The sequence below is a fragment of the Mustela erminea genome, chromosome 4 (genome assembly GCF_009829155.1).
Source record: "Mustela erminea isolate mMusErm1 chromosome 4, mMusErm1.Pri, whole genome shotgun sequence".
Classification (NCBI taxonomy): Eukaryota; Metazoa; Chordata; class Mammalia; order Carnivora; family Mustelidae; genus Mustela; species Mustela erminea.
Genome location: NC_045617.1, coordinates 142,081,070 through 142,153,158, shown reverse-complemented (window position 1 = coordinate 142,153,158; position 72,089 = coordinate 142,081,070). Strand labels below are relative to the sequence as shown.

At 40.6% G+C, this 72,089-nt stretch overlaps 2 long non-coding RNA genes across 2 annotated transcripts; both read left to right on the top strand.

Annotated features, from left to right (window-relative positions):
- Positions 1-6,760: 6,760 nt before the first annotated feature.
- LOC116589208 lies at positions 6,761-20,002 on the top strand. The gene is made up of 4 exons (XR_004285239.1): positions 6,761-6,893; positions 17,831-17,944; positions 18,516-18,613; positions 19,796-20,002. It is a non-coding gene; the product is annotated as an uncharacterized LOC116589208 (long non-coding RNA).
- A 4,568-nt stretch (positions 20,003-24,570) lies between these two features.
- Positions 24,571-68,288, top strand: LOC116589207. The gene is made up of 6 exons (XR_004285238.1): positions 24,571-24,612; positions 29,091-29,196; positions 39,777-39,919; positions 52,091-52,170; positions 67,849-67,914; positions 68,157-68,288. It is a non-coding gene; the product is annotated as an uncharacterized LOC116589207 (long non-coding RNA).
- Positions 68,289-72,089: the final 3,801 nt, after the last annotated feature.

The following is a 72,089-nucleotide window of genomic DNA, read 5'->3' as shown; positions in this document are numbered from 1 at the left end:
TCAGCCTCTATTCTTCTGAATATTTTTACTTTGGTTTCATTTTTCCACATATTTCATTGGGTATAAATTTCAGGTGGGCTTTTCCTCCCCAGCTCTTTGAAGATAGCATTTTATTGTTGTTCTGGGTTGTGTCCCTCAAAAAGGTATGTTGAAGACTTACTTCACTCCTAGTACCTTAGCATATGACCTGATTTTGAAAATTGGGTCTTTATAGAGCTAATCAAATTAGAATGAGATCATTAGGGTGAGCTCTAATGCACTATGACTGATAGTGTTTTTATAAAAAAGGGAAATTTGGACCTAGAGACAGACACACATGCAGGAAAGATGGTGTGGAGAAGCACAGGGAGAGTGCTGTATGAAAATAAGAGATTGGAGAGAACCATCTGTAATCTGCAGAATGCCAAAGATTGCCAGAACACCACCGGAAGCCAGGCAGAGTCCAGGAAGGACTCATCTGCAACTTTCAGAGGGAACATGGCCTGTGACACCTGAATTTCGGGTTTCTGTCATCCAGAACTGAGAGACAATTCATTTCCGTTTCTTTCAGCCAGCCAGTCTGTGGCACTTTGTCGCTGTAACTGCGGCAGATGAATACAATTGTCCTTTGACTCCCCTTGGTCCTGCTGAAAAGTCTGTTGTTACTTTGATGTATTGTATCATTTTTCTCTGTTTTAAGCTTTTCCTTTTGCCTTTGGTTTTCAGCCATTTGATTCTAATGTATTTTGTAATTGTCTTTGCAGACATCCAATTTGGATCGCATTTTCTTTAAGATTTATTTATTTATTTTTAAGGGGGCGGGGCAGGACTGAGGGCTTGAGGGGCTTGAGACAGACTCTCAAGCGGACTCCCCACTGAGCACACAGCCCAACACAGGGCCTGATGTGGGGCCCAATCCTATTAACCTGAGACTATAACTTGAGCTAAAATCAAGAGTCAGACACTTAACTGCCTGAGCCACCCAGGCACCCCTGAATCCTATGCTTCTTTGCTCTGTGATTTGATGTGTTTCATAGGCTTAGAAATATTCTTTAAAATATCTTTTTAAATAATCTTTTCCCACATTTTCTCTCTGTCTTCTCCATTTGAGATTCCAAATGCACATTATGTTGGTCTTATTTACCCACTTCCATATGTTTCATGTCATTTTCTGTGTTTTAATTTTTTTCGTTCCTCTGATTACTACAATCTGGATCTCCCCTACTGTGTTATCTTCTGATTCACTAATGTTCTCTCACTTTCCCTACTGTTAAATCCATATTTTGAATCATCACTGTTAGGCTATTATGTTTTTAGTTCTGGAATTTCCATCTGATTCTTTATTATATATTTCAATTCTCTCATGATAGTTACCATATTTCAAAAAACTCAATCATTGACTATATTAATCATAGTTATTTGGAAATCTGGTTTGGATAACTGCAATATCTGTATCATCACAGATCTGTTTTATTGTGTAAATCTTCTCTTGGCTTTCTGTCATTTGGTCTCGTTTACTGGCAAGCCTAGTAATTTCAGAGTATCTGCCAAACATTGTATATGAAAAATTATAGGTGCTCTGGTTGACGTTGTCTTTCTCCAGAGAGAAGTTAATCACCTTCTGGCAGCAAAGAGATATGAGAAAACCATTTTAATACAATCAGGCATTGAGATCATTCAAGGCTACACTTTAGCTTTGTGATGTTCTGCTGTTTCTAATTTGCCTTTACTCCTATAGTGAAGCCCTCTGGAGGTCTCAAGAAAGCCAGCAGTTTTAGTGTGGTCTCCCCTTCACAAACAGACTTCAATTCCCAGCCTCTCTCTTCAGAACTGTGAGTCAGGTAAATCTCTAGTCTGCTTGTTAGCCTCTTACCAGGGGCTTTTGTTCCATTTCTTGACCTCTTGTCCTTGGCTTTTGAAGCTCAGGAATTGGCAAATTTCTCGAGAGAAAGTTGGATATAGAACATAGGGCTAATTCCACTGTTTTTCTCCTTTCCCCAATATTCGATTTCTTGAACATAGGGTGTCTAATTTCATCTCTCAAGGCGAGTAAGTGACCACAAGCACTACCTTTCTTCTTAGGCTTTAGGCTTCTCCACACAAATGAACCAAGTGAAAAATAATGTTGTTGAGCACAGAACTCAATTCAGTTCAGTTCATGAATGTTTCCTTTTCTCTGCAATCTTAGCTCATGAAATTTGTTGGTTTTAGTTGATCTCTACTGTCTTCAAATATCTGTTTCATTAAATACATATTATTTTAATCCCATTTCTTTTCATTGTTCTCTAGGAATTTTTCTTTTTTCCCCCTGACATAAACTTCTTTTTATCCAGAAAATCTTTTAAGAAATATTTGTATTTAATTCATTTTTATTTTCTCCTTACTATCCTTTCCACCATCTTCCCTCATTTTCATTATGTTCTTCATTCTATTAGTAATAAAATGGTCTAATCATAAAGATAAGCATAAGATTGGTGCTAATTTTATGTGTGTGTATGTGTGTGTGTGTGTGTGTTAAAGGAAAGGATAGCCATAAATGTTGATTAAACTTAGAAAGAAAGCCATCATTCTTACCCTACAATTATTTATTCTTTCCACATACCTTTTGTCCCCAAGCAATACTTCCTGGAGTGCCCCAGACATTAAATCCACCATCCAAGAATAGTATTTCCACTACTTTCAAACTTTCTATCATGATCCTTTGGTTCATGTCCTTTTTTAGTTTTTCTATTCATCACTAGAAGCATTTCCTCTCAAGTATACTCGGTAATTTTGCTCTCTCTCCATCAGTGGGTTGGCCATTGTTACCCAGAATATTATTCTAGTTTGGAAAATTATTATAATGCTATTCATCAGTCAGTGATACACACTTGACAAGATCTCAATCCTGGCTGTACCAAATTATGTAGATTCTCCATTGAGTTACCCTTGCTCTAGAAAGTCTAATAGTCACCTCATAATTAACATTCCCCAAACAGAATGTTTGTCCTCCCCACACCATCTCCTTAACTTAGCCCTCTTTACGGATTCTCACTTTCTATCAATGACACTAGCACCCACTTGGGTTGCTAAAGAAATGAATTTGGAAGTAACCTTTAGTTTCTACCCTTCCTTCTTCCAGAGAAACATATGTCAACTCTTTTTACTTCTCTCCAGCCCCACTGCCACACCTGTACCATAACATCATTCCTGGATTGCAGAAAGAGCAATGACTCAGTCCATTCTCTACGTGGCTCCAACATAATCATTTTTAAAATGTAAACGTTGTGCATAGGAGATAAGAATAGCAAATACAGCTTGAGAAAGATGAATCAATTGAAAGCAATCCAAGCATTACATTTTTTTTTTCACGAGTCAGGGGCCAGACCGGTAAATGTTCTATAGTAAGAGGTGGTCTTGCATTCTGATAGCATTACTGCCCTGCTGAAAGTCTTTGTACCATAGATAGCTTCAGTAGCTTCTCATGACTCTTAGCATAAATGACTTACCATGACCTACAGACCCCTCCTTGATCTGCTTATTATTCCCCCTCCTTACCCAGCACCAGCCATACTGTCCCCTTTTCACTCAAGGTTCTTGACGTTATTATTTCATAGCTTATTTCTTACATGTCTTTTTTTAAGAATCAAGCCAATAATCATCTCCACTCTCCATGTTGTATATCTGTCTTAAGTGAACCCCAGTTATTCTCTGTCATGCCATAGAGTTACCGACTTTGCAGTGCATGTGACAATGCAAAATTATTGGGTTTTTTGTTTGTTTGTTTGTTTGTTTTCATTATTGTTCACTTGCACATCATTTCTACCACCATAATGAAGTTTTAGGAACCTTATCTTGTTTACTCCAGTAGCCCTTGGGGCAATACCTGACTTAGAGTAGGTGCTTCCTGAATAATTACTGAGCCCTTTTTGAAAGGGCTGTAGGATTTCCTGCAAAGTTCTGAAAAGTTCTAATTAATCTACTATTTTCTTGAAATAAAATATAATTTTTCAAGTATTACCATTTGTAATAAAAATGATTTATTCTTTGGCTTTTTGTTTTGATTTCATATATAGTATAGCCAATTATATTTTATTACAAGTCTAAAGCAGTTCTGTTATATCCTAGATCAAATGGGCTTTATGAGTCTTCCAGGAAGCCTAAACTGTATTTACTACCTTGCTTCTGTATGAAAATGTGGTCTGTAGTCCAAGTAACAAAAAATTTACTTTCCAACAAACTTTGAATTCAAAATTAATTTTTATATTGATAACAGCCTACATAGAGTTCTGAGCGATCATTAAACGAGAACCCAAGTTTCATTAAAAACATCCTAGGGGGCGCCTGGGTGGCTCAGTGGATTAAGCCGCTGCCTTCGGCTCAGGTCATTATCTCAGTGTCCTGGGATCAAGCCCCGCGCCGGGCTCTTTGCTCAGCGGGGAGCCTGCTTCTCTCTCTCTCTGCCTGACTCTCTGCCTACTTGTGATCTCTCTCTCTCTGTCAAATAAATAAATAAAATCTTTTAAAAAAAAACAAAAAAAAACCATTCTAGGATCCATGAAGCACCCACAGTCAGCCCTGTTTTCAAAAGTAGGGAAGATGTAGATGGTAAGTACATAAAGGTAGTCCTTTATATGGAACAAGAAAGGTATACAATCTGTAGTACATACAGTGGATGTGAGTGTGGTACTCTAGGTGCCTGGACAACCAGAGAGTTGTTACGTAGATTTCTTTGCTAAAAACTATCTAAAACCAATAAAAAATAATATATTTATTGGTACATTTATTGGTGGTTGTTTAAAGCAATTTTAGCATTGAGTCTCATTTAGTTTCTTGAAATTCATCTTAGAGCAGACATCTTAGAGCAGAGAGTAGTGGGAGTGTATTCTCCTCTACAGTAAAATAATGTTTGTGTTTGCTTTGTATTCATATTTTTCTTTGATATTTATTTAACTAATTTATGAGACCAATAAAGGACTATTGCCTCTACTATTTAGCACAACTATTTTCTTGTTTTATTTTACATAAGTGTTTTTCATTTCGTTTTGTTCTAAATGCAGAGGAATTTACCTGTTTTTCTGGCCAAGAATTACGATATAATTTACTCAAACACAGGTAACAGCTGAATTTCTATATTAACAGTCAGAAAGTGTTGTTTCAATAAAAAATTATATAAATTTAGTGGTTGTCAGGGAAGAACTGAAAATAACTCCATATCTGCATGTCAGCCGAATTCTATACTTGTTATGCTTAAATGGATCTCATTTTCCCTGAAGTTCAGCAAATCAACAGAATTTTTTAAAATATTAAAGAAGAAAGAAAATGAGTTATATCTGTGTTATGGTAAATAAATATTGCAGATTAAAGTTATGCACATGTATGTGTGTGGATATGAATGTGAATTTACACATGTAAATATGCACGTGTATATATGTTCCCCATGTTATTGAAATGAATTTTTCCTCCTGCAAGCCTAACATTAGACATAAAACTTCCCATAACAGGCTGTATTGGTCAATGTGTCCCTGGAAGAAGGTGTTTTGTATCTCAGAGGTAGCATAAGCCCCATTAGATGTGGTGTTGCTATGGTAACTGCTCTCTCTTTTTTAATTGAATAGCATAGTAAGTAGTCTTATAAAACTCACCAACCCATAACTTTCTGGTGCCTCAAGGCAGCTTTAACTTAACCACCTTCTCTTTGTCTTTGTTTTTTTTTTCAGGTTAAGGGATTCAGGTGTTTGGTTCTGCCTGTTTTATGAGTCTGATGTGCCTGGGTATTAAAATCATTGGGTTGTTGACCACAGATAATTTCCAAACAGGAGCTCAATGTAGTTATAAAATCAAGAGAAGAATACAACATTTCAGTTGCAGGAACAAAAGCAAACTTCTGCATAAGGCCTTGTCTGTAAAACTCAGACTGAATAAGGCCCAAGGATTTGATCTGATTTCACCAGAACTTATCTACACCTGGCAGCATGCAAAGAAATCATTCTAGAAACACAAGAGCCACAAAGAGTGTTGTGTTAAAATAAGTCTTCAGCAACAGGCTCACATATTTTAGATTAAACAGAAATTCTCCTAGGATCCAACAGTCCTTTTTTCCTTTCTGGCTCAAACACACACCTCATAAAATATCTACGCTTTAGTGTAGAGATGTTGCATGGGGTCAAATAAAATATATTGTAACTCCCTCCCCACCCCCTTTCCCTCCTAGAGACAGTAATTCTTTCTGGTTATTTTGCTGGCTATTTATGTTTAAACTGTTAGTAAATCTCTTTTAAAGGGAAAGTGAATATATGGGAATTGCTAGTGTTCTTTAGGAAAATAGGGCTGTTAGAACTTGTTCTACTTGTGGAAGAGGGTAGCAAGGTATGACAAAAAGAACATTTTGATAATACTAATCTAGTGTCAGCAAATACTTCCTACTGAGTAGCATTACGATTTTTCAAAAAAAAACCGAGTGGGTAAGAACAATCAGAGATACCTGTCTGTAAGTTGATACTGGGTATTGACCCTTCATACTATCAAAGGAACACAAAGTCTAGAGCTTAGAATTTACCTTGTCTAACTCCCCATGCAATTATAGATTCTCTTTATAATATTAAAAAGTTAATTTGAAAACATGTTTCTCTCTAATCTCTCAGTACTCCTAAATTTTGATGCAACTCAAATATAGTTGATGACTGCTTGCTCAACTTCGCTAGCATCTTTTACAAGATGAATAATTTAGTTTATATTTAGGCAATGAATAAATACCATAGCAAAGTGGGTAATTATAACAGCTTTACTCTTTTCAGAGTGTTCCTCTGCAACTCAGAGAAATCCCAGAGAAAATAAAGGAACAGGAACAAGGAATTAAGTATACGAACGAAATGTACCTACAGTATCTTTGGAAGAAGCATACCCCGTTGAACTGAGGGTACAGAGATCTCCAGGTGAGAGATATTGGGGACACTACTCCCTAGGTGTCTTTTGCTGCTAGTGTGGTGCTGAGTATGCAAAGAATTCCAGGCTCTAAGCGCTCTTTACCCGCCATTTTTCAATGTTGTGTTTGCAGTGAGCATCCTTGAGGAGTGCAATAATGTCTCCTTCTGAGACAAAGAGCATTCTTGCTTACTGTGTACTATAAAACAGCAGGTTCCCAATATCAGTGTTCCCTGGCCATAAGGTAAAGCCATTGCAGGTGAAGCATCAAGCTGGGCTCTCTGTGTCACCCCTGTGGGACATGGCAGACAAGGGGGAAAGGATGTAAACATGCTGTTGTTTATGCTCCTTGCTTTGCTATAAGTAATAAAGTCCTTTGTCTCTGATCCAGGAGTCTCGTGTCTTTTGGCAACATCTGCGAAACAGGAGCAGGCTTATTTATCAGCTTGTAAGTAGGATAAAATCCCCAACCAGGTAGGAGGAAGTTGCTAAAATCATCCTTAGATCTTTGAGGGCATAGTACTAATATACCATCAAAACTATAACCTGGTTTTTGCCAGGAAAGAGAGCCATAGTTTAATTATTCTAAATCTGAAGCCATTACCTTGGTAGATGTTCTAAAAGCAAGTAAAACAATTTAAAGCACATACAAAAGGGGCAGGGAGGGCATTGCTTAAAGGTATGTGGTGGTTATTTAACAAGATGAGGACTTCTTTTTTTTTTTCCAAGGCAGAAAACTTTTAGACTAACATTATTTTGCCCTACTATTTAGAACAGAATTTTAGACCTTTGATCACCTATGTGTTTAAAGGGTATAAAATAATTTTAGTCTGTCATGACCAGAATCATAGCATGTTTTATAGACTGTGTCACCTTTTAGCAGAAGTGGCATTGTGGTCCTTCCTAGCTTTCTTAGGCAACTAAGTTTTCAATGAAATACCTACTGCATCTTTCCACACATCTGTTAAGGCAAAAGTATTTGTATTCAGTTGGGTAACAGACTAACTGTACATGTGATCAGAGCAAATAGTCTGGAAGGTTCTGATGCTCTATGGCTATCAAATCCACAAGTAGGATAAATAATATCTATGAAGATAATCCAAAGAACATGAAGTCCATTTATTTCTCTAATCCATCTCTCTTTATCTCTCTAAACCATCATTTCTCAACTTTTTACTTTTTTAATTGCCCCCTCCTAGAGCCTTTTTTGGCACTCCCTCCCCCCACGCCTTCAACTGCTTCCCTGCCAAGCTTCAAGGGAAATTTCAATACCAGAGGTACACTATATATTTGCCTGTGTGCTACTGCCCTTGGAAGGCAGTATTACAGTGGCACAACCACTGTAATATCTAGGATTTTTTTGATTTCTGAGAACCAATCATTACCCCCGGGTGGATGGTTTTGCCACACTGAGAACTCCTATGCTAAACACTCCAAAATCTATCCCTGGACCCAGCCGTATACTTCCCTGCCTACACTGTTAATAGGCTCTCTCAACGCGCCCCCCCCCCCCCTTTTTAACTGCCTTGTACTTTGGGGTAATGGTTATATTTAGTGACGCTATAGAAAAATAGCACATGAAACTACTTAAGGCTACTAAGAGATTCGTCACTGGGGGCACCATAACGCAATGATTACAAGTGACCTCTGGTTACCTGAATTTAGATCTTGATGTTAGATTTCCTAGCTCTGTAGAGCTAGGCGTGTTGGTTAGCATCTCCAAGTCTCAATTTGCTCGTGTGTCACATGAGGATCACAACAGTACTCACACCACAGGCCGTTTATACAAAATAAGGATAAGATGCATGTAAATTAGGTGACCAAGTAAAATCTTCAGAGTATTAGCTCTTATAGGCAGGCAGTTCTGCAGGGGCTTCTGCACAAAGAGGCTAAGAGTGTTCTCACGGGTCACACTTTCGAGAATAAAGGAGGAATTTTATGCTAGGAATAGATATTAAGAGTTGTGATTGACAGATTTCCTCCTTCTCACCATCCGATAGGAAGTTTCAAGTCCAATTTGTGTTCCTTCCCGTATCAAGTACACAGTAATTCATAGTATATAATTGACTCCCGATTCCAAATTATCCTCTTGCTCTTATTTTCCTTTCTTATTTAGCATGGATTTGGGGGTCATACAGATCTGGGTTGAGTCGTGTATCCATTACTCATTAGCTTGTTAACTTCAGGTGAATTCTTCTGCCTCCTTAATTTTCTTTGTTCTCATTCATAAGATGAGGTCAATACTGATACCTAACTAATAAGATTGTTCAGAGGAAAGTACATGGCACCTAATGAGCGACAAGAATTCAATTATTCTTATTCATTTACTTTTATGACTTATATTATCTTGCCATATTTTTTATATCTGTATAAATCATATTTTTCCAGTAAGATGAATAAAAATAAACCCAGAACATTGCTGCTGTGATTTGAAGGTTTGTGACCCCCAAAATTTGTATGTGAAATCCTAATGCCGTGCGATGGCATCAGGAGGTGGGGCTTTGGGAGGCGGTGGGAGGTGCTTAAATCCTGAGGGCAGAGCTTTCAGGAACGGAAGTAGGGCTCTTAGGACAGAGAGCGCTCCTGAGCCCCCTCTACTATGTGAAAATACAATGACAAGTCTGAAACTCAGAAAAGGACCCTCTCTCAACGGTGCTAGCACTCTGCTCTTGACATCCTAGCCGCCAGAACTGTGAGAATTAAATTCCATTTTATAAGCCACCCAGTCTGTAAAACCGTGTTACAGCATCCTGACTGGTCTAAGACGGTTGCAATGACCACAGTGCTCCTCTGCAGGGGTTTAAGGTCTTGGATATTTCCTCACACCGTCACTAGAGTCCCCTTGACTGAGAAGCGAGCAATGATGTTGACCCAGTACCTTTCCAGTCATCATTGCAGACCTTTATGTTCAAGTCCGCAGCTGTGACATTGACCTACGACCCGTGGATGATTGAGAATGAAAGTCTGCCCAGGGTGATGTTTAGTAGGTCAAACCCTAGAACTAAATTTAGATACTAGACCCTGGGCCTGAAGGTCAGCACAGTTTTGCTTGTGATGCAAGCCAAGCGTCTTCATGCCTGTGTCCCCCATCTGCTAATTGACATAGTTGTCTTTTCTTATTGGCTTCCATCTCAGGGCTTGTCCTAACATCTGTAAAAACCCTCAGCCTCGATTAAAGTATTAGCTTCTTCACTTTGCCGTGTGCCCCTGAATACCTTGCTTTACCTCCTTGGTTTCTCCTCTATAAAATGGAGAAAAAGATATTCAGAGATCTGTGAAAATGATGTATGTAAACTTACATATAAACATGGAAATCATTGTGCCTAGCCTATAGTAGATACTCTGTAAATGTAAACTTGACTCATTTCCCTTTTCTTAGTGGGAGAGTCAGGGTTTTAGACTGACCCTCAAGTTAAGAATAGAAAAAAAAAGAATTTATTTCCCCAAGTGTCTATAATACATTCATTTAGCCTGTAAAATAGACCTCAATACAAAGCCTAAAGGCAAAGTGCTCTGCCCACAGCTGTTCTTTGTTCATCTCTGTTCAGAGAAGTTTGGCTGTGCATGGGTAAAACTGATGAGAATAGGCATGAATGAAGGAGGGGGAGAGAAAGGAAAAGTAGGTACTTGATATTTTTCCTCCATATTGATAGTGGTGCCATGGGGGATGTCTTCTCTGAGACTCTGCAGTAGGCAGAATTCTAAGATGATCCCCAAGAATCCACATCCTTCTCTCCGCTGTGACGGGACCCCTGGAATATGACAGGACATCTCTCCCACTAAGTCGCATGACAAAAGGGGTTTGGGAAATGTAATTTTGGTTAGTAATGTGTGACTTTGAGTTAACCAAAAAGGAGATTATTTGAGTAAGTCTGATGCAATCACATGAGCTCTTTAAATCTGTATTTAAGGACGCCTGGGTGGCTCAGTCAGTTAAGCCGCTGTCTTCGGCTCAGGTCATGGTCCTAGGGTCCTGGGATCGAGTCCTGCATCGGGTTCTCTGCTCAGCAGGGAGCCTGCTTCCCCCTCTGTCTCTGTCTGCCTCTCTGCCTACTTGTGATCTCTGTCTGTCAAAGAAATAAATAAAATCTTAAAAAAAAAAACCCTGTATTTAGAGGATGAAGATAAACAAGGTCAAAGATCTGAAGCATGAGAGGCTTTGACTTGCCCCAACTAGCTTGAATATGGAGGGGGCCATTTGGCAAGGAACGTGGGTAGATCCTGGAAGTTGAGAGTGGCCCCAAGGCTGGCAGCCAGAAAAATAAGAGGGACCTCAGTCCCACAACTGCAAGAAACTGAATTCTGCCAATAACAAGAATGAGCTTTGGGGCGCCTGGGTGGCTCAGTGGGTTAAGCCGCTGCCTTCGGCTCAGGTCATGATCTCAGGGTCCTGGGATCGAGTCCCGCATCAGGCTCTCTGCTCAGCAGGGAGCCTGCTTCCCTCTCTCTCTCTCTGCCTGCCTCTCCGACTACTTGTGATTTCTCTCTGTCAAATAAATAAATAAAATCTTTAAAAAAAAAAAAAAAAAAAAAACAAGAATGAGCTTGGAAGTGAATTTTTCCCCAGAGCCCCCAAGTGAGATCTCAGGGTCTGACTGATATTTTCATTTCAGACTTAAGAGATCCTAAGGAGAGAGACCAGCCATTCTCTGCCTGGACTCCTGACCTATAGAAACCATGATATAAGAAATTTTTGTTGTTTTAAGGTGCTAGGTTTGTAGCAGTTTATTGAACAGCAATAGAAAACTAATGCATGTTGGGTGATACACCAGAGCTTACAGAGATACCCAAGGTAATACCTGGAAACAGCCAAGAGTCCTATCCCAAATATTTAAGCATTAGCTCAACTGCTATTAGACATTATCTCCTTGAGTTACCAGCAACCCAGAATTAGCCACCTACCCCTACCTAGCTTGGGAATGAGGTCCTGGAAGTCCTTCACTGGCATGGCCCCTAGTTCATCCCTCAACATTCCAGGCTGCTCTGAAGTAATCAGTTCATATCTTTGATTCTGTATCATTCATGACATGCTCATTTATTTCTTCCTGACTTTAAATATCCTTGCATTCCACTATTATTACTTAACTTCTACTAAATTCTAAGGTCCTGGGATGAAGACTTTTTTAAATCTCCAGTACCTACTAGTCTTTGCAAACTATGAAAGTATTGATTAAAGGAGTAAGATAGTGATGTAAGGAATCTTGCTTATCTTTCAAGTCCTATCCCAATCAATATGGCATTTTCTGATCTAGCATTCTCCTGAAATATGAAAGGAAAAGGGAACATACTAATGGATGAACCACCAAGACAGTGCCAGAAGATACATCAAAAGCTGCCATAGAAGGGGAATACCTTTTTTCTGGCAGAGAAGGGAGGGAGAACTTAAAAATTATGATTTCAGTATTCCCAGAAAAATTTGAGAAGCTATCTTATTCAGAATTAACCAGGACCAAAAAATCTAGAAACAGTTCTTGGAAATGATACATATGTTGTCAAAATAAAACATTGACTAGGATAACTGAATAATAACTTGGACACAAGTTAATATTAAGTTTGCAAACTGAAAGATTCACAGACACTTATTCCTCCATTCACTCCTGTCTAAGAACATAGAGCACAACAACAAAAAGATGAAAAACATGTGAGGAAAGTATTAAGAGTTGTATCTATTAAAAATATGTTAAGGGGCACCTGGGTGGCTCAGTCAGTTGAGTGTATGACTCTTGATTTTAGCTCAGGTCATGATCTCAGGGTCATGAGATCAAGCCCTGAGTCAGCTTGCCCTTTTCCCTCTCTGCCTCTCTGTTTGCTCACTATCTCTTTCTCTGAAATAAATAAATAAAATCTTTTTAAAAATTAAAATATGTTAAGGAAAATGCCCAGAAACAAAGTAAAACACATTGTTGAAGATGTGAACAGGAAATTTCTCTGAGGGAAAACAACAGTCACATCTTCAGATTCGAAAGGGGCTACCAAGTAACTATGTATTATTTTATTGTTCATTTATTCAACAAATAATTATTGAGCTCAGTTTATTCAGAATGTTGTGGATATGGAAGTGAAGATTAAAAATAATTTTTTAAAAATTAAAAAATCTGTGGTAGGCAATATTTTTAAATGGCCTCCAAGTTTCCTACATTCTATATGACCTTCCATTGGTTATGGAAAGGGACCTAAGATGGCGGTGGGTGTTATTTCTTTGCTAATTTACACTACATAGTAAAGGCAAAGAGATTTTGTAGATATAATTAAGGTCCCTAAGCAGTTTGCCTTTGAGCTCTGTTATCCATCATAGGATAATTTCCTAGGTATGCCTCGTGAGCCCTTTAAAAGTGGTTTTAGAGGGTGCTGGGTGGCTCGGTCAAGCATCCAACTCTTGATTTCAGCTCAGGTCATGATCTCAGGGTCCTGCTGGGCTCCATGGTCAGTGCAGAGTCTGCTGGAACTTCTCCCTCTCCCTCTGTTCCTACTCACACATACTCTCTCTCTCTCTCAAATAAATACATAAAATCTTTTTTTTTTTTTAAGTGGTTTTATGACTTCCTTGAGCTTAGAGACTAGAAGGAACTCTTTCTGCTGCTGCCTTTGAGGAAACGAACTGCCAAGAACTCAGTAGCTTCAAGGAAATAAATTCTGCCAACAACCTGACCGACCATGGAAGTATCCTTCCTTAAGTCAGGCTTCCAGATAAGAATGCAGCCCAGCAAACACCTCGATTTTAGTCTTGTGAGACCCTGAGCAGAGGACTTCATTATCGTTCATAGACTTCTGACCTACAGAAACTATGATATAATTAACAGGTGCTGCTTTAAACTCCTACATTTGTGGTAACTCTTAAACAGTAGCAGAAACCCAATACAAAATCTACATTAGGATGGAATTTCAGGACTGTAAGGGTAAGGGAAAGTTCTGTAATTTTCAAAGGAAAATTTTAAAGTTCTAAAATCAGAGTAACTTTACAGTAACAACATGGTATTCTAGAAAACAATAGAACAATACCTTCCATGTTTGGAGGAAAAATGATTTGGAGCTAAACAATGAATAAAACAAGAGTGAAATAAATACATTTTCTGACATGCAAGGACATTGAAATTACACTGTCCATATGGCATGGTTTTGAGAAAATCATAGAATATAGGATAAAAAGAATCAATTTGACTTTTACTCTTGAGATAGTCTCCTTAGAGGGGTCCCTATGAAGATTTCCAGATGTGTCCCTTGGATCTGGAGCATCGAGTACTCTAACTCTGCTTATCTTTTCTTTTTACATTTTTATTGAGGTAAAATATAGACTGATTAATGTGCATCAAATTCACTAATCTTCTATTTTGTATTTTCTACATTCTCTCTTCTATTCACTAACCACTAAGATTTGAGGAAATTTACAGAAATAAATATCCAGGTAATGACTACCAAGATCAAAATAGAGAACGTGTCCAGTCCCCCAGAAGGTGATTTTACCCTCAAAATGGCCACCCCACCCCCATTTCTATCCCCATCATTCGTTTTCTCGGGTCTGGCACTTCATCTGAATGCATTCCCACAATGGGTACTATTTTATGCCTGGTTTCTTTTGCTGTGACAGTCATTCTTATCATGGTCTCTGCCAATAGTTCATTCTCTTTTCATGGTTGCATAATATTTAATAGATCATTTATATGCCACAACTGAGCCATTGTCCTTTCGGGTGTTTGAGTTGTTTTTTTGGTTTTTGGCTATCATGATAAAAGCTGCAGTGGAAACCATAAGAGACTCTTAATCTCACAAAACAAACTGAGGGTTGTTGGGGGATAGTGGGGGTAGGGATAGGGTGGCTGGGTGATGGACATTGGGGAGGGTATATGATATGGTCAGTGCTGTGAATTGTGTAAGCTTGATGATTTACACACCTGTACCCCTGGGACAAATAATAGATTATATGTCAATAAAAATAATTTTTAAAAAAAGCTGCTGTGGATATCTCCCCACAGTATTTTGGCTGTGGGCCCTCAGTGGAGTTTGGCCAAATACCTAGGAATGGATTTCTGGGTCACGGGATAGTAGATCTTTTTATTGCTTTTAATCATTTATGTTCAAGCTACAGGGAAAATATTGAAGGTTCATGTATAGTAATAAAGTAAAAGAAAATAACAAAATCTTGGTAATTTAAAAGCAAGGTTAAAAGTGCCAGAAGTCAATGGGAAAAAATAATAGTCCAGCTCATTTACTCATATTCACCAACTGTAGTCAGAGTAAACTTTTCCAAAATTCTATTCTGATCATGGTCTGCCTCTGCTCCAAAGCATCTTCCTCTGGTTCTCCAGATAAAGGCAAAGCCCCTCAATAAAGCCTGCGAAGCTCTGCATGGCTGGCCTCTACTTATCTTTTCTATCTTATCTCTTGGCTCTTCTCCACGTTTTCCACTTAAGTCCCACTGGCTTCTCTCACATCATTCTTGCCATGACTTCTCTGTCTCAGGGCCTTTGAAAGAGCTGTTCCTCTTCCTGGAATGTTCTTGAGACCAGTTTCCACCTAGCTAAGTCCTATTCGTCCCTCAGATCTCTTACCAGAGGTAACCATTTCTGAGAAACCACCCCTCCTCTCCTTAATATAAGTTCTCATAACTCTGTGAACTTCTGGGCAGCACTTGTCATTGCAATTTATTTGTTTGTATTATTATTGATTGAGCTTTGCCTTTTTCATTAGGTGGCAATTTCCATAATGACAGAGTTTATGTCCATTTTTACTCAGCATTTTATCTAGTTTAGCAGTTGGTCAATGTAGGCACTCAATAAATACTTATCAAGCTGAAGAAAGAACCTTACATGGTGAAGAGAATTTTGAAATTGAAGAACCAATATCATTCACAATTATGAAGGCAATCATCTGAGGAACAGAAGATAATAATATAAATTTAAATAAGAGAGAGGAGAAGATTCTAATAAGTGAACTAAATTTCTCTTCTTTCTATAATGGAGTCAAAAGCCTACCACTTATAGAGATAATCAACAGAGGAACTAAAAGTAGAAGCATTTAAGTGTAACCATCTCTGGGAAACAAGGCTAAGGCTGGGGAATGGAGTTTGGGGAGATAGATTTTTACTCAAAAATTTTTAGCTTCTATTTTTAAAAAAGATTTATTTATTTACTTGAGAGAGAGAGAGAGAGAGAGAGAGAGTGTGTGTGTGTGTGTATGCATGACAAAGGGAGAGAGAGAGAATCTCAAGCAGACTCCCTACTGAGCATGGAACCTAATACAGGGCTTGATCCCAGGACCCCAAGATCACAACCTGAGCAGAAATCAAGAGTCAGATGCTTAACTGACTGAACCACCCAAGTGCCCCCATTTTTATCCTTATTTTTGATTTGTTGTACTATAAAACATTTATTATAATAAATAACAGAAAGATGAAACCCAAGGTTACTATACATTGGAAACCTCTGGAAGACGGGGGAAGCTAACTTTCCTATCTCCCCCTTTGTCAGGAGTTGGGTGTAGAGTAAGGCACCTGTGATTAGGTATTTGAGGTTGTTGACAAATTTCCCATGTCTGTGACAAATTCAAGTGTTCAGTAAGGTGAACCAATGAAACCATAAACTGATTTGAAGACTATCAGGGGTAACAACAGGTTTTGGAATTTCATAGAGCAAGATGTCCTTGTCCCTTGGAGCTAGTTAAGGCAATCAGGGATCAGGGCAAAATATCAGTGTCCTGGGTGGTTCTCACATTTGTTCCTGTGCTAGGTACAGGACAGGGGGTTGTAGTACTTAATCAAATTGGTCATAAAAAAAAAAATTGGTTACATCTCACAATGCAGGAATAGAAGAGAGGGAACAAAGTCTTACACATATTATAGGTTTCAAATAGAAAAGCTCAACAATGAAGTAGGAACAAATATTTTAAACCAAATTGGTAAATCAGAGCCGAGGATTAGGATTTTTCAGGAGAGAACTTGGCAGTGGGATATGGGGTCTTGGGGACAGGGAAGTCCATATTAATTCTGATCCACAACTGACTTTCTTAGTAACCCTCTCAAAGGGTCAGGGTCAGGATCTTGTCTTCTGGGCTGTGCTGCTGAACACATCCACTCTACATGCCAATGTGTCCTCTAAACTTCAGTACAAACCGACTTTAAAAAAAACAAAAACCTTTATATTGCCCAGAACCAAAGATAGCCCCTCCCTCCTTGATTTCCCAAAGCACTTTTTCTCATCTTCTTGTGGCATTTAGCCCTTTATATCCTGCATTCTGGTTATACATGAGCATTTCTTACTTCCCTCATTTATCTAAGAGGTCAGGAGAATTAGGGATCCACATTCATCATGGGGACTGGCCTTGGACGTTACACATCACTGGTGAAAGAAGGCTTAAGAGCAAATCCGGTGCTACCTGAGGACCACAGATGACAAATTTTCCCCATCTCACTGATGTGTCGCATGCACTGGGCCTTACCAGTATGCTCTGGTTAGCGTCGCAAAATTCAGAATGTGTATTGCTATATCATGCTAGGAAGTATATCCTATTATTTCCATTAGTACTATTCGGGGGATGAAAATGTTTTCTATCAGTGCTGATAAGTCCTGCATATCTCTCTGTATCAGATGTTTGCATCAGGAAACCAGACGTTGATTTTTAATTAACAAGAACCGAGAAGATATGCGAATATATCTGCTATTAATAATAACAATGATTCACGCAGGCTGCGTGGTTTGAGCTACCTTCTTAGATTGTATCATTTAAGTCCTTATGAAGTTCTACCATTCTTCCACAAAGACAAACCGTTGTTCTACATACCCATTGTCTATAAACTTAAAACAACTAATGAAAATGTCTTAGAGGGAAGAAATAATAGCAAAATTCACATTACATTCAAAGTAAGCCATTTTCTGTGATTTTTAGTGAATGCAAAGAAATCCGTTCGAGTTGGGATTTCTGAGAAATAAAGATGCGGGGTCTACTTCTGTTCCAGGGAATCCTGTTCTCCTCGTCTCCCAAGGCCGTTATCTCCTTTGTGTTATTACGGATGAAATTGGTTGAAACATAAAACACACAATGGATATTTCATACTTGAATAATACAGAAGGTAATATATGCAGAAAAGTTTTTCCAAGGCATGTCTGAGTATATACTTCTGAATTTTACTGGAAAACATGTCATTCCGTTCAGAACTCTGAATTAAGATGCACTATTTTTTGCTGAAGGCTATTTTAAATTAGGCTAATAAATTGCTACTCTCTGCCTTGCGTGATAATGCATTACATTATCTACTGATGTACATGTATTGTTTGACTCTAATGGTGTGGAAATTAAATGTTAGACATGGGCCAGATGTTCCTATAGATGAATATGAAGTATGACTCTGGCATAGTCATGTCTCATTGGAATGAAGAGGAAGGCACGGTAACAAACCACAGGAACAGCCGCCTCGAGAAACTTCCTCTGAAACTGGGCTCCCGCAAGAACTAACATCACGCGTGTCTCTATCCTCTGAGTCCTGGTCTTTGAGGAGGGTTACAAATGTTGGTGGTATTTACACCTCTTTGTGGGGAAAGACGTCTCACTGCCTAAAATGCAGAATAAAATAAAATCATGACTATGAAACTACCTGGAGGGGTGTCCACAGACAGTAAATATTTGTCATCTTTATTTGACAGAGAGGAGCAGCTTGGAATGTTTTCCCGGACTGTGCACCTCGACATGGCAGTGAGATTTCCAGGGTCATTCCTGGGCTCTGCGAAGAGTTCACAGCAGGGTAGGAGGGATGTGGAAGCTGGGGGAAGGGAAATGGTGAACAAATGGGCCTTATGGTGAATTTTAATGAAGATTCCCTGCTGGCGTTAGCCCCACTGGAAAAAAAAAAAAAGGCAAAAAGGGTAGAGAGAAGAAAAGAAGGAAAAGAAACCCATAATCTATTCAAGAGGCTAACTTACAAATGGGATCATAATTCCAACTGTAGAAACGTGGCAGGAACGAGGTAGGGGTCGGGGAGGACCAAGGATGTCTATTGTTGCTGCTTCTGCAGCCACTCCTCCAACTACGAATATGTAGATATAGTTTTGAAAATCGTCAGACATGAATCCATTATATCATCTTACCATAAATCAGCCACCCACTCAGTGAGAAACGTTTGCCAGTCTGTGCTGAGGGATGGCAGGTGCGGGCTTCTGGAAGCTCTGAGGTGGGGTACTTCGGTTTCGGCGAAAATAGGGATAAAGAAGGAAATCTGTGGGTACGTTCCATGATATCCCAGAGGAACAGAGGAGAGAGACAAAGGTAACTCAGAGAAAGGCTGGGCCAGTGCTGGCAAGTATCCTCTTTTAAAAGAGCCTCTGAATTCCAAGAGGGATAAGATGAGAAAATGTAACAAGGAGAGAAAATACATAAAATCTTTCAGGAGAGTTTTGAGCTGCAAGTGTTGAAGTCATGCTTTCCCCCTCACCCTCTTGGGGTTTGCTTGAAATTCAGGATACTGAGGAATTCATTGCTTTGTGCCTAGAGGTTTTTGTCTGTGTGCTTCTCTCTTTCTACCAAGATATTTTCTTTCTGATTTATATAGACTCCTTTTCTTTTTTTTTTTAATTTAGCATCATTTCTGATTTTTGGTCCAATCAACATTGATTTCTCAGGAGTAGCTTAACTCTTCTTTTTGGCTTTGTTTTTCTTTCTCTGCTACTTCTTTGTTGTGTCACTTAAAGAAAAAAAAAAGGAGTGCTTTGGAAACTCTTCCTTCTTACACATGAAGGTAAGGTCGTTTTTCTCTCGTATGAATTTTCTACGCAGATGAATGTCTTGCCCTTCTGGATCTCCTTTTCAAGCTAGACATGGACAGAAACCTATTGTTTCCTCGTTGTAAGGTGTGTACTAATTATGTATTCAATATGTTCATAGTGTCATCAGTTCCAGACAAATTAATGAGTCCATTTCTGCCTTCCAGAGTTATTAAGCTGCATGAAATGATGAGTAGAAGTCTGGAACCCTCATCTTTTGGATAAAATGCTTCCATTTCTCTAAATCCTGAAAGTTTTCATTATCATTGAAGCAAAATGGGTTCTCACAATCCCTGAAACAGACAAGCCTGTGGGGGAGTACCCTTTGATGGGCAGACATTGGCATTTTTGTGCTGAACAAGCTTCCTGGTCGTTATGTCACCAAAATAAATAAATAAATAAATAAAATTGAAAACCTCTATCTTAAGGTCAAACTGTCTTGCTTATTTCTTGTGTGTTAGAATATATTTTTAATCACGAGACATATTTAAATTTATATTTATGAGATATATTTAAATACAGTCACTGATTAAGTGGAGAAAAAAGAGGGAAATTAAGGAAAACAAGGAGAGAAAACATGAGTTTCTAATGGGCTTGCACTTGGTTGGTCATTTCCTCTAGACTTAGGCTTCTTCAGCACTGGGGTAGCAAGTGGCTAGAATCAGGAAGAAGGGGAAAGGGAGGCCACTTTGGCCAAATTGGGTTCTACAAGAAGAGTCATCATAGAATCAAGACTAGTTCACCAGATATTTTATGGGGATTGGAGACCAAGCCTCTCACTAACTGACTTTGTTCTCTGGACATAGAGTTCCTTTGAGAAACAGACTGCCATGGCAGGATAGCATAGGGGTCTGAGTTCTTGGTAATATTCAAATACTAATTATGGTAGAGCTAGAAGGGCATATAGGTAAAGAGCATGAATTTGGAAGTTAGGCAGGCTTGAAGTGAAATCACATCTTCACCACCAACTAGCTGTGTGGGAATGGACAGGTTACACTCAATTCCAAGCTCTATCATTTGTATGATAAATGTGATTATAGTGCCTACTGTGTAGGATTGTTATGTTGATTAAATGAGATAATAGAAAAATGTTCAGCTCAGTGCTTACGGCATACATCCTCAATACATGTTATCTGCTATCAATAGAGCATTAATAACAATCACAGTCATATTTGTAAAGGTTAGGCAGAGGGATTACTTTTAAGAGATCAGTCTGAGTCTAGTCAGAGACTGGCTGTTTGGGACAGTGAAATAAATTCCATTATTTATTTTTTACATCAGATTTATTATGAACGACCCCCCTGTCAAATAGATTCGGCCTGTTCTATTTGGTGATTGGCACCATTTAGTATGTTACTTCGGGTTTAGTCAAAACAGACTCAAGATATTTGGAAAATTAATTTTCATTTGTCAAGCACCTCGTCAAGCACCTTGTAACTGGTCATTTTATCAACAAAATCAACAAATTCAATCAGGTGCTCAATCTCATAAATGTTAGAAGCCGTACAATAAATACGAGCACTTTTTCTAAATCATGGTGGATTGCAATCTTGAAGTCTTATTGGGGAATTGAGGCTAATATGTATGAGATAGTACAAATGCAGAGATAAAAGCAATACTATGGACAACAACTTTGCCTTTAAGACCAATATGAGGTATACCTATCCACTTAGGTCTTGTGGGTTGTGTTTTGTTGCTTTTTTTTTTTTTTAAGATTTTATTTATTTATTTGACAGTGAGAGATCACAAGTAGGCAGAGAAGCAGGTAGAGGGAGAGGGGGAAGCAGACTCCCCGCTGAGCAGAGAGCCCGATGCGGGGCTCGATCCCAGGACCCTGAGACCATGACCTGAGCTGAAGGCAGAGGCTTAACCCACTGAGCCACCCAGGCGCCCCTTGTTTTGTTGCCTTTTTGCTTCAAAGACTGACAGGATGTTCTTTATGTAGATTCTGGGTCTTCTACGATTGCTTCCTTGCTTACCATACTCTGCTTGCTTGAAATCGATTTGCCCAGAAATTGCTGGATTTAAGGTGTTTCTTTATGTTAACCCGAAATCTGCAATCTCAATTTGACCTTTGACATCACCACTATTTTAAGGGCTTCTTTCGACATCCAGCCCGTGCTTTACCCAGCCTCTGGTTGGAGACCTCCCATTTTGGCTTCGGTGTCCTTAATTTCACACTGCCCAACATGCTGTCATGATATCTGTATTGTGTTTCACAGTGTAGCCAGTGTTTCCCATGTAATTGGCTTAAGTGTATGATTAGGCGCTAAATTACGTAGCACATAATGTGTGGGTTGCAAGGTACAAATAAGACAAATCAGTAAAAGGTTGAGGAAGACTTCATAAGATGGAGGAAACTGAACTGGGTGCTGAAGGTGGGGTATAATAGCATTTGTCTCTCATACCTTCTAACTTCATTCATTTTCTTTTCAAGATACTATATGAAGATATTCTTCTTTTAACACTGAAGGATACAAAATAATAGAGACAGTAATGATTCCCCCACTTTGAAATCTCCCCAATACAATTCTTTTTATATTTCTTCAGTCTTTTCTCAATGCATTTTTTAAAAAGATTTTATTTATTTATTTGAGAGAGAGACAGTGAGAGAGAGCGTGAGTGAGGAGAAGATCAGAGAGAGAAGCAGACTCCCCATGGAGCTGGGAGCCCGATGCGGGACTTGATCCTGGGACTCCAGGATCATGACCTGAGCCGAAGGCAGTCGTCCAACCAACTGAGCCACCCAGGCTTTCCTTCTCAATGCATTTTTATATGTAAACCTGAAGATGGATCAATATACATTTTAAAATGTGGGATTATACTCTACTCCATCTTGTAACTTCTTTCTACCAATAATTTGCCTTGATCAATTTTTTTCATACAATATTTTCATGAGATATAATTCATGTATCATTAAATCACTCTCTTAAAATGTATAATTCTGGAACATCTGGCTGGCTGGCTCAGTTGGTAGAACATGCGACTCTTGACCTCCAGGTTGTAAGTTCAAGCTCCCCACGTTGCGTGTGGAGCCTACTTAAAAATGTCAAGTTCAGGGGTGCCTGGGTGGCTCAGTGGGTTAAAGCCTCTGCCTTTGGCTCAGGTTGTAATCTCAGGTTCCTGGGATCAAGCCCCACATCGGGCTCATGCTTAGCAGGGAGTCTGCTTCCCCCTCTCTCTCTGCCTGCCTCTCTGCCCACTTGTGATCTCTGTCTGTCAAATAAATAAATAAATAAAATCTTTAAAAAAATGTCAAGTTCAGTAGTTTCCAATATGTTCAAACAGTTGTACAACCATCGAGAATATTAATTCCAGAACATTTCATCACCCAAAAGATGTGCAAGATACTTTAGATTCTCTCCTTTCGCAATCTCTGGAAAACATAACTCTACTTTGTGTTTCTACATATTTGCCTACTCTTGATATTTTACACAGACTAGAGTATGTAGCCTTATGTGCGTGCCTTTTCTCATGTAGCATGATGTTTTCAAGGTCCACCCATATTGTGTCAGGCATCGGTACTATATTTTTCTTTGTGGCTGAATAGTCCATTGCATGGTATTTACCAAATACCTTTACCATTTATCAACCAGCAATTTGGCTGTTTCCACTTTTTAGTGGTTATGAATAATGCTCATTCAATTTTGGTAGTTTGTGTCTTTCTAGGAGTGAGTATACTATTACTCATGTACAAATTTTTCTGTAGATCTATGCTTCTATGTTTTAATTTATGTACATGAATCTTGGAATTGCGAGGTCATGAAGTGAAGTCCAATTTGAAGCATGGTGAAAGGAGCTTGAGAAACTGCCAAACTGGCTGTGCCATTTTATAATCCCATCGGCAGTGTATGAAGATGTCAATAACTCCAGTAGCCATCCTTGTGGTATTTCATTATAGTGTGGGTTTGCATTTTCCTAATTACTAATGATGTTGAGCGTATTTCATGTGTTCTGGACCCTTGTATACCTTCTTTGGATGAAAGTCTATTAAAACCATTTGCCCATTTAAAAAATTGGATTATTTTTCTTATTGTCGAGTTGTGTTCTATATCTATTTCTGAATATTAGACGCTAATGGGATATAGGATTTGCAAATATTTTCTCACGTGATATAGGCTGTGTCTTTTCATTTTCTTGATAATGTCCTATGAAGTACAAATTATTTCAAATTTCAATTATGTTCGATATCTACCTTTTCTTGTTACTTATACTATTGTTTTTGTTTTACTTGTACTTCTGATGTTATAGCAAGAAACCATTGCCTCATTCAAGGTCACAAAGTTTTTGTGCCTATGTTTTCTTCTAAGAGTCTACAGTTTCCACTATTATATTTATGTTTTTGATCCATTTTGATTTAATATTTGTATATAGTATAAGGCATTTTAGAATCAGATTTTCAGTTGCTGCAAATAAATCATCTGAGATTTTGAAAGAGACTGTGTTGAATGTGTAAATCAGTTTGAGAAGTATTTTCATCTTAACAATATTAATTCTTCCAATTCATGATAGAGCATGACCATCTTATGTACATGCAGTAATAACTATTTTAGGTTCTCTCTCCCTTTAATTTCTCAGACTCTTATGCTTAACTGTCTAACTGTCTCAGCTTCACGTCATGTGGAAGATATAATATAAAGCATCCCCCAAATTCTCTCTTACTGTCCTCTTCCTGCACAAACAGGAATATGGTGTTCCCACGTTCTCTTGCAGTTAGGACAGTCCTAACTGACTAGTCCTGACCAATGGGCTATAAATAAAACTGAGGTTGCTTTTACCTTTAGATCAATGGGGGGAAAATACAAGGATCAGTCCTCTGAGTTCTCTCTTCTTGATTTCAGTGATGGTTGGGATCATCTATTAAGTTGGCATAATGACAAGATGGCGCCTGTCGGGCTCTGTGAGCCGACAGCTTGAGAACGGCTCCTGGTGGAGGAGATCGCTGACTTCATCGGACTTTGCTGCACTGTCACTGGGATTCCGGGTCAATCTGCCACCATAGCAGCACCTAGATTTATCCTAACTAACACAGATAAGTATCCATTTACTTGCCCCAACCCACACCAGCCTTCACTTATTTTGTTTTCTTCTTCAACTTTTCCTAGACAATATTCTAACCCTGCAGCCGACAGATAGGTAGCGAGCTAAACAGTTAGCCTGGTGACTAAAAGATGTGGGAGTTAAAAAATATGAGTGGAAAAGGGCAGCAAAGTTTCTTCTGGAAGTTATAAATGAGGTAACTGCAAATCCCGGTATCTCTAAATTGTCACAGGAGGCTCCCTAAAGCTTATTCCCTTCATCCTTCGCTCAATAGTAGATCAATCTTTTGTAACTCGGTCTTCACAGTGGTTTTCTATGGAATTTTAAAAATAATTTCAGTGATTTGGGTGCCTATGTAGGCTCAGTTGATTAAGCATCCAACTTTTGATCCCAGTTCAGGTCTTTATCTGAGGATTGTGAGTTCAAGCCTCACACTAAGCATGGAGCCTACTTAAAATAATAATAATGGTAATAATCATAATCATAATCATTTCAATGATTAATTTATAAATAAGTTTAAACTGATGCCATAATCATTTTAAGTGAGTATAGTCAACCTAAAACTAAATCTGACCACACTAAAACAAACAAAAATGAAAGCAATAAATTACAAAAAATGGACATTATTACTGTTAGCTTTTTAAACTGTCTCTCTATAGACACTGAAACGAAATATAGATAAATGAAGTCAAACTTATGTGGATGAAAGAGGGAAAAGCAAAAACAATTTTAAAGTAAAATGTTTGGATAAATGTTATCTAAAAATAGCAGCTAGTAATTTTGACATGAATTTAATGACCAAAAAAGCAATTGCAGAACTTTAGTTTTTTCATGTAAGAGGTAACACATTCTGAAAGACTCCGCTAAGTTTAAGAAAAAAAATTCTTAAAACCACCAATAAATTGCAGTTGGCATGGATTTATTTAATTTACATATTTTCATTTTAGTCACCATCATTCATTCTTTCTCTGAAAGATGAGTTAATTAGTAACCTTTATGCCTCCTTTCTATTGAGTTTATTGCTTTTATAATATTTAATTTTTAATGGCTAAAAATATAACTGGTATAATAATATTTACCCAGCTGTTTTATCATATAGTCATATTTAAGTGAATTAAGATTTGAATCCCTGTCCTGTTATCATGGCTTCTTAATTTCTGAATTTTTTTATTTTTAAGTCACTTCTTTGTTGGTTGCATTTTCTTCAAATAGGTGTTTTTCAAAAAAGTTTCATTGTTCTTGAGTTTCCTTGAACCTATTATTTCATATATACAAATATCTTTTGTTGTTTTTATATCTAAAGAAGACATTGACTTGGTCCAATGGATATTTTGCTACATTGTTTTGGGAACTGAGTTTTTATTCTGAGACCAAGTTCTGCCACATGTATGTTACTTGCTTTTTCTTCCCAGAAACTTTAAGGCTGCTTATTCAGTAACTTACTGTGTTTTTATATCACTAGCTTTGTATCAACTTTTCTTAGTGTATGATGTACTCTATCATATATTCATGTTAGGTGAGTTTTCCTATATTATATCTCTGATTACTTTCTGTCCTATTTCCTAGTCTTTACTTGAGCACCCTTATGGTGGATGGACTAAGCATTTCCATATCTATTGTTTTCCTAAGTATGTATTTTAAGCTTGTTGTCTCCTTTAGTTTTATTCAGTATAAATAAGTAAAGCCTTATTTACATGATAATTTTTTTGCTTTTTGCTGCTTCTAGTTTATTTTATCTGTACTGAATTTGGTTTTTTTCTTAGTTTTTTTTTTTTTCCCTTTAAAATGTCTCCTTTCTTCTCCTGAACTTTTATCATACCACTGTGTTTTCCTTGGGTTACCGAATCCATATCCTTATTGGATTGTTCAAGAGATGAAAGCACCAGCAAAGAATCTGATCAAGATTCTTAAATCTTAAGTCAAGATTTCTTAAATTACATATTCTATCAATTGAATCATTTGTACTATCATTTAAAATCAATGTCTTTTTCCACTTACATATTTTGATTTTTTTTCTCGGAAATACTTTGTGTGATTTCTCCCTGATGATTTCCATGGTGATTTCATCCCCACCTTGTCTGGATTTCCCGTGGTGATTTCATCCCCACCTTGTCATCGGACTTCCCTTCCAAGCTAGTGGCACCAAGAGCAGGATGTGGAGAAGAGGAAGCCAAGCAAGGCCAGCAGCAGTCTGAGCTGAGGTCCTGAGTTTGCTCTTCTTGCTGTGATCCCAGCAGATGTCCTTTATTAGACTCCATTCCATCCCGCTTGGCATGCATTCAACTCTTTAGCTCTTTGGCTCACTCCCCTAACTTCACACTACATGCTAGAGCAAGAGAATCAGGAGCCCTTCCTGCTTCTGCTAAGATCCAGATGTGGTTTGTAGAATATTTACACAATGTTTTATCTTGACTTTTCCCAGGGATATCTACCCATCCCTTTAGCCCACCCCTTTTCAAGTCAGAGAGTATGCAAAAGTTTCAGGATTTCTGTAGTTTCTCATATCCTCCTTGCTGCTTTCTGGAGTGGCAGCAAGCTTGGTAGTCCTGTCAACCTGGCCATTAGACCAGAATCACCTGTCCTTTCACTGGTCACAACATTTTGAAGTCTATAATTCCTCCATATTTCTTTCTAATGCTGGGAGGTGTTTGGCAGGGTTGTTTTGTTTTTGCTTTTGTTTATAGGAGGAGGGAGATTCTATGCCACAAATTTATGGTATCACCATTACTACCCAAACTCAGAGTTATATCAAACTGTATTTGTAAGATACGCATCTTAAGTAAGTAGAGTGAAAATATTAACATATTAAAATGAATAAGTAGATGGCACACGTGGGTGGCTCAGTCAGTTAAACATCCAACTCTTGATTTCAGCTCAGGTCATGATCTCATGGGTGGTGAGGTCAAGCCCTATATTGGGTTCTGCACTCAGTGGGGAGTCTGCTTAAGATTCTCTCTCTTCCTCCTCCTCTGCCCCTCCCCTCATGCGTGCTTTCTCTCTCATTCTCTCTATCTAAAGTAAATAGGTAAATCTAGGGGTGCCTGGACGTATCAGTCAGTTAATCGTCTGCCTTCAGCTCAGGGTATGATCCTGGGGTCCTGGGACCAAGTCCTGCCTCAGGATCCCTGCTCAGTGGGGAGCCTACTTCTCCCTCTTCTCCCTGCTCAAACTCTCTCTCTCTTGCTGTCTTTGTCTCTCTTTCAAATATACAAATAAAATCTTTTAAAAAGTGAATAAGTAGACATGTGGGCTCAACAGTCTGGACTATCCTAAATGTTAAAAGATACGAACATTGAGTGCTTGCTTTATATGAGGCGCTGGATTGGGTGGTGTGAGAGACAACGGTGAGTAGGGACATGGGAGTGGAAAGAAAAGCAAGTCCGCTTCTGATCACTCTACAAGGGAGCATTAAGTACGCTCAATATCATGTGACTATGTCAGTGATCCTCACGAGCATGAATCCGAGGGGAGGACAGAGGTTGAATCTCAACAAGTGGGAAAATGCCGCAGTAGGTGTCATGAGACAGGCTCTTAGTTCAGCTTTTCCACACCACCCAGATGTGCGATGTCAGGGGAGTCATGTGACCCCTCTCAGCCCCATTGCTCAGTCTGTAAAATAAAGATCATGGACTTGCTCTCCAATATACATAATATACAATATACAGCAAACCTCTGTATATTGTAATGGGGGAAACATGGGGAATTTGAAGACTCTTTAATAGGTAGTAATAATCTTTGCCCAAATAAATGTGGAATAACTTAGGGGGATTGGAAAACTGATAGAAAATATTTTTGCAATTCAAAGGAATTTGCAGAGGTAGGATCAAGAAGTAGGAGGACGATTTCAAGTGTCTGATACTGTGTTACAGAAGGATACAGAGGACTTTCAGAAGTATAGAAATCAGGCTAAGGAGCTATTTTTAAAATGAGATCATTGTATCTACATGGGATGTGGAAGGGTAAGGTAGTGATGTCTACGCACTGTGATGATAAATGGCAGTTAGAAATGAAAGTCTGACACCAAAAAAAATGTAAGAAATTCAGGACTCAATTTTATAGAAGTGATTGTGGAACTCTACCACTGGCACATTGTGTGTGTGTGTGTGTGTGTGTGTGTGTGTGTGTGTGTGCTTGAGGGGAGAATAGAAAATGCAGCATAAAGTCAACGTGTACAACAGTATTTATTAAAAGTTAAGATTAAAAATATTAAACTATAATAAAATATATTTAAAGTATAAGGAATAGAGAAAAACTTACTCGTGCATTCAACAAATAGTTAAGGGTGCTTGCTGAAAAACACTGAACTGGTACTTGAGGAGGCAAACCTAATTTCCACCTTCAGATGTGACAGATATGACAAGTGTTTCTTTCTTTCTTTCTTTCTTTCTTTCTTTCTTTCTTTCTTTCTTTCTTTTTTTTAAGAGAGCTGTAGATAAATACCTTGTGAACTCTGAGAGAGACGTTGCTTTCTACTGGGAGATACATAAGAATATTATTTGATACAGCAAGTAGCATTCGGACCTTAAAGGTGAGTAATATTTTGCAATGGAGACAATGTTGTCATGGCAATTAGGGAGATGGGATCACCGATATTAGCTGTGGGGCTCTCAGGCACAGCCCAGTGGAGCTCTGGAAAGGCTTTCAGTGACTGTTTACAGGGACTGTTTCTAGAGGACCAAGCAGGCTTAAGGGATAGACAGAGATGTTGAGGGGCCAAAGGACACACAACAGTGAGAGGTCACATGTTACAGCTTCTGGTTACGGACTGAGTAAGTCACTGGACCGAAAGGCACAGCATAAGGAACACAGTCAATGACATTATAATAGCGATATTACAGGACTTATGGTAAACATAGCATCATATATAAACTTATCGGATCACTAAGTTGTATACCTGAAACTAATGTCACATTGTGTATCAACTATAGTCAAAACAGAAACAAAAACAAAAACAAGAGAGAAAGAGAGAGAGAGTGAGTTCTAAGAGTCGCAGGGAGCAGGAGAAAAAGCCCCAACCCATTCCCTCCCGCTTTCCAGTCTCCTGCTGTGATGCCCATCAGCTGGTCCCAATAAGGAGCAAGGGGACAAGGGGACACCTTGAGGGACAACTCCCTGGAGCAGAGCTCAAGGTACAAGATGGACTGGGGTAGGGGCCACATGAAAGGTAACCACCATAGCTACTGAGTTGGGAGAGGATAAAATGTGAATATGATAAAAAAAAAATGATTCATTTTGACTGGAATAACTAATATATGAGAATGAGAAGCCAGAGTGTGCTAATAAAAGTAAGTGGTTGTTGAAACTCATGAGAAAAATTACAAGGGAAGGTTGGGGGGGAAATTTTGTGGATCTGGTACGTAACTCCTCAGGAAAGTTTGGTGTCTGTCCTGGAGATCAGCAGCTGAGAGCAACAAGGATAGAGAGAAATGACGTTAAGCTCAATCAGTTAAACACCCAACTCTCCATGTTGGCTTGGATCATGATCTCAGGGTCGTGAGATCCTGCCCTGTGTCCGGCTCCAAGCTGCGGGTGGAGCCTGCTTTAAAGTCTCTCTTCCTCTCCGTCTGCCCCCGACTCCCCGTGTGCACTCTTTCTTTCTCTTGCTAACACAATAAAAAATAAAACAATTGAACTGATAGTGTAACAGCAGCCAAGAAGAGGCAGTAGGGAGAAAGGAGCTCTCTGGTTCTTTTTGCTTTATTAGGTGAATAACAAGAATGCCATGCATTTCCTTGGACAAGGGTACCCCTGCCTTCAAAGACATGCTGGGATCAGGAAGGACAGGTTGCTTTCAGGTTTACTCGTGGGGAAATTAGGGAAGAAAAAATTAAGGGCAGTGCACAATACAACTGGAGTTCCTGGCAAATATTTGTGGGACTAGCAGAAGGGAAGGCGGCCATGGAGTGGCAAAGGGGGGACAGAGCTAAGAGGAAGGGGAGACTGAGGATGGGGGGGGGGTTTGGACAGCCTAGGGCACGGATTTTCAGGATGAGAGAGGCAGCTTGCTGGAAGGTTTTGCAAACATGGATGAATCCTGTGGGAGTTCTATAGATAGGAAAACCAAATGAGAAACCTTAGTAGGTCTAGGTCTTTCTTCTTTTCTAAAGTTTTTATTTATTTATTTATTTGACAGAGAGAGAGAGAGAGAGAAAGAAAGAGAGAGACAGCCAGAGAGGGAACACAAGCAGGGAAAACTGGGAGAGGGAGAAGTAGGCTTCCTGCCAAGCAGGGAGCCTGATGAGGGGCTCGATCGCAGGATCCTGGGATCATGACCTGGGCCAAAGGCAGACGCTTAACAACTGAGCTACCCAGGCACCCCAGGTCTACAGCCTTTAGAGAAATTTAGGTGTCTGACCTCAGAGGCCGCAGGAGAGTGGGTTTCCAGAAGGACCTGGAGTATGATGAACTATCAAATGTTGTACCAGCTCCTGAGACTCAACTGATTGTACATCTCTCTCTCCAACTTTGGGTTCAGCGGCCTCATGCTGGTAGTATGAAACAGGTCCTGGTGGGTGTGTTTATGCCACAAAAATTAACAAATGCTGCAAACCAGGGTCTCCCCTTCACCCTAAAGTCATTTGCTAAGCATTTACCAGCCTAATACTTATCTACTTCAAAGACTCCATTGGAGAATACACTGGTGCCTTAAGCAATGAGGATGGTGTCCTGTGAAGACACTTTTATGAGAGGAAGAACCTCCCCAACACACACACACACACACACACACACACACACACACACACAAAATAAGGGTGCGTGCGCATCGAGCAGGTAGCAGGTGCTTTTCTTGAAAAGACTAAAGGGAATGATGCTCATTGGTCAGGACTGTCTGTTGATCAGTCCGAGAGAATCTGAGATGATACAGCCCAGAAGAGGCTGAGGAAATAAAAATAAGTCATAAACAATTCATGAGGCAGGCAGAATTCAGTGAATAGAAAATTCACTCATTCCTTTGAACTGAGCAGTGCCTGATTTAGCTTCAGTGAGCCTCCAAGTTAAAGCTGGTGCCTTCTTCCTGTTTGCGCCCACTATGAGGAGTAAAATTACCTCCCACCCACCTGAAGCCTGTCGTGGTCACCTGTGCTTCTCTAGGACTCCTCCCTACCGCAATCCTAAGCTACCGCTAGATGTTCCCAGCAACTGCGCCTGTGTTTGCCCATCGGTGGAGGAAATACATGCTCTCCATGCCTATACCTAACCCTTCCCCACCTTCGGATGCCTCATACTGGACTCGGGGGGAAGGGGGAGAAACGGGGCTCAAATAAACTGCTGCTGAATGAAGAAAAGTTCATTCCAGGAATACGGCACTAAGTGACAGAAGAGAATTCTCTATTTTGTCTTCTAATTTTCTGAGTGCTTCCACCACCTTTTCTCTTTAAACTTTCTTTACAATTTTTTTTTTCTCGTTGGCGTGTTTTCAATACCAGTCTTAGACACACAGTTTCTTAGGGATTAGACATGCATAGGAAGTTTCGCAAAGGGAGATTTACTTATTTAGCAATATTGCTCACACAGCAGAGTCATCCGTCATTCATTAAAGAAGACTCGTTAGTCACCTACTCTGTGAGGGACATTGTCCCAGGCATCATGCGAATCAAGAGCTCACAAGGTGGGAGCTGAAGCAAAGATGCGACCGTCAGGTGTGTTTGGGTTTGAATGAAAGGACTTTGTATTTGTTACAGTATTTACTTGAACACGCTTGAGTAGTAACCATGTGAATGCCTTTTACTTTCTTTATTATTTTAATATTTTTAGTCTTCTGTCTTGGAAGTATTTAGTTTCCATAGGGGAAGTGACTCGGGTTAGTCACACTGTAGGAAATAAGCTGACATTGCTATAAAGGGCACAGGTGGGGGCAGTACTGTGGATTTCTTCCACCAAAGTCAGTCATAGGCATGGGAGGGGCCTTCAAAGTATTACGGCAGGAACCGATAGACCTTAGCGCACAAAAATGCCACCTCCATAGCTCTGTGACCGTGGCTGACATCCCAACCACTGGCCTCTTTTTTTCCTAACATAACAAAAACCTTTGTTAAAATGGAAATAATATTAACCACCCATAAAGTTTTCTTTTCTTTTTTTTTTTTTTTTTTTTTTTTTTTTTTTTTTAAAGATTTTATTTATTTATTTGACAGAGAGAAATCACAAGTAGATGGAGAGGCAGGCAGAGAGAGAGAGAGGGAAGCAGGCTCCCTGCTGAGCAGAGAGCCCGATGCGGGCCTCGATCCCAGGACCCTGAGATCATGACCTGAGCCGAAGGCAGCGGCTTAACCCACTGAGCCACCCAGGCGCCCAAAGTTTTCTTTTCTTAAGGAAAGTCCTAATAGAGACCAGAGTGACTGCTACATTGACTGCTACATTCTTGTTGTTCCTGCTACAAATTTAATAGGTTGTAATGCTGACAGTCATGGGTTTACATGTTCTTCACCACCCACTAGTGTTTTGCTTTGTTTTTTTCACTAAATCTGCAGGGTTAATCTGTGTTACATAGAAGGAGGAATGCCTTCCTCCCCTTTGGTTTCACTCTGGTCTAAAGTTCAATAAATAAGATTGCTTATGTTCCCTTGGTCTGCAAATTTTTTAGATAAGAGCAAAATGAAAGCATTTCAGCTTTCACGTACAGTTTCTGCTTTCCATCGCCCTACATCGGCATCCAGGGGGAGCTGGGTTGCAAGACATATCTAGGAGACGACGATGAACGCTGTCTTCAGAATCACTTCCCCTCTTAGAACCAAATCTATATATTTTTTTAAAGATTTTTTTTATTTGTTTGACAGGCAAAGATCACAAGTAGGCAGAGAGGCAGGCAGAGAAAGAGGAGGAAGCAGGCTCCCAGCTGAGCAGAGAGCCTGATGCAGGGCTCGATCCCAGGACCCTGGGATCAAGACTTGAGCCAAAGGCAGAGGCTTAACCCACTGAGCCACCCAGTCGCCCCACCAAATCTGTATTTTAAAAAAGCCCGTTGACCTAGGGTCAGTCTTCTCCCACACAGGGCATTTTATTCTCATTTCCCTCTCTAAATACCTTTCTGAAGGACCTGCCTTACCAGTTCAGCAGGTATGCTCAACCACTCGTATTTAAAGTGGGGTTTAAGTAGGCAGAGCACTGGTATAGCATGTAGGTTGGGGTGAAAATCATGACACATGAGAAATGGAACAATGAATTTCTTTACCGGGAACCATCCACAACATGAAGCATACGACTCAATACACTAGAAGTGTCTCAAATTCCAACATTTGTATTCATCAAGAAGTCAACTACTGGGGTACAGGATCCCACTTTACATTAAACACTGAGCATTGAGTCTGATCCAAAGTTCTCTTACCATTCTAAAATGGATTTAGTCTACCATATTATAAATGTCAGTGACAATGATATTTGAAGCAATAAAAAAATAGAGCATTTATGATCTAGCAACTGTGCTCTTTGGCATTTACCCCAATGAATCAAAATCTTACATCCAAACAAAAACCTGCACTTAGATGTTTACAGTTGCTTTATTCATAATTTCTAAAATTTGGAAGCAACCAAGATGTCCTTCAGCAGCTGAATGGCTAGCCAGACAATGGACTTTCACTCATCCTTAAAAAGAAATGAGCTCTCGAGCCATGAGAAGACATGGAGGAATCTTGAATGCATATTAATAAGCAAAAGTGGTCAGTCTGAAAAGGCTCCATACTGTATGGTTCCAACTATCTGACATTTTGGAAAAAGCCAACTATGGAGACAGTAAAAAGTTCAGTAGTTGCCAGGAGTTACAGGGAGGGAGGAACGCATAAGTGGAGCACGGAGGGTTTTTAGGGCAGGGCAACTCTTCTGCATGGTACTGTCATGACAGATACGGGCCATTACACAGGTGTCAGAGTCCACAGACTGCACAACCTGACCAGTGAACCCTAATGTAAATTGTGGGCTTTGGGTGATGCTATGTCAATGGAGGGTCATCAATTGTAAAACACAATGGATTGATGTGGTTTGGGATACCGACAGCAGGGGAGGTGACACACACATGGGGATGGAGGTAAGTAGGAGCACTCTGTATGCTCCACTCAATTTTTTATGAACCTAAAATTTTCTAAAAAATAAAGACCACTTAAAGTGGGGTGGGGAGACCCAGAACTTCATGAAACAGGTGTTAATATCTTCAGTGCAATCCAGAGACCACCAACATAAATGCAGCCCTACAGTCCTCCTGGGCATATTTTTATTTCTAAGTTCAAGAACCCCAATAGTTTGTCAAGAACAATGAATATGAAGAGAGGTAAAAAAAAATTATAAAATATTTCTGAGTAATTTGGAGAAAATGAGAAAAGCTTCTTACCCTTCTTTCTTTGGAACTCTATGAATATATAAACTCTATGGATATTTCTGTTCCAAACCCGAGAAACTAAATGCTACTAACAGTCTGGATGAGATCCATATCACTGTTCCTTGCCCCTAGGGAACACAGGGGAGACAGATGCCAAAAGTTGGGATATGCCAATGTATGCCAGCTCCTGGGGCTGTATTATTTCACTATAATCTCTAAAACAACTTTTAAGTAGGTATTATTTTCCCCCAATTTATTAATATTTTGCATGTGTGAGGGTCAGGATGCATTCTTCCAAACACGTTTTGTTTGGGAGTTTCTAGTTCTCCAGGTGCCCAGACTCCTCAGTTGGAGAAAGGAGCACCAGTTCTCCCCAGGTGATTTGCTCAGAATTACATGAGAAAATTCAGCAACTGGGCCAGAGGCCTGGAAAAGGAGAAAATGCTGGAACACTGGAGAAATGGTCCTCTGAGCTAATAGTAAATGACAAAAGAGAAAGCAGAAACTAGTATAAAGCATACAGAACTGGGCTTGAAGAAGGATCTTTAGGAAGGAAGGCAGCATTACAGATCTGAGATAGGATAAGAAGCGCAGCTATTTTTTTTTTTTTTGACCTGGAAGAGAAGTCTGAAGGAGTCTAAGAAAGGGATCGCTAGCAGATATTAAAATATATGCATATGAAGATGGAGATGGACCAGAGGAGAGGTACCCACCACCAGTGGGCTAGCAGTGGCCAGTAGGGAGTGGTGGGGATGGCAGGCCAGAGGTTAGAGGATGGAAAGGAGAGGAATAAAAATACGTATTTTTATTTTTATTTTTTTATTGTTTTTTAAGATTTTATTTATTTATTTGACAGAGATCACAAGTAGGCAGAGAGAGAGGAGGAAGCAGGCTCCCCACTGAGCAGACAGCCTGATGCGGGGCTCGATCCCAGGACCCTGGAATCATGACCTGAGCCGAAGGCAGAGGCTTTAAACCACTGAGACACCCAGGCGCCCCCAAAATATGTATTTTTAATTGAATTTATTTGACATATGATATTTTACTGGTTTCAAGACAGTGATTCTACATTTTTGTACATTACAAAGTGACCACCACAACGGATCTAGTTACCATCTGTTACCATACAAAGCTATTATTACAATAATATTGACCGTATCCCCTATGTTAATGTCTCATCCGTATGACTTATTTATTTTAGAACTGGAAGTTTCTATGTCTTAGTCTTCTTTACCCATTTTACCCATCCTTCCTCTCCTACTCCCTCTGGCAACCACCTGTCCTGTTTTCTGAGTCTGTTTCTATTTTGTTTGTTCTTTTCTTTTTTTTAGTTTAGTATTTTTTTTTTAGATTCCGATTCCACATGTAAGTATTTATGTAGTATTTGTCTCTCTCTGCCTGACTTATTTCACTTAGCATAACACCCTCTAGCTTCATCTAGGTTGTTATAAGTTGCAAGATTTCATTCTTTTTCACAGCAGAGTAACTTTCCATTGTATATGAAAAAAGGTCATTTTCAATTTATTTTTGTTTACTTCTGAATTCCAGCTCTAATGAACGTGAGGATGACCTCACACTCCTGGTTCTGGGTACTATTATGGTAAATAGCATCACTAAAACAGCCACTTTACTAAGCTTGCCCCCTGAGTCTTCGAATCCGAACTATTAGGATGGTCCTGAAATCAGAAACCTAGTCACTTGCTCAATGTTAAAGCCAGGGTCTTTCCATTATGCCCTGTAATTGCCATGGAGTAGGAATATTAAATAATAATCATTTCTAGTAATTGCTGGTGAGCTCAGACCCAACCAGTATCTGCCTTCCTCTGCCTCTCTCTCTCCCTTTCATCCGGCTGATGATGCTTGTTTCCAGCATCCCTGTCTGTCCTGCGTTCCACTGATGAGCCTCCGCCAAAGCCTCAGGGGTGGTCAAGTCTAGCTGCCTTAGACTGACCTGAGCAGCTTTTAGAACTAAAAAATACCAAGTGCTACCCCCCAAAATGGAACCAAAACCTTTGGGGCAGGGAGAACCTGCTAGGTTTCCAACAGTCCCCAGGGGATTCAAATGTGCAACCAAGCTTCAGAAATACTGAGACAGGGCGCCTGGGCGGCTCAGTTGGTTGAACGACTGCCTTTGGCTTGGGTCATGTTCCTGGAGTCCTGGGATTGAGTCCCGCATCAGGCTCCCTGCTCGTCAGGAAGTCTGCTTCTCCCTCTGACCTTCCCCCCTCTCATGCTCCTTCTCTCTCAAATAATAAAATAAATAAAATCTTAAAAGAAGAAAAAAAAAAGACATACTGAGATAGAACAAATTTCTGTACTGCTTATGAAACAAAACAAAGGGATAAATGTTTTTTTATCATATTCTCAAGCAGGTTTTTGGTTCTTATATGAGAGATAGGACCTTTGCCATGAGATAATTTGTCATTCAATAAATCCACCTTCAAAATGTTTTGAAAATTGGGACTTCCTGTTCTTAGCGCAAAGAACAGCATATGCCAGCATCAAAGTACCAACAGGAATTTGGATTTAAACAGATTTCTGTGTGTGTGTGTGCATGTGAGTGTGTATGTATGAGAGAGAGAGAGAGAGAGAGAGAAGTCATTATTGTTTTCTCCAACAGATACAATAAGAAGGGAGTATTTCCTTTGGGCAATCACTTTAATGTGAACAACAATACCTCCGTGCTACCCAACCCAGATACACGACTAGAGTCTGCTAAGCAAAAAAAAAAATAAAATATATCAAATGCCCAAGAATGGCTTCAAAATACCAAACCTTTATAACAACTCCAGATTACAGAAGATCCCTGCTAGATCTGAGGTGGGACTTAGCAACAACAGAGGCTACAGGACCCTGAAAAGAGTGCTCTAGCACTAGACCATAACTTGACCAAAACCAAACCAAACCAAAACAAATCAAAAACCTGCAAAGGATTCCTTGCCCAGAAACAAGAGATCTTGTCAAAAACTAAAAATTATTAATTTTTGGAAGGGACATACTTCCCAGGATTCTCTGTCTCAGCAGTCTCGTGCCTGTGAATTGCTTAAGAGGGAAAGGAAACTTGATCTCAGCATTTGATGGCACAAGCCAAGGATGTGTCCTTAGATGTCATCCACATTTCCGTTTGCCAGGCACCCTGCCTGCTGTGCACATCTGGTAAGACGACACATGTGTGACCTTCAGTCTTTTCCACCTGCGTGCCCCTCATAGACAGCCTTCGGTGTTGGCTTTCCGCTGTCTTGTGTTTGCAAGAAATTTCCGTAGTTTTTAGGTCATTTGGTGGAGTTTTTCACAGTCTCTATTTTCAGCTTTTATTCATATAGACAACTGTATCCATGATAGGAAAAAAAATCCTGAAATCTCCCCTTCTTTTTGATTGATTTAATAAATTAAGTTCTTAAGCTGATTCAACCTGTTCACAAGACTCCAGTGGTTTTTCTCCACCAGCAGCTCATTTATGTACTGGCCTCCCATCTTCCTGCCTACGAACTACACCCCCTTATTTGATGAAAGAGGCAGGGCCCCTAGACATGTCTGTATCAGGGAACGAATTTCAGATGCATGAATTACAGACTCCATTCTGGCTGGTTTCACAACGACCCTGCGCCAGATCTAAAAAGATCTGCAGAACCCGGGTCCTTGTGAGACAGCAGACAGGGGAATGGCAAACTTCAAAAGACAGAAATGTTTTGGTGGACAATTGCATGGTAGAAAATGAAAACAAATTTTTATAATAAAAAACTAAGAATGAATGAAGAAAATGAAGGAATACATGTAAGAAATGTATTATGCATAGAGAATGGACATTTAAAAATTATGAAAGGTAGAAGAAATCACAAACCTACCACGTGGGTTTGGTGAACAGACTTGGGTTCAAGTCAAGGTTCCGTATTTCCCTGTTGGGCAACATTCAGTGATTTGCAAAATTATCTCCAAACTTTAGGCTCTCTTCTGTAGCGTGGCCATGATTACCTATTTCACAGTTTGCTGGGAGGGCTGGGATGGGCAGGGGAGGGGTTCATGCACTCTTTCCCCTTTGTCCTTAGAAATGTCAGTGCAAAAGTACTATCCCTACCCAGACTTCAGAGAAGCTGAATTCTGAAGCTAGTTCATTATACTATTTTCTGAGACCCTGAAAAAGTGCAGGGCGAAGCCAGTTCTCTGAGTCTGAAAAGTAAAGTAAGACCCTGGTGAGAAAAGCCTGGGTGTGTAATCTGGCGTTGCCGGCTTGCTTTTATCTGGGATCATGATAACCCATTACGAGTGTACTTCAGCAACCTTGAACGTAGAGAGCAGCAAAATGCAATTTCCCGTACAAAAGCATTAGGAGACAATGCACCTCTCAGAAATGTTCTGAAATCCTGATCACGGCAGTGTCACAGAGATTAATGGTAAATTATAAAATAAGTGCATGATAACAGTGCATTTTTAAATGAACGTGGGGGAGTGTGAAAACATAATAGGCATCTTCTTTCTGAAGTTCTCGTTGCTGTGTCTTTAGTGAAAGAAGAGACATAATCAAAAGTAGATTAGGAGCACAGCCCCAGAAGTTGCTCAGGGTAATGAGCCTTTAAAGGGTGAAGGTCATGTCACCTTCTCTAGCTTAGCCTCTATTACACTCATGAAGACAAAGATAAGCATGTTTCTATTTAATAGAGTAGCCACAAAATCAATACAGAGAAATTGTTAATACATAGTGTAAATGCCACTCGAAGCAAATAGCTTCCAGGAAAAAAAAAAGACTTTCAGAACAAGAAGGGACTTCAGAAACAATGTTGTCGAACTGTATCATTTTACAGGTGAGGAAAAGGAAGCCCAGAAAAGGGAAGCAGAGGAGGTGGTTAGTTTCAAAGCCTGGAATGGAACTCAGGACTTCCACCAACGTCATGGTGCCCACATGCCCCTGGATCTAAGAGTGTGAGTTGGAAGCATGTGAGTACAGGTATGATTTCTGCTCTAATAGGGTCCATAAAGTGTTACAAAAATAAATAAGAGGCAATTTTCACCAAGGAAAATGTTTTGATTCTAATTTAAACTCTCATAACCTAGAATTCTGTGCATCGGAGAGAAGAGATTAGAGAAAGAGATGGATGAGTTTTTCACATGAGGTTTAAGTGGAAGTGTTTTGATGTAAACAATGTATTTTATTTTCTGTTTAGGTTTATAACATTTGGCAACCTCATCCGTTTCCCAAAAAGAAAAGCCCCTGACTTCTACAACCCGGAGATCAGGAACTACAGTGTTTCATTGTCTCTCTTCCTTCTTGCCCAGTGCCCCATCAATTTTGTGTTCTAGAAACAAGGGCCATGGCAAAGTCTTGCCCAGACCTGAAAAAGTTTTACATTCGCTGGTAGGGAAAAACAAGGCAAAACAGTATAAACACCAGAGATGAGGGCTCTTCTGCTTTTTCTGGCTGTACAATGATGAATGGATGGCAAGTGTGGCAGCAGAAGACACAAATGATCTCGGCTGGCCCTTTCCCAACCACAGAGGTCATGGCCTTGACCTTACCTATCTTATTCCAGCCCCAGTTTGCTGAAATGCTTCCAAGGCAAAATACCCTATGTCACTCTGCCTCAGTGTGGCGAGAGGCTTCCAGGGCCTGGGAATGTGCTCGTACTTGGTGATGCCTTGTTGCGTCACTAAATTAATCAGATGCATCCAGCTTGAAGAGACAATAAGGGCTGGACAAAAGCCGACAGGGCAAACAGATGGGTAATAATACCCTCTTATATCCTTCGTGCCTATGGAGAATTACTCAGCAGCACTGAAATCTCTGATGAGCAGAGCCCAGGACAGCATGATGCAGTTAAAATTACAGGATTCTTCCTTTGTATTTGCTTCTGTGCTCTGGCAGAGATGGTAAGATGATATTCTTATTCATCATAGTAGAGAATGCTAGCAGAATAAAAAGGATCCACTGGTGGTTGGTGGTGACCAGTGGTGTGATGCCAATGAGTGGGAGCTCCGTTCCGCCAGACTCCCTTTATCACGGAGCAGGATATATACGAGACATCTGTCAACCCACTCTCAGAAGTTCCCAGGGCCTCTGATCTGCAATGGACAGGATTCGGGTAAAAAGGACGGGGCATCTGCTCTTCTAAACTGACCCTGAAAATCAGAATCATCTAGAGGACCAAGTGGATAATAACCACCCTTCCCCCATGCCGTAAGTTTTGAGATAATTCCCTAAACTAGGATTTGGACTTTGGAAAAAGAAGTGCCCCCATTTCAGGACTCAGAGGCAGGAAAGCAGGGTGGCAGTTACCGAAATGGGAAATGCATTGGACTCCATGTGCCCACTCACACCTTTAATCCAGCTGCAGGGCTCTGGACAGCGGGGTGAGGCATCGCTCCGGGCTGCCCGCCGTGACAGGGAGGCCCTAACCTGCCTACTGCCTTCTTGCCAGAGACAGGTCTTGTGATCGTATTTTCCCCCTGAAATATAGCAGGAGTAGACTTCCAAGCTTAGGGCTGGAACCTGACCCAAGAGAAATCCTTTTTAGACAAGATGAGTGACACATTTACCTTTGCTTTGGGTCTGCTATTCAACACCGGTTTAATGAAGAATAATGGGGGCAATATCCTATTTTATCTCATGTCCAAAGAAAATAAATATATTTGACATCGAAGATGTTTTGCTACAGAAAAAGAAACGCGATAAATAACAGTTACTACGTATCCAGCTACTGTGTGTGTGTGTATGCACACACGCGTGTGTGTATGTATATAGCATTACGTACGTGTATATATACTGTTAGAAGTTAGATGGCTTCCTTGAAATAATACAAGTAGTAAACTTTGGGGCCCAGGGTGGTATGATGCTACATCCCAAACTCTTTATATAAGACCAAATGACCTTATCTCTAACACTTGGTTCCAGCTGATTCTACACTGCCTTATCCTCTTGACTCTTTCCCCCCATTTCCTTAACTACACTGTAAGGTCTTTGAGAACAGGAGCCCCCTTCTGTACGTCTTTGCCGCCCCAAAAAGCCAAATGGGCATCTTGACAACACCCTCCTTGCCACGAGATTTCCTTGTAGTGAACGTCTGTTGTATTCGTGTCGTGATTACTCTACAGTTTTATGAGACCTCAAATCCTCATTTCACTGAAAAACAAAGTAGAAACAGTTGTGAGCAGATTATTGAGGGCTGAGATCTATTGAGATTAGAGACGGCTGCTCGCTGGGTATCCACGTGAGTCCTTACCTTCCCCAGGCTTCGCCCCAGCCCCCATCAGCTGCCTCTGGGACATTGGTCTAGTTTGAGGGACCAACTGTGAACAGAAATGACATGTCCTACCGGGCCATGACAATGAAGAATCCATTCCCCTTCATTCTCCCATCATGACAGAAGATGGTAGCATCACCAGATACACATATTCTGAATCTCTTAGTGACCAAATAGAGGAGAATTACTTTGTCGTCATACTTTTCCAGGGAAAGAAAAACGCTTCGCTGTTTCTAAGCCACTGAGGTGTGGAGGTGGACATGTCACTGCCGCAAGCCCTACCCTTGACTTCCTTGGATACCACACCCTAAGGTTTGAGCTTTCTATCGATGACATCGGAAAAATGAAAGCTTTCACACAGAAGAGAGCAGTTGAAAATACCTTGACTACCCAATCAGCTTCTTAAAAATCATTTCCCCATATTTCCTCCCCCAAGAACATTTTCCAAGGTCATTTACTTTCACGCATTCATTCAACCACTGATAGTTCATCATCCAAATCATTCACTTACTATGTGTCTGGTGTGGGACATTCAGAAGTGACGGTCTAGTCATTCATTAAATATAAAAATAAGGCACATGATGTGCCAGGCACTATTCTGGTGCTTGTCAATATTTACTTATTTAATCCTCGTAGCCATGCTAGAAAGCACCATCCGCCTCATTAACAGAGTAAGGAAACTGGAACGCAGAGAGAGTCAATGACTCGCCCAACGTGACAGAGTCGGTGCTATGAAAACTGGGCCTTGAATCCAGGCAGTCCGGCTCCAGAATCTGGGCTCTCCGCCAACAGACTGTTTTGATGACAGTCTTATCGTTGTTTGGTTAAAGATTTGTTTGTTTATTTTAGAGAGAGAGAGAGGAAGAGATAGAGCACAGGTGAGCATGAACAGGGGAGTATCAGAGGGAGAGGAACGAGGCATAAGCAGACTCCACGCCCAGTGCAGAGCCCATTGCTGGTCCCGATCTCACAGCCCTGAGATCACAACTTGAGCCAAAACCAAGAGTCAGTCCCCTAACCGACTGAGCCACCAGGTGCTCCCACGATGTTACCATTTCATCAGTGCAGAAGATGGAGTCCCAGCACACCAGGATGGCCAACCCGGTCCTTGCCCTCATGGGCCTTATTGAAGCTAGTACTGCCTTTCTTCTGATTTATCATAAATATCACCTGGGATTTAAGGCCAGAAAGTTCTCAGGAAAATGCTGAGAGAACTAACAGGGAATTTGTTCCGACTTTACATTCCCTAAATATTCTCTTTACGTGTGCATTAAGCCACTGCTCGTATCACATCTTTATTTACTCAGTTATGCACAAGTTTTGTTCATCTTGGTACACCTATGGCACTTAACTCACTACGTAGATATGCAGAGTAAACGTCAGACGGATGATATAAAGGAAAGAATGAGTAAACTAATGAATATAACCTAAACCATATCTGTGGCTAACATTTTAGCATCTTTGGTTATTCTGGTGAAATGATGGAGCAGACAAAAGTCATCAGTTCTCTTTCTGCCTCATTATAAATTCTGATTATATAACACTTGAACAAAGATCAATCCTGCATATCATGGTTTCCACCTGTGGAGTGACTGCTTGCTATGCTAGTCCTGAGAAATAATAATAGAGGACATTTACTGAGCACTGACTACGAGCTTATCATCTGCTATGGACCGAAGGTTCTGTACCCACCCGACCCCAAGTTCACATGTTCAGGTCCTACTCCCAAAGTAACGGGAGGGGGATCTTTGGAGGTGGGAGACTTTGGGAGTTAATTAGGTCATGAGGGTAGAGACCTTATGAATGGGATCAGGGTCCTTAACCCTTCAAGAAGGAACACAAGAAAACTGATCTCTCTCTCCAACATGTGAGGACAGAGCAAGAAGGCATTCACCCTCAAAGCAGAAAGAGGGCCATCGGCAGGAACCCAGTCAGGCGGCGCCTTGATTGTGGACCTTCCTGCCTCTAGAACTCTATGTGTCGTTAATGCCACCCAGTCTGCAGTATTTGTTACAGTAGCCTGAACAAAGACAGCAATCTCACAAGGCCTTTGCATATAATTACTTATTTAAATAATAACTTATTTAATCCTCAGCTAAATGAGTCATATGCCATCAATTCTACTATGCACAGTAGTTATGTTCTGTAATACTGAGGGGCGGCTCCTTAAAGAATTTTATAGGGTGAGTTTCCGAGAAGTCTCTGGTTACAGTGGTTTCATTGAGCGATCAATACATACTCTTGTTTGACGTGTGTGTCTGTTAAAAGACACTTACTGCGGAATGCTGATTCATTCACATTGAGCTCGTGACCAATGGTGTGCAGACCCACGCACGCCTGAACAAAGCTTATCCAATACATGTATTTTCTCTGTAAGGCACATCGCGGCCTTCTCCTTTAAGAACGCTAGATAGCATTTAGTACCGTGCTTGGGGGCAATTTTAAACAGTGAAATCACGACAAGAGCACAAAATGTTAAACACATGTCACTAAATAGACTGTGAGAAGGATATTTGTTTATAGTTATGAGGGCCGAAACAAGAAGGCAGAGCCCTGCCCTATTCCGTCTCAGCTGGGTATGCGCATCCCAGGCAACTCGAATGTTTCACTTTTCTTTACGTGTCAGCAACTGACCACAGAAGTGCCATGAGTATGGATTTTGGAGTCGTAAGTACATTGTAGAGTAGGTAGATTCACAAATATGGAATGTTTGGGTAATGAGGGTATCAAATTAACATTGGTTTCCCCAAATTCATATGTTAAAGCCCTGTCTCCCACAGCATGGCTCTTTTTGGGGATGGAGGCCTCTATGGAAGTAAATCAAGGTTAAATGATGTCACAAGGGTAGGACCTTGATGTGATAGGACTAATGCCCTTATGGGAAGAGATGCCGGAGAGTTCCGCAGTCCGGCTCACACACATTGAAGAAAGGCCGTGAGGAAACAGCGAGCAGGCAGCCATCCACAAAAGGAGGGCTCTTACCAGAAAGTGAATCAACTAGAGCCTTGATCTTGGACTTCTGCCCCCTGGAACTGTGAGAAAATAAATTACATTTCTGTTATGTAAGCCAAACGGTCCGTGGTATTTTATTATGGCTGCCCAAGTAGACTAAAACAATGAGGACCAATGGTTACAAACTCTGCTGTAAGGCTGAGGAACCTTGGGCATGAAGATAAGACATAATCAGCACATGGTTGTAATATCTATGACTTAATGAACCAGGTTTCAAACCCAACCAGTCTGACTCCAGGTTATTTGGTTGCAGTGCTGTGATGCTAGATCACACCCCCCACCCATGAGACCAGATGACAGGCTCCCCTTCCCTTTCTGCTAAACTGGGGCGTGGGATCATCAGGCTGTGTTCTTGCAACACCGCTCCTCCCTTCCTGACCCTATAGACTCTCCCGCATCTCTCAGACTCCTTAATGGCTCAAGAACTTGAAAAAGAGAAGAAGAGAGACATGCATCTTTTTCTAGATCTTCCTGCCATGACAGGCCGGGAGCACCAGCCCAATGTTCTCTTGGAAATTTCCTCTCCTTGGCCATCTTGTAACCGTTAACCAGCAAGAACGCTTTCCAGTGCACTAACCCATCCCTATTACTGCGTTGTCCTCAACAAAACCATCAGTGTCCATCCTTTCCATATGTCTGAGTGTCGCTGGAGTGCTTGACCTGGTGACACTTGAGTTCATTGGTTCTTAATGCATTCAGGGTCATGGGCCATTCTGATAATCTGAGGAAAGTTATAGACATATTTCTCCAGAAAAATTCACGTGCCAAATGACATAGACCCATCCGCATAAATTTCAGAGGGTCAGGGCCCCTCTCCCTCCTGAAAGCCTTTGGCATATTGCTGGTCACCCCCATTTGATCCTGGGAAGGAACTTCTCATTATATTCTATCAGGCTTATCTTGATGTCGTATTTCCATACCTCATCTTTATTCTCACAGTCCTTTTAGCTGTTTGCGAGCCCTTCTCGCTACAAATCTGGGGCAAAGCACACCATGTACTTGTCAAGAAAAAAATGCTCTGCCTTTCTTCGGGGGTGGGGAGGGGCACTTTGGTTCCTGGACCTTGGGAAGTGGGTGATGTTACCCCACAGCCAGGCAGAGTTTCCAATGGCAACAGAAAGCAGAATTGCAGGAAACCAGTTCAACAGCTGACACCAAAATGCTTTTCCATATGTAAAGCTGTCTTAAACCCACAAGAGACACTGAGAATAAACTTTGTGCTTTCTTTTCTTTTTGCTTCATACCAAATGGGCCAGGGAGAAGCACTGCACGCTTTTAAAAATGCACTTATAATATTGAATCCAAGCTGTGCGAGTACCCATTGGAGACAAATGTTCTCTCATGGCCTACTTTGAATAAACAATCACAGCTCTGTGTGATATTACTTCTTAACCAGATTCTAGCATTGAACTGTTGGCTTGCCATGGTTACTTGCAGTTTAAGCCAGTGTCTCTTTTCCTTGCCCTTGGCTAGGATTCCTGCTTACTTGGCAGTGACTCCTTCTCATTTGAACTTTTGCCCTCTTTTAATGTCCACCAAATTTCTGTCTAAAAGAACCTTTCATAGGCACCTTTTGTGCCTCTGCGTTTCTTTCTCGTGTGAGAACCAGCGTAGAGAGCTGGTTACTGGAAAACACTCAAGGGCCTGTCTTCCTTCTCTGTGAAGCCAGCAGTGACAGGCTGTTTTGTGTGTACTTTCCTCTAAAAAAAAAAAAAAGAAAAGAAAAGAAAAAGAAAAAGAAAAAAAAAAAAACTTAAGGAAGCACAAGATGCAAGCTGTTTGCTGAAAACAAAATGTTTTATTTCTAAAGCAAGTGAACACACACACATTTGCATATGTCTGTGTGGCTTCCCTCTTGTCCATTCCAGGCCTGTTCCCCTTTCTTTCCTGGGCATATCACACTGTGGAAACTTACTTCAGTTCGAAAGCCAGATCAATGAAGGGTTTTATTCCCTCCTGACTTCCCTTACCAGTTACAATTCGGCGAGGTCTTTCAGGGCGCAAACAACCGTGGAACCTGCTTCCCTTTTCAAAGAATAACCGGTAGGTCACCCCCCGGCCTCACTCATTTTACAGTGAGACGATCTGCTTCTCATGCAAACAGAACCTATGTTTAGAACCTCATGCTTCATCCTGTCCACTGCCTGCATTCTGTGCCCGGCTGGGGCCCACAGACTCTCAGCTCTGTTCTGCTCTCCCCCACTCACCCTGGCCATCCTGAACCTGAGCGACGTCAGTTCCTTCCCCTGCATTCCCATGACTTTCCTCTTCCTCAGCCTCATGACGTCTGGGTCTATTCAAAACCACCAGCCCCATGCACAGCCTGGTGTCCAACTGCCGCCGAAACCTACCTTGCAACCTGGGAACTTGGTCCTCCGGATTCTCCCCTGCCCTTTGCGGAGTATTCTAGAACTTTCTTTTCACCCTGCTACTTGCAGGTAGCTTTTTGCTCAGGGATCTACTTGGCCCAGAAGATAGAGTTTATTGGTTTTAGCTACCATGTTGGCTCACAGTCACTCTTTTTCACGTGCTGGTCAATATTGTGATGCCACCATCCAGTCTTGGAGGGGGAGTTGACTTGCTCCAGTCCAAAGCCAAACCTTCCTTCCATGTGAGCTCCTGATAGACTCCTTCCTGACTCCATATTTCCCCCATGACCACAGCCAAGTACTCTGCTAGCTCCTCCTCTTCCGCCTTCCCACTAAGGTCCTTTTTACTACCACACAACTTCTTCCCATCCTTCGACTCCACACCTGAATGGTCTGCAGCATCCATGGTCCCTTCCACATTTCTGCTCCTTTGCTCTCTTTTCCTCCTTCCCTTGCTTTCAACTTACAAAGGCCATCAATCAACACTAGGATGCTTCCCTCGCCTTCGGTCTCCTTGTCTTCTCTGCTACAAATGGCCCACTTTCAAGACAAAACTCTTACTTCGAGGTCATCCCATTATCGTGATTTCCCTCTTCATATGATTTCTGCTTTGTTCCTGGTTCCCTCCCACGGCTCATTCCTTAACTCAGTTATGCTAATTTTATCAAAAATTGTTTTCTTTTTTGAACACTGTCCCCATCATAGCCCAAATGTAACGAGACGTGAAATAAGATTTTTCTTATTGTCTGAGAACCATAGCTCGAGCTTCAATCCCAAGGATAATAGGCCATCGGAAAGGCTGACAGTCACCTGGCTGCTGAGTTATAGAAATACCTCCAGACAGTTGATAAATAGCCATTTCCCTGAGCTCTGCCTGGCCTCGCCTTTAGAATCCCCTCATTTCCCAATAATCTGGAGATAAAAGATTGAATCCCGGATCATCAAGGCCTTTCCAGAATATTGTTTCAACATTGCGGTCTAAATCCATCCCCGTGGTCTGCCATAATGGCTGTAAAACACATGAATATCACTTCTGTCCACAAGTGCCTCCTTGTTCTAAAGAAGAGCCAGAAACCCAGGAGTGTTTGCTAAGTGATCAAACTGGAACTTTTTTCTCCCACTTATCTTCCCATCCATCCTCTAAAAGCTAAAAAAGCAGGAGTTCCTGGGGAGAGAGATAAGTTGTAGAAGGAGAGAATTATCTGCATAGTAACAAGTGTGGTTACCAGGAGGAATACACATGAAAGATGGGCAGGAGTGGTCTCTCCACCTAACCAAGTCAGAAGGACTCCCAGAGAGCCCCTCGTAGAGGATCTGGATGTCTGCAAAAGAAGAGAAAGCAGATCGCCCTCTAATCGGACACTTTGAAAGATGGAGAAATTTTGCATCTTACTCAGTGCATTAAAGTTTGATGAGGAAGGCCTCGGGAACACTTGACATTTAGGAGGAATTTATGCACGTCCCCTGAAATTTGACAGCGTACATAAAAATAGATACTTGGAGCCTGTTGCCAAACTGGAAAAATCAGCAGATAAATGGCTGGATGCAGCCACCTTTCATGGCAAGACAAGGAAAAGCGAGTGGCGTGGAGAGTGGACTACCCACGTTTGGCACAAAAGCAAGGCTTGAATTTCCTTTAGGACCAGTTTGCTTGAGTTGCCTTGATGAGATCACACTTAAAAAAAAAAAAAAAAAATGCCTGCTGGGGACGAGGGAATCCCAACAGGATGGATCCCCAGGGACACAGGCTGAAAGATGTCATTCTAGGTCAACTGGAAAGTACACCACCCGTGTCATAAAGCAACGATCTGGAACAATCTCAGGGAAAAATGTTTGGAGATACTGGGTAAAGAGCTCAGAAAAAAAAAAATATGTCCTGTATGAGACAGCAGCATGTAGAAGCTTGCTACAATGAAAAACTCATTGGTCATTTACTTTCAGTCAAAGGAGAACTGTACAAAACAACCCCAGAATAAAAGGCTTGAAAGAGGAAGGAGGAATTCTCTAAGCGGAGCCCCTGGATCTGTTCCCTACTGCAGGGCCAGAGGTGGGGATCTGCCTTGAGCTGTGAAAAGAAAGGCCCTCAAATCAAATTAGATGGGAGACTGGAATTTTGATCTAACCTTGCCTAAGATTTTTTTTATATTACCTGAAGGTGAGTAATATGTACCTATTTTTATAATGTAAAATCACAAGTAAACTATGGAATCATCTCAAAATATCAGAAGATGGACATGGAGATATGAGGAGCCACGTGAAAAGACAGAAGTTAGAGAAAAATAAAGATGTTTTTTCCATGTACCCCTGCAGTATTTAGCTACTCGAGTTTTCAACCACTCAGGTTCCCGGTGCATTTTTAGTATGATGATGTGATCTTTTTCTTCTCTTTTTTTTTTTTATAAGATGTTATTTATTTGTTTGTTTGTTTGAGAGAGAGAGAGAGAGAGAGAGAGAAAGAGAGATGGTGGGGGTGTGGAAAGGGGAAGGAAGAAAGAATCTTAAGCAGATTCTGCTTTGACCGGGGAACCCTACTCCAGGCTCAATCTCTGGACCCTGAGATCATGACTTGAGCCAAAATCAGGTGTCAGATACTCAACTGCCTGAGCCCCCCAGGTGCCCAGATGTAGTGATTTATAATGAGAAATGGGTATTTGGTCTTTGTCCACTATTCCTGGCACAGAGCTCCTCAAGCCCTTGGCATTTTCTAAGTGATAAGAGCCATTCAAGGTGTCTTCTCTTAAATTAATGAGATGACTTTTGGACCCTACCTAAGGAGAGTGCCTGGTAGCCAGACCAACCCCGTAATTAGAGGGCTGGAAACTTCACTCCCACCTCCCTGACTCCTGGGGAGGTAAGAGGGGCTGGAGGTTGATCCATCACCGATGACCAGTGATTTAATTAACTGTGCCTATCTGATGAAGCCTCTGTAAAAACCCAAAAGGACAGGCTTCAGAGAGCTTCCGCATTGATGAACACGTGAAGTTTGGGGGGAAGTGACCCGCACAGACAGTGTGGAGCTCTGAGCTCCCTTCTGCATGCATCTGTTCCATCTGGCTGTTCCTGAGTTCTATCCTCTCCTAATAAACTGGTTGTCTCATAAGTAAAACATTATTCTGAGTTCTGTGAGCTACTGCAGCAAATTAATCCAACCCAAGGAAGGAGGTGTTGGAACTTCCGGTCTTCAGCCGGAGCAGTCTCGTAGGACGGAGCCCTTCGCCTGTGGGATCTGATACCACCCCCAGGAAGGCAGAGTCCAGACTGAGCTGAATTGCAGGACACCCAGCTGGTGTCTGAGAACCACTTGGTGTGGCGAAGCCCCTGCTTTGGGATTGGAGATGAGAATTATAATTATCAACTGCTGTTTTGCTCAAGGCTTTTACACTTGCAAGCGACAGAGTCCTGACTCAGACAGACTTAAGAAAAAGAGGAATGGAATGGCTTCTGTAGTGAAAATGTCTAGAGTTCATTTGGATTCAGGAATAATCTGGGACCTCAAAATAACGTTATCGTTATCAAGGCACCAGTTTTCTCTGACAAATGAAATCCATTTGTCTCTGCTTGGCTTAACTCTGTATTCCTGTTCTTTCTCAGTCATAGACCTAGGGATCATAGTGTTTTAGCTTAATTAATCTTACAAAAAAAATATATGGGCCTCACTAAATTTCCATTGAGTTCCCTAACTGGTCTATGTCGGGTTATATGTTAACTCCAGAACCTATGGCACCCTAGTTGGTGAGATATGTCATATGTCCAACCATGTGGTGGGAAAAGTATGTGAGTATCATGTGAACCATGTGAAATGAGCTACCACAAGAAAGGGACTTTATTAAGAAGTGGAGATTTCAAACCAATTAAGTTAACAGATGTCCATTAGAGCATTTTCAGTCTCTTTTCAATCTCATTTTCAATCTCTTTCAAAGTATCACTGTCTATATTTCCCTGTGGCTCTGTTAGTTTTTTATATATTTGGGGACTCTCTTATTGTGTGCATAAATGGACCCTTTTACTATAAAAAAAGTCATTCTTTGTTGCTTATTATAAAATATCCTCTGTTGTCTCTAGTAACAATTTTCATCTTAAGGTTCATTTTGTCTGATATTAGTATATCTTAAGAATGGGGTGCGGAAGTCCAAACTACAGAACCTGGTGATGTATTAGATTTGGGACATGTTCATCAAACATATCGGTACGGTTTCAAGATTTGCAGTTTGGTTGGCAGAGTAAGATTATTTGCCAAGGATAGGAAAAAGGAAGAATCAACAGATGTGGGATTAAAAAGAGAATGAGTTTCATTTGGAATATTATGAGTTTCAAGATTATGAGAGAATCAAGACATCTTTGGTGGCTGCTTTGGCACCATGTGGGGCATATGACTCCATTTTGAAATCCATTTGCAATCCCATCATGCCTAGCACACTAGCACAGAGCTTAGCTCAGACCAGATGGAATCCTTGTACAGTAGCCCTCGCTCATCCCTGGTTTCGCTTTCTGCAATTTCAGTCACCCTCCAATCAACCAAGGTCTAGAAGCAGATGGTTCTCAGACATCAGATTTTCTGACGATCTATCAGAAGGTCAGTAGTAAGTAGCCTAACACTAAGTCACAATGCCTATCATTCACCTCACTTTGTCAGGTAGGAATTTCATCATCACACATCATCGCATGAAGAGTTAAGTACAGTATAGTAAGATTGTCTGGGGAGAGACACCATATTCACATAACTTTTATTACAGTATACTGCTATAATTGTCCTATTTTATTATCAGTTATTGTTCATCTCTTGCTGTGCCCAATTTATAAATTAAACTTTATATATAGTATATATACAATTTATATATATATATATAATTTTTAAATTACACTTTATATATAGTACATAGATGGGGCTTAGTACTGTCTATGGTTTTAGGCATCAACTGGGGGTCTCGGAACATATTTCCCACTAATAACAGGGGACCGCTGTAGACTGAAGGATTGACTGAGGAAACTTGGTACTGTCATGCGTGTCCAGCCATTCTAAACAAAAATGTAGTTCCCTGAATATACCATGATTTTTTTTCGGTCTGTTTGTTTTTTCCTTTTGAATCATGAGTCTTTGAACATTCTACTTCCTTCCTTTCCTGCTTTCTTCTTCTTTTTTCCCTAGCTTAACCCTATGTGTCCTCCAGGTGTCAGCTTAGAAATCACCATCCACAGAAAACTCTTTCTAATAACAGGAGTTTCTGTGTAATTCTTCTCAGTTCCCCACTGCAGTCCTCACTGCATTGTACTATTTAATAGCCGGTTTTCTGAGGGTTAATATTGCTTTGTGTTTACTATTTTATCCCAAGTATATAACATAATATGTGGAAATTCAACAAGTGCTCTTTTTAACTAATTAACTTTTTTTTTTAAAGATTTTATTTATTTATTTGACAGAGAGAGATCACAAGTAGGCAGAGAGGCAGGCAGAGAGAGAGAGAGAGGAGGAAGCAGGCTCCCCGCTGAGCAGAGAGCCCGACGCGGGACTCGATCCCAGGACCCTGAGATCATGACCTGAGCCGAAGGCAGCGGCTTAACCCACTGAGCCACCCAGGCGCCCTTAAATAAATATATTTACCATAGGAAAATCATCTCATTGCATAGTGTACATTTTACACCAACATAACCAAGAATTAAATGGACTGACTTTTGGACAAAACTAAGGAACAAAACAGCTTCATTTAAAAAAAAAAAAAAAAAAAAGGAATGGATTATTTCAAAATAAATGTCCAAGAAAAATGAAAAGTTTCTTTCTGGACCAACCATCAACTGGATTCCTTTCTGGAATGAAAATTCTGCCTCCCAAAGATACCCAATAATGTAAACTGAGTCAGTCTGGGAATGACTGGCTGATAGACACTGGAATGCCTGGCTGACGGATGAGGATTGCAATGCAATCTGCACCATTGCAATCTGCACCATTATTTTATGTACCTTCAAAAACGAGAAGTAAAACATGCTGATTATGCTGTGACACAATGATTAAGGAATATGTATGTAAGATACACTTCAATACCAGAGATATTAAAATGTGAACAAGATTTATGTCTTAAACTCAACTAAATATATTAGATAAGATTCAGAATTATTGATTGAGGAAGGACCCAAACTTCATCCATTCTAATCTTCCTCAATTTAGAAATAAACTGAGAACCCAAAGAGATTAAATATACACAGGTACACGGAAATTGAGCAAGTCAATCAACCAAAAAGACCAGATGGGTCGGTTTGTTCCAGTGTTAAATATGTCACAATTTTTATGCAGTAATATTAATATTAAAAAAGAGACCCAGGGGAAATGTATGTCATCATGAAAAGACAAGTGTCTTGTTCCTGAATTAGAGATAGCTAACATAACTCAACAAATAAATTACTTGAGGATTTTTAGACACAAATATCTGAATCCTAACATCTATCCCCAGTGAATCCAGGGTTTGTCTAAAGAGATCTGAATCCACTTTTTGGCATTCAAGGAAATACCTAATGACATGTACACGTATCTAATGGTATAATAGATTCTTTCCCCTCTGCTACTTGAAAAGCTTTCATTTAATCAAAGACCATTTTTCCGTGGCATAAGGAGATGCAATATTCCACATGAAGAACAAATCAAATTCGCCATAATCATGGTAAATTTTAAATTCATTATTTCCAATGGGAACTCTAAACTTGGTTCCGTAAGTTTTAGCCTTCTTGCCACACACCACTGTAAGTTTTGCTTTAAAAAGACACTTATCCCCTCTCTTTTTCTCCTTCCCTTCCTTCCTCCTTCCCTTAACACCGCAACTGAAAACCTCCCCCTCAACTCCACCCCCTCTCAACTCCCCCTACCTACCTGGAACCTCGGCCGCCTTTCATTACCTCGCTAATAACAAAAGCATCTTCATTTTCTCTGGAACTCATGCAGAAGAAACATTTTAAGCTCAACTAAATAATTATCCACCTACTTTCTATTTCTTTCCAAGGGAAAAAAAAATCCTGATTGACTGAAAAATCACCAGGTTGTTGTCACCAGAATCCTTAATGTGAAACCTTCCTTATAATCTTCCTTCTTCAACTTTGTTTTTGATGTGGGAAGTGGCAAAATTAAAGGAATTTGTGGGCTGTGTTAGAAAAATGCCACCAGATAAATGAAGGCACATTTAATTGAGCAAGTCATTGTGAATGCGTTCACTCTAGGACTGGCACGCCAGAGGGAATGGCGTGCATGAGGGCTGCGTGGTTCTTAGAGCTGCCAACTCTTAGTGAAGCCCTGCGACGTGCCTGGAGAAAGGGGCCCGAAGCAGGTCTCTCAGTGCAGGCAAAATGGGTGGGAGCTTGTCTGGGGACTCCCAGCTAAAGAATGACTCACCAAAGCAAGTAAAGACAAAGCTCCTTTTGGCAGACCCAAATTCCAGTTCCTTCCTCATCTCTGTTTCGCGGGAAACACTCTTTGCTTAGAAAGGATGAGAGAAATCATGATCTTATGGAAGAAGGTCTCCAACGAAAGAACCTCAAGACTGCCAGTTAGTTCTTGCTGCTTATAAATATATAAGTGTATGTATATGTGTATACATACACCCATGAACATCCGTACACACATGCGTGCGTGTGGGCATACGTACACATACATACAAAACCTATTTTTTTTAAATTGGTGAAAGGCCCTTTCAGAAGCCAGAGTTGGCCCCTGAGCAAGATTGTGATGTATCAAAGCTTGATTTGTTGTCCTCTCCCTTTTACTCATGTTCCCCCCTTTCTCTTCCCTGTCCCATCACAAAGGGTCTCATTTCTGGTTTTCTCTGACAGATTTAGATTCTTATCAGGAGTCATATTTAAAAAGTACTGCCATGTCTGAGGTCTTTTTAGGAGTAGGGAAAGGGTCCTCAAAGGCTGAGTAATTCAGTGTGAAGTGTGGACTTGGTCCCTGGGAATATGAAAATCATTTTTCTTCTTGGCCTTCTCAGCATGGTGACCAAGAAGGGTCTATTTTATACACTATTTTCTGCTGCCAAAAAACATTATCCAATATACATATTTTTGAAAAATATAGGAGCTAGGAAAGATCCTAATGATCACCTCAAACCGTCTTCACAGTTCATAGATTTGGAAACTGCGGCCCAGAGAGTCAAGATAGTTATTGCCAGAAGTAATCCCCACCCCCCATCAGATTCTTAGGATGGTAGTTTCCAGAAATCCTGCCTTGGGAGAACTAATAGTCCTCAGAGGCCCTGAATTTTGGGGTACTTAGCAAGCTAAACAACTTAACATTTGGGAAAGCTAAGGACTATGTCTAGCTTATATACACCGCATTTGCTGGAATATCTATATTCAGCTGATTTACGTCTATCAATATGTCGATTATTGTGTAAAAGAAAGAAGTCTTTAACTTAATCCTGTGAAGCCACAAAGTCCTGGCTAAAATGATATCAAACACGCATGTAGATGAAAGAAGCTATCTGTTCTAACCCCCAAATGAGAAAACCTCAATAGAATTGTTTTGGCTCTCTGCTTCCAGCACTATGGCTGACCAGGTACTCTGAAGGCCTCCTGCTGGTAGTACAGCTTACGTAGGATACAGTCTTCAAAACATTGTCATTGGCCTTTGAATTTGATGGAGATTTTCAAATCCCCTCTCCTAAACCCTACCATGTAAATTACAGCAGAGAACTTAAGATGGTTATCAAGAGTCAGGAGGAACAGGGGTGATCTCAGTAGAGAACAGGATGGCAGCACTGCTGTCAGGTGCTAAGCACTGAGCAAGCATCAGAGTAGGGAAGCTGAGCCTAGGAGTCTTGAGCTGACCCAAGGCTCTCGAGGTAAACGGAAGTTATCATCTATGACCCCCAAAGCCACAGGAGTGACTCATGCTCGTGCTCCAAGAAACACTTCTCAATTTTTGACATGCAGGGTTCTCAGTAGATAGATCAAGTAATGTGATCATAATCAAAGATCATTAGCAAACAAGAAGGTAAGCTGTATTCATTACCTCTCACTGTATAACAAATTATCCCAAAATTTAGTAATTCAAGATGACAATAAACGTGCATTATTTCTCCTAGTTTCTGAGAGTCAGGAATTTAAGTACCTGAAACTTGAGTCCTGGCTCCCTTAGGGTGTCTCGGTAAGTTTCAACCATCTGAAAGTTTGACTGTGGCTGGAGGATCCACTTCCAAATGCATGCAATCACTTGGTTGGAATACTGGTGTTGCTTGTTGGTTGGAAGCTTCAGATCCCTTCCCTGTGAACCTCCTCTCAAGGCAACGAAGTGTCCTCATAACACGGCAACCGGTTTTCCCCAGAGTGAACAACTCAAGAGACAGCAAGCAGACAGAAGCTCTTCTATTTATGTGCTTACCTTAGATGAACCTCAAATGGGAAAATTTCTTTGTAATCTTGGTTAAAAAAGGTTAACCATGAAAGAAATTCAATAATATCAAAATCATAAATAAACAGAAAATCTGAACAGACAGATTACTAGTAAGGATATCAAATTTACAATCAAAACTGCCCAACAAAGATCTGAACAAGACAGTTTCATGGGTAAATTCTACAAAACAAAGAATTAATTCCCATTCTTTTTAAGGTCTTGCAAAAAAATAAAGGAAGGAATACTTCCAAACTCACTCAAGCAAAACTGGAGCCATCATGTTTCTTGATTTCAAATTGTATTACAAAGCTATAGTAATCAAAATAGTATGGCAATGGGGTATAAACAGACACATAGGTCAATAAAACACAACAGAAAGCCCAGAAATAAACCCATGCTTTTATGGTCACTTAGTTTATGACAAGGGAGCCAAGAATATACAATGGGGAGAAACAGTCTCTTTAATACATGACGCTGAGAAAACCAGACCACTGACTCAAAATGGATTAAAAAGACTTAGATATAAGACCTGAAATTATAAAACTCCTAGAAGAACACATAGGCAGTGAGCTCCTTGACATCAGTCCTTGGTGATAATTTTTTTGATCAGAAGAAAAGGCCACAAAATCTAAAATAAACAAGTGGAACTGTATCAAACTTAAAAAACTTTTGCACAACAAAGTAACCTAACAACAAAATGAAAAGGCAACCTACTGAATGGAAGAAAATATTTGCAAACCATATATCTAAGAAGGGGTTAATATCCAAAACATATAAAGAACACACACAGCTAAGAAAAAAAAATTCAATTAAAAAGTGGTCAGAGGATCTTAACAGACATTTTTCCAATGGGGGCATTCTTCCAGCTAACAGGCACATGAAAAGATGCTCAAAATCACATATCATTAGGGAAATGCAAATCAAAACCACAGTGAAATAGCACCTCACACCTGTCAGAATGATCTATATATACACACACACACATACACATATACATGTATATACATATATATACATATATGTATACATATATATACGTATATACATATACACACATATATACATGTATATGTATACATATATACATGTATATGCATATACATACATACTTTTTTATAAATATCTATTAGGTGCCTAATATGAATAATAATTGAATTTTTCCTGTTTTCTTCCTATACAATAAAAAACAAGGTTAGCAAGGATGTGGAGAAAAAGGAACCCTTGTGGGCGCCTGGGTGGCTCAGTGGGTTAAGCCGCTGCCTTCGGCTCAGGTCATGATCTCAGGGTCCTGGGATCGAGTCCCACATAGGGCTCTCTGCTCAGCGGGAAGCCTGCTTCCTCCTCTCTCTCTGCCTGTCTCTCTGCCTACTTGTGATCTCTCTCTGTCAAATAAATAAATAAAATCTTTAAAAAAAAAAAAAAAAGGAACCCTTGTGACTGCTAGTGGGAATGCAAGCTGGTGCAGCCACTCTGGAAAACAGTATGGAGGCTCCTCAAAAAGTAACAAACAGAGCTACCGTATGACTCAGTAATTGCACTATGGGGCATTTACTCAAAGAATAGAAAACTACTAATTTGGAAGGATATATGTACGCCCATGTTCACTGCAGGATTATTTACAGTAGCCAAGATATGGAAACAACCTAAAAGTCCATCAATAGGCAAATGGGGAAAAAGAGGCAGTATACATGGGAAATGGAATATTATTCAGCCATAAAAAAGAATGAAATCTTGCCATTTGGAGATCGCCATTTACCATTTGGACAACAGGGAGAAACCTCAAGGGTATTATGCTAAGTGAAGTAAGTCAGACAGAAACATATAAATGCCATATGATCTCACTCAAAAGTAGAACCCCAAACAACAAGAAAACAGAGCTAATGTATGGAGAGAACAGCCCAGGGGTTGCCTGGGGGTGGGAGGCGATGGGAAGGGATGGCTGAAATCAGGGAAGGGGTTCAGAAGGCACCAATCTGCAGTTAGAGAATGAATAAATCGTGGGATGTCATGTCCAGCCTGGGGACTCTAGTTAATCATAGTGTACTGTATATTGGAAAGGAGTTAGCAAAGGGGATCAAAAGTTCTCATCACGACAAACAATGTGTAGCTGTGTTGTGACGGGCGGTAACTGAACTCACCATGGTGATCATCTGATAGTTCGTGCACGTATCACATCACTGGGCTGTACACCTGAAATTAATATAATGTTATGTCAGTTATACTTGAGCAACAACAAAAAGAAACTGAAAAAAAAAATTCTGTTCATCAAAGGTATCATAAAGAGAAAGAAGAAACAAATGGTAAACTAGGAGAGAAATTCACAAGTCATTGAATAAACAAAGGATGAGTACCCTGAAGGCACAGATAATTTCTACAAACGAATAAAACAGAAAACCCAAGAGATAACCAGGCAAAGCTCCAACCACAGGCACTTAAGAGAAGAAGGAAGTATGGCCCAAACACGAAGTCAGAAGGTTTTCAATTTAGTTAATAATCAAGAAAATAATCAAATTACCCCTTAATGAGATTCCATCTACATGTATTTAGCTGTCCAAATTCAAAGATTTGATAACACCAAGTACTGGAGAGGAAGTGAGCTAATAGGAACGGCGGAGGACATTCAATTGTTATAATCACTTTGGAAATCTGGTATTCTGTAAAGGTGAATCTTCACACACCTAATCTCCACCCAACAGCTGCATTCCTGGGTCAGTGACTTTGACCTCTAGGGAGTATGTGGCCTGGTCTGTAGACGGTTTTGGCTGTCACAGCTGAGGGATACTACTGGCATCTAGTAGATGGAGGCCAGGGGTGCTCTCAACCACCCTACAACACACAGGATGGACCCACAGCACAACAAAGATGTATCTGACCCCATGGCGGCAGTGGGAGGGTTGTGCCAGAGTCAAGAAACCTGGTCCTAAGAAGGGGTTCTAGACAATTCTCACTCATCTGTACCCCAGGAGATAGAGAAGGATATATTCATCACAGTACAACAACCTGGAAGTAGTATTCCCCCTCTGACAAGAAAATAGGTAAATCAACATGACTAGCCATTGAGTGAAACGTATGACTGGCCTGCAGTGACAGAAAACATGAATGAATTTTAGTGACGTGATGCAAAATGAAAAAGCATAAGTCTCATAAGATCCCCAATGGGCTATACCTAATGTAATGCTCAAAACCAAGAAAAATGGGAAAATGTGTTATTTAGGCATACCTATAAATATATGATTAACCTACTGGGGCCCCTGGGTGGCTCAGTCATTAAGTACCTGCCTTTGGCTCAGGTCATGATCCCAAGTCCTGGGATCGAGTCCCACATCAGGCTCCTTGCTCAACAGGGACCCTGCTTCTCCCTCTGCTTGCTGCTCTCCCTGCTTATGCTTGCTCCCAATGACAAATAAATAAATACAATCTTTTCAAAAAATGAACTATAAAAAGAGGCTAGGCAATGATATGACAAAATTCAAGGTACTGATGAGCTTTTGTGCAAGACAAGGAGACTGTAAGGAGTGGGGGGGGGGGGAGATAAGCAGAGGGAAGGTTTGTGACACGCCGGAACACTTGGACTGGCTAATTGGGTTCCCTGTTGTTCATTACGGTATCACACTTTATATCTTCCCTATGCATACAGATAGAAAATACATACATAGAGGTCACGTACATTCTTTTGCATCGAGTACTATATGAGAATGTAAATAAATGGAAGAAACAATCAGGGCAGAAGTTATGGGATGGGTAGCTCAATAGGCCCACATTAGTGACTTCTTGAAATTAGGGCAACCACAACTCACTTTTGTTCTTTTTTTTTTTTTCAGATTTTATTTATTTATTTGACAGACAGAGATCACAAGTAGGCAGAGAGGCAGGCAGAGAGAGAGAGAGGAGGAAGCAGGCTCCCCGCTGAGCAGAGAGCCCGACGCGGGGCTCGATCCCAGGACCCTGGAATCATGACCCGAGCCAAACGCAGAGGCTTAACCCACTGAGCCACCCAGGCACCCCTCACTTTCATTCTTTTGGAAAGGAGCCACTGCTATTTCTGAGGAGAGACGTAGGCTCGAAATGAAGTGCGATTTGACCAGTGTGTTTCTTCCTGGCTGTCCACTACAGAATAGCGACCCCCACTCAAATCCCGTTGACCTAAGCACCCCTTCCCTTTGAGCTCTGTTGGCAATAAACACAGAGCAAATAAAACTTGAAAATTATAAGATATTTTCTTTTTGTGGACACTGATGGGGCATAGGATCACTCTGCAACAACAGAGAGAAAGTGGACAGATGATCTGTGACTTTCCCTGTCCCGGAAGGAAAACCTCAATTCCTTTTAAAAATCAACATTTGGAGATGGGTGCAGGTAGAGGTTACCAGCTAGCTCCTACTTTATCTGTTGTTTTATCTCTATCAGTGACTCCCTGATGAGTGGTTTTGACTGTAATATAGGCTAGCCCCAATTCAGATCAAAAGAAGCAGAGGCAATTTTGCATTGACTTAAAAGTGTGATGAAACTTGATCCTACTGAAGGTATAGATATATTAAAATGTATATGAAGCACATTTGACTTAAACATTGTATATCATTGGTATATATTTATGTTGTGTGTTATATTGGTACTCCCTATTAGTTAAAAAGAACATGTTAGGATCCTATATTTGAGAAAGGTATGTCAAAATATTTAAATAAAGCAGCTCTACTTTTTAAAACTTTAAAAAAAAAAAAAATCAACATTTCAAAGCAAGTGTGCCTTTAAACTCAAGGGTGGCAAATTAAGGTAGCCCAAGTGATCCGAAATTCTACGACCAGTTTTAAGCAAAATGGTGAAGATCTCTTTCTCTTTATTTTTATTTTTTGTTTTATTCTAAACAGGTTTTCTAGGTGCCAGCCTATTCTCAGTTGACTTTCAAATAATCCCTGCTAGAGTGTTAATTGAAAAGTAGGGTATTAACTATTATGGCTTCGTATGATTGTTCCTGGGGTGATTTTTATTTTCACAGGAGACTCATAAAAGTTGGTGTGGGCAGCGGGAAAGGCAGGGTGAGAGGTGACCTTCAGGAAGCTATACTAACTCCAACACCTGAAGAAGCAAATAAATAATATTTGTTATTCAGCTTCTGCACGGTTGGCAAAACCTTGCTTCGGGCGCTGTTTAAACATCCAGGCTCTGTCCACTACTTTTGGAACTGAGCTGCAATAAAACCTCTCACTCTCCGGACCCAGGAGGAAATATTTTATAAATTAGAGTGTAGAGAATTATTTGGTCAACATTTAGACCTGAAATACCCTGAAGAGGGAGAAAGGTAAGGGAACAAAAAAAATAGATTTGGAGAAAGGACAAAGGCCAAAATCCATCACGAAAATGCTTAATAGTGTAAAGAGAAGAAACTTTTCAAGCATCCAAGCATAAATGTCAAGAGCATTTCAACAAAGCCCAGAAGTCTTAAAGTGGAAGCCTGGTGGGAGGAAGGGGGAAGGAAGGAGGAAGAAAAGAGAAAAATTCTTCTTTTTTTTTTAAAGATTTTATTTATTTATTTGACAGAGAGAGGTCAAAAATAGGCAGAGAGGCAGAGGGAGAGAGAGGAGGAAGCAGGCTCCCTGCTGAGCAGAGAGCCCGATGCGGGGCTCGATCCCAGGACCCTGAGATCATGACCTGAGCTGAAGGCAGAGGCTTTAACCCACTGAGCCCCCCAGGTGCCCTGAAAAGAGAAAATTCTTGAGAAAACAAGCCTGCGGGATGGGTCTCTTCATTGACACAATGATAGTTAGTAAGGGCTTTGCCTGAGAAGGACCGGCATCAGCCTTGTAGAAAGTCTGGATGTTTACACCAACAGGTCCCAGCTGAATCAAACCCGAACGGGCAGGCCTGGTTCCCACACCTCACCGGGCGCAGGTGTCTGAGGTGTTGCGGAGAAATGCAGATTCCTGGGCCATGGCTGGGGCAGTGCTGCTGGGGCAGTCCAGCATCCTGGCCCTGGGGCTCTGCATTTCAGAGCACAGGGAAACAGGCTCAGGAAGCCAGACCTGAGGTTTTATGCCTCCTGCTGTGGGGCCCTGCCTTCCATCCTCTCAAGATGCCTTTTTTACTGCAGTGTTTTGGCGCGAAGGGGCTTGGCTGGGGTAAGACTCCAGACCCTGCTGGGATCAGGCTTTCTGCCCCTGTCTCTAAGGGTTTAGCATCAAACCCTTGCAGGGTCATCTTTGCTCACACAGGCACAGAAACGGGAGGCGGGTCCACACTCCAAGGGGGACTCCTTGACTAGAGAAGGCAGGAGTCGGTCAGCAAGGCACCCATGTTCCCATCCCTCAGGTAAGCCACTTTCTGAAGCTCCTTGTGTGTGATTCCCCAAAGGGTCTGAGCAGGAGGAACCCCGGCTGCCCAAACAGAAGACCCGCTCTATACCGAATCCCTTGTTTCGGCTTTGCTCTGCTCTTCCTTCCCAGTCCCATAACCCTAGTCCCTGGGATCTAATCCAAAGGCTACAGGTAGCCAACTGTTTTCTGGAAGGGAAAGCCAAGCCGAGGAAGGTTCTAGAAGGACAGCCTGAGGGACTGGGGCTGGAAATGGAAAAGGAGCAGCAGCAGAGCCCTGGGTCTGGTCTCCCAATGCTGCTACCTTCAAGGGTCCCACCACAACCTGTTCCTGTATCATCCTTCTTCATTTTATTGCCCTTAAAAATAAAGTTCTGAAGAAACATACATTTGAAAATGTCAGTCCAATAGAAAAACCTCAACACTTGGCGTCAAGGGCCTGAATTTCATTACTAGTATAAACTGCAGGGAAGACTCCAAAATTATGGGGTTTTTTTGTTTGCATCACAGTCATTAAGAAAATAGCACATGACCATGATTAGCTGTTCATGTAACACAAAATTGACAGCAATGAGCCGTGAGGCCAGACTCAATGCCTCTGTCCTTCTCGGTGGTATCAGGCCCTTAGGGGGACCTCATTTTGCTCACGCTGGTGAGCTGACAAACACAAGCCTTGGACAAATACCCTAGAAGTGACAGAAATCTTAGGGTGTTATTGCAAAATGTGACTTCATTACTTGAGGCTGGGTCAATGTGAGTCTTTATAACCACAAGGGAAAGGAAAGGAGAGAAGGAAGGAAAAGAATTTCTCGATTTAAAAAAAAATTTCTGCCTTTTCCTCCAGTTCTTTCTCCTGGTTACCTGGTAGTTAGCTGCCTAGGCACGTGCCTTACTATTCTTCTGACATAAAAGTTCAATAGAAAAATAAAAGCCGTATTTGTTGCAGCACAGACTAGAACACCATGTCGCTAGGCTCAAGGACTTCTCCATTTGCTCCCAAATTTTGCTTTGCAGGGAAACACACGAAACAGAGCCAAAAAAGAAAAACAAACAAATAAACAATTATGCCTCAAGTGCTACATTTACATTTGTACGTAATTTTTTATTGAAGTACAATATACGTGTAAAAAGGTACACAAATCATAAATGTACAGCTTGAGAAATTTTCACAAAGTAAATTCTCCCATGTGACCAGCATCCAGGCGAAAGGGATAGAAAAGCCCAAGCATCCAAACAGTCTTCCTTATACTGTTCCTGGTCATTCAGTGCACTCCAAAGAGAGCCAGTATACGGACTTCAAACACCATCACCTGACTTTGCTGGTTTCTGAAGTTTATACAAATCGAGTTGCGACTTGGACACATAGGTGTCTGATTCTACTCATTCCATATTGTCATATTTGTCCATGTCATTACTTACAGTAGTTACTCATTTTAATTGCTGTGTATTTTCATTGCATTCACTTGAATAAATGTAAAACAACTTAGTCATTCTACTGTGGTTGAAAAATGTGGATCATTTCCAGATTCTTGCCCATCACCAAGAGTGGTGACATGAACATTCTTGTATTTGTCTTTTGGAGTGCCACGTTCACATTTCTTTGGGTACCGTACTTAATGTGGCGTCCCTGGGTCTGTACGTTCAGTTATGCCAAAATGTTTTCCAAGGGGGTTAAAAATGAACAAGATAATTTAAAATTTCCATGTTGAAACATGGGGCCAAATATAGCCAAGATATTCTAGGGAAGAAAACCTCACCAAAGTAGACTTACACTACCAAGTTAAGCTACAATCTGTTAAACTACAATACAATGACAGCGTGATACGGTCACAATAGACAAATGAATGATGGAATCGAGTTTGGAGCCCAGAAACAAGAGAGATGGGTAAATCGTTCCGTATCTGTATCTGTATCTACGCGATGTCCTACCGCGGTGGCACAGTGGAGCATTGTGGAAAGGGTCGACGTTCCCACACGCTGCCATGTCAATATTATATCCATATTGAAGGAAATAAATCGTGATCCCAATCTCACCCAAAACACAAAATCAATTCCACAGTCCACCCAAGGCTTCGTCGTGTCTATTTCTTTCCGAGAAATAAACAAGGCTCTAAAATCGGATCAGTGATACATGTCTTCTAGGAAATGTGACTTTCATGTGTATTGAGATTAATACTTTGGATAGACTTATTTACTAAGATTAAGATGAGATCTTTACGCCTGTTTTGGAGAATCTATTTTCCTCTCTCTCTCCCTTTCCCTCTTCTCCTTTCTCCCTTCTCCTCCTCTTCCTACTTTCCTTTCTGACTTTCCAACTTATCTCCTTTCTTCGGGCTAACTACACGCATCCGAGAGCAGGTAACAAACCAGCAGCCCACATACCAAACCTGACCTACAGAACGGTTTTAGAACAAATCATGTTTTTAAAAAAAAAAAAAAAAAAAATCCTGTTGCCAACACGATTGTGAAATTGCATGCAAAATCCAATGACGGGACATCTTTTGAAAATTCAGCAGTTGTGGCCACCCTGGGCCAGCAGACATCTAGGGCAACAGCCTCCTGGATTTTGTGAAGTGCTTGGCGGCTTTAGACAGGGAAGCCCTCCTCCGATCCCCATAATCCTCACTGGGCCCTGCCCTCCTTGTGCCTCTTACCTCCTTGACCCCCGTAGGATCTGCATTTAAGACCCTTGTTAACCATTAAAGTTTGAATAGACCCGCTACATGTAAAAACCTGTTCCTAAAAAAATTATAGATGCACAAATGTCAATATTGTTTTCTATTTATACACAGTTTTCAGTGTTCTACATATGGTAGCTAAAAAGATTTTTCTTCTTTAGTTTTTGGGCATAAATCCCTTCTTGTTTTCACAGGAACATTAGCTCAAATTTGCAGATACTGTGTGCTGCAGATAAAATTGTTGCATTGAAAACCATATGTCACACTGAACTGTTCAAGAGGCACCAAGCCTTTTTTACCCGCAGATCTTTAAAGATATAATTTTATGCTCAGTTAAGATGGAAAAGAGCATTAGGCTTGAAGATAAACCTATTTACTGTGGATGCATTTCACTAAATTATTTCACCAAATGACAAGGTAGAGAGACATTAGCGTGGTACGTTAAAAGACTGTGTTCTCAATGTACATATGTCTTCCTCCATATTAATCAGCTGCTACGGGTTGTAATCTTGATAGCAGAAGGATCAGTGAGGATCCTCTAAGGGCTCTGCCTCCCGTTCATTTACACATCTGTATTTACTCTCTACAAGTCGTAATAAGGATCTCAATTCATAAAGTGGCTGTGAACCGTTTTAACGTTTTATGGGGATTTTGTTCTATTTCAGGCCACCGTTACATTGGGGTTATAGAAAGGTGTAAAACTCTATTACTATTTCATAAAGGTAAAAAAAAAAAATCAAATTTAGTTGTATAAAATGAGTAGTTCCTAACTGTGAAAAGTCCTTCAGGAATAAAATGCATTTCACTTTAACTATTCTCCGTTCTCACACATATAATGTAGAGGCTCCTTTTAAGACACAGAAGCAAATAATGGGAGTGTCTGTTTTGTTTTGAGAAAGTATGACCCTTTGGGCCCTGTCCTCTTCAGAAGGACATTTCAATACAAGACACAATTTAAATGACAACCAAACTGAACTCATACCACAGCCTTGCAAAATTGGCTTCATTTGGCGCACACACACACACACACACACAAAAGCATGCATGTTTTTTCCTTCAAATAAGTATTAAAAGACTGATTGAAAAGACCAAAGAAAGGAAGTGACTATGGAGGATATCAATGAAAAAATGTTTTAGCTCAGGGGTGACTAGAACCCCAGCTCAGTCATGACCAGAACCCCAACTCAGTGTTGACAAGAGCCCCAGCTCAAGGGTGACCTCAGTGGTGACCAGAGCCCCAGCTCAGTGGTGACCAGAGCCCCAGCTCAAGGGTGACCACAGCTCCAGCCTAGAGGTGACCAGAGCCCCCGCACCACTTGACCAGTCTGTCTTGAAAACAGCGACACTAAAATTGAAATATTTTACATAAAATATTTGCGATGGAAGAAAATGAAAGAATGAAGAGTCAGTCTGGGGTACGTACGGACACATCCCACATAAGGCCATTCCTGACTTAGGAACGCCTGAACTGAAAATTTCTCCCATTGCCATGGACACTGAATCACTTTTATAACTGAGACCTCATCTCCAGCTCTGGGCATAGTGCTCTCTACTCCCACCTCGACGCCATTTCCTCCCCCCAACCCACCCACCCCAGTTGTCTATTTTCAGCCCTGAAGTCAGAAAGAGAATATGATGGGGCACCAGGGTGGCTCACTTAGTTGAGGGTCTTGGATTCAGCTCAGGTCCTGGTCTCAGGGTCATAGGATCAGCCCCACATAGGGCTCTGTGCCTAGCAGGGAATCTACTTGTCCCTCTCCTTTTGCCCCTGCCCGCCCCCCACTCTCTCTCTCTCTAAAATCAATTAAATATTTTTTAAAAAATAAAACAAATTTTTAAAAAGGGAATATGACAACTACAGCTTCCCTGCTCACACCCCTATCTCTGCCTCTTCCACCATCCCAGTGCGCTGAGTGAGAACTTACAAGAAGATGGCCTTGGACATGTGGATGTGGACAGGAAATGAAACAGGTGAGAGAGAAGATTCTGACGGTCCATGATCAGCCTCAGTTCTTTCTTTCACATAAACTGAGTTCCCAGCCCAGTCGTCAAAGCCCCAAAGTCCTGAAACATATTTAAAGCTTCTCTCCAGCTAAATTTCCCTTTTTCTAGCCAGTGCATCTATCTGGAAGATTGATCATCCTTACTCGATAGCTTAGGGTCATTTCCCAGCTAACACTGAAGCCCCGTGGTTTTGCTTTCCACAGTTTCAGTTATCGGAGGTCAGCCTCTCTGGGGAAGCAGATGAGCCTCCTTCTAATGAACCGTCAAGGGTCCCTAGCAGCCTATGCCGTGCACCTCACTACGTTTCACCACGTAGGCGTTGATCATCTCACATCATTGCAAGCAGGATGATTACCATACACTAATGTGTTTTGAGAGAGAGGCCACATTCACATAACATTTGTTTTAGTATACGGTTATAATTGTTCTATTTTAGGGGTGCCTGGCTGGCTTCGTTGGTGGAACATGCAACTCTCGATCTTGAGGCTGTCAGTCTGAGCCCCACCTTGGATGTAGAGATTACTTTAAAAATAAAACCTTAAAAAATAATTGTTCTATTTTACTATTAATTATTAATCTCTTACTGAACCTAATTTATAAATTAAACTTTACATAGGTATGTACATATAGGAAAAAGCATACAGTCTCTAGGGTTTGGAACTATCTGTGGTTTCAGTCATTCCCTGGGAGTCTTGGAACATACTTCCCACAGATAAAGAGAGACCACTGTACTCCTTGGTTTTGACCTGGAAGTTCCTAGCAAGTTTAAATCTAATGCCTTGCTTTACAATTTTCAGAATCCCCATCAATAAATAATTGGCGAGTGCCAAACACAAAATGTCCTATGAAAATTTCCTTTTCCATCTGCACCCACATGAATCCAAAACAAAATTACAAACAAACCAGTAGTCACACATGCAATTTCTCTGCTCTGGCTTCTGAGTCATCAATGTCGGGGAATATGTGTAATGTTACAGAGTGGGGACCCTGCAAATTTATGACTCTCAGCTTTGTAGGACGGCTACTGCCACCCTTGACTTTGGTCTGTTCTCCTCTTTTCTCAAGTCCCTCCTTCAGTTTCCTTGTCATCAAGCTTCGAGTGTGAGTGTGCACTGTGTAGACAGATAAGTGGATTATAGATGATAGAAAGATAGATAGATATGAATCCAGCCAGATCTTTGTCTTCTGTGTTCCCCGAATCTATAGCTCTCTACCTTCTTTTCAAAATCACTTGGGCTCTGCTTCTTATCACATTTCTATCTCCATGGAGATGACACAAATCCAATTTTTCCTGTTCTATCATACATCTCATTCTCTTCGCTGGTTTCTATGCCTTGGCTGATAGATATTGTGCTATCACAAAAAAATACATTTGGCCTTGGACTTATTTTCCAGGCACAGAGCTCCCAAAACCCTTGACATGTCCTGATAGGAGTCTTTTGTTTTTCATATCAAGTCCCTAAGGAACACACCAGAGTCTTGGCTACTAAGGGTGGGGCTCTTAAATAGCCTCAGGACAGGGCTGATCTCCAGAAAGAACAGCTATAACGGGAGGGTGGAAATTCTCTGCCCCACCCCAACCTAATCTCTGGGAGGAGAGTGGGACTAGAGATTGGGTTATAGACTCAATAAGCAGTAAGATTTGAAGAGCTTCTGGATCGGTGAGTATGTGAACGTGCTGGGAGGGTGGCATGACCAAGGAGGACCTGGAAGCTCTGCCTTCCCCCACCCCCACTGCACGTTGCCCTGTGCATCTCTTCCATCTGGCTAGTCCTGAGTTGAATCCTCTGGAATAATCCAGTAAGTGCAAGTCGTGTTTTCCTGAATTCTTTGAGGCATTCTAGTAAATTATTAAATCTGAAGGTATGAGGAGGTCATGGGAATACTGAAATTTGTAGCCAAGTTGAGTAGAAGTGCATGTCACTGGGGGCCGTCCTGTGGGACTAAGCTTTTGAACTTGTGGAGACTGATACCAGCTCCAGGTCAGGTCAGCTGGGATATCCAGTTAACCACAAAACTTCATTCATCTTATTTTCAGGAACAAGGGAAGTGTAGGTAGTTCATTTGTATTTGGGTGTTATATACATGTCCTATCAAAAGAGGGAAATTGTAATGGCTGCCATTTTCCTTCTCATTGAAACTCATTTGTATTCACATTCCTATTTCAGAAAAGAGGAAGGCTGCATCAACTTAAAAAATTTTAGGACATAAGTTCACTGAGTCAGACATTAATTCCATAGAATGCTCTTCCTTAAATACTTATTTCCTAACGATATCCTAGGTATATGTATATTCATCTAAATCATCTAAATGGGTATTAGAAATGGGATGAGCAACTGACATCATTTTTTAAATCAGTTTTTTTCTTTAAGATTTTATTTATTTAGTTGACAGACAGAGGTCACAAGTAGGCAGAGAGGCAGGCAGAGAGAGAGAGAGAGAGAGATGGGGGGAAGCAGACTTATTGCTGAGCAGAGAGCCCGATGCGGGGCTCGATCCCAACCAAGACCCTGGGATCATGACCTGAACCGAAGGCAGAGGCTTTAACCCACTAAGCCACCCAGGCAGCCTTAAATCAGTTTTTTTAAGTTGTGATTTCCATGCAGTAAACCACACCCATTTTAAGTACATAGTTTAATGAAATTTGACAATTGCATACATTTATGTAACTACCGCCACAATCAAGGAATAGAACATTTCCATAAAACCCTGAAATTTCCTTATGCCCTTTTGCATTAGGGCCCCCTCATCCCTCCTTAATCTCAAGGAAAATACTTAACCTGCGCTCTGTAACTTTCATTTCCTGGGATTTCACTGAACGGAAGCAAGCCACATGCACCCTTTGAGATCTGGCTTCTTTTGTGCAGCATGAAGCTTTTGAAATTAAACCACTGTGCTATATAGATCTTGCATTTTATTCTGAGTAGCTTTCTACAGTATGAATTCACTACAGATTGTTCATTCATTTTCCTGGTGATGTAATTGTTTTCCCTTTGGCGCTATAGTGATTAAAACTTCTAAGCACATGCATGTACTTATCTGTGGGTGAATAGGTGTCAGTTTCTCGAGTGAATACCTACCAGTGGAATCTCGGGGATATATATTAAGTGTATGTTTAGCTTGATAAGAAGCTCCCAAACTGTTTTCCAAAGTGGTTGAACCATTTTACATTCCCAACAACAATGCTAAATCAGTGAAGCTGGTGAATGTGTTCTAAGACTTTCCTATTCTACTGATTTGATGACAACTCGTCTTATTAACTACTGAGAAACAATGGTTGAAGTATCCAGCAATAATAGAGAGTTTGTCTGTTGCTAACTTCAGTTTGGTCAGATTTTTCTTCAGGTATTTTTAAAGCTCTGTTACTAGGTATATAAACATTTCAGGCTGTTATATTATCTTGATATACTGATTCCTTGAAAATATGTTCCCTTTTCTTTGTCAGATGTATACTTTGGTTAGTGATAGTTTAGCTAGTATAGTTTTCTCTTGATCAGTATTTGCATGCTCGATTGTTTTCCATCCTTTTACTTTTAACCTATTTACATCTTTGTATTTAGAGTGTTTTTCTTGTCGGCAGAATATAGCTGTGTCTTGCTTTTTAATCCAATCTGACAGACCATGCTTTTTGAGCACAATGTTTAAATTGCTTATATTCGATGCAATTTCCTACAATTTGGGGATTGTATCAACCATCCTGATGTTTTGGGGTTTTTTTTTCCTATTTATTTCATTTCTCCTTTTCCTTCTACTTCTTTTCCTGTTTTGCTTTGGATTAGTTGGATATTTTTACTATCCCACTTCATCTGCACTAAAGGTATTTTATTTTCTTATGACATTTAAAAAAATAATTTGCATTTTTAACTTATAATATACCACTACAGGAAAAAAGTCAGAGCCTTAAAAACAGTATAGTTATATTTCCTCCCTCTCTCCATCCTGTTTCTACTTATGCCAATTATAGGTCATTTGAGACTTTTTAAATTTTGTATTATTATTTTAGTCTTTTTTTGTCTTCATGTCAGCTTAGAAAGTTTCTGATGCTACATTTTGAAGTTCACTATTTTTTCTTCTCTGGTGTCAAATCTACTTTTAATACAACTGAGTGGTATTTCAAAATGTATATATTTATTTTTCAGCTC